We start from the raw sequence: 72,089 nt of genomic DNA, 5'->3' as shown, positions 1-72,089 counted from the left end.
ACACGTAATTAGACATATATACGAATTTATAAAATATTTTTTATTTGAATGACATTAATTTTATTAGATAACTAGCAAGAAGCTAGTAAAGAATTGCAGAAATTACAAAAAAAATTGTAACCGAATGCTCCAACTAGGAACATGTTTGCTTGTAGATGGTAACTACGAAAAAGTAGTAAAACGAATATTATCAAAGAGATCTCCTCTTTTGATTGAACTTGAAACATACAGGATATCATTTCTAATGCGTCATATCCACCATAAAGTAGCTGAGAAGATGTGATATAGCTGAATCTTCTTTGTGGTTGGAAAGGTGTCCATCCAAATAAAGAAGTCTTCAATTGTCGAGATGGAAGGCCATTGAATGTTGCTTCAGTTACAAATATTGTTAGTGCATAACGTGTAACTCCCTCGTTCATTACCTAGTACGTTGATTGTTCACATTTATGTGTGAACAATATGGATATTAAATATGTTTGGTTATTGTATTGTGCATTTATTATTTCGTTGTTAACAAATATATGCATGTATGTTTATCCGTACGGGTACAAGTGTGAATCCGTACGGATCAAGATGATGTGCACGGTTACATGTGTAACATACAGGCTATGGGTCAATGATGGATTCGTATAGATTGGTCGACATGTACTATCAATAACGGGTTTTGGGTTCCAAGTCAAGGTTACACACCATAATACAACCCTAGTCGTATTCTAAGTCTTCTAGTCGTCCAACATCATTCTTAGTCAATTTACAAGTCCAACAAGTTCATTAATAGGTGAAATGATTGAGTATTTTAAGTGTTTTAGATATAGAACACAATATTGAGGATTCCGCACTCAATATTGTATTAACGATTGATTAATACCATTTAATTGATCCTACAAAATGGTATCAGAGCGTTTGGTGTCGAATCAATCATTGTTTTTGTCAAAACCACGGATCTAAAAGATGGGGTTTTGGTTTGGTTTAAAAGAAATCATTAAAAGTTAGATTTTTGATTTTAAAATCAGTGTTTGTTTGATTATGTGTGTCATAAAAGGTTTTTATATTGGTTCTGACGTACATTAAGAGTTGGTGTCAAAATATTGGTGCTAGATCTATTAGAAGTATAAACACTGGTTTTTTTGCTTTTATCGTACCTACTAGTCGGCAAACTACACCCGTACAAATACACCTTGTATCCGCACAAATTTTCCATCCAAATCAACCACCCGTACGAATACACAATCCGTATACTGAACCCGTGTGAATCCCTATATGTGTCACCAATCCGTACATATACTACATCCATGTCACCAATACATACGTATATCACATCCGTGTCATCAATCCGTACGTGTAGCACTTCAAATCAATCCTTGTGTTACATTCTTACATATCTCCAATCCGTGTTATACATTCGTACGTATTACTAATTAGTATGTTGCATTTGTACGTATTGAAATGTCAGAGATAATAGATTTTTCTGCAACTGAATACGCCTTTACCACTTCAAACTCGAAAATGCAAAATGCTTTATTTGCTGAAACTGAATTCAATAATACGAACAAAGGTCCTAAGTTGATGAGTATGGATGACTACGCAACCTGGAAACCTAGGTTTGAGATATGGATCCTCGGTGTAGATAGTAGATTATGGGAATTTATTGAGAGGGAATACGTTGCGCCAGTAGGATAAAATGGGCAAACAAAAGCATTTAGTGCCATGACCAAGAAGGAAAGGGAGTCTTTTGGCTTAGAATGTAAGGCTTATCTAAATATCACTAAAACACTCCATCAAGATATTTATCATCAGTTAAGGAGTAACAAGACTCATTGAAAGATTTGGACGGCTATGGAAGCTAGTAATGAGGGAAATGTTGGGTATATAATTAAGAAGGGTAAGGCACCGAGAGTTGAATTCGATAGATTTACTGCAATGAAGGATGAGGCCCTTCATGATCTAATAGCACATCATTGTCATCTTCTGTCAGAATTAGAAACTCATGAAATATTTATTTTAGCAATCTGAGATAGTAGAATGCTTAGCTGAGGCACTTCCAGAGCGCTTTAACTCATATTTTGAGATTCTAAAAACCAACAACTTACTTGAACGACATACCCTGAATCATTTTGTATCTAATCTGAAAGAGAAGGATCTTCATTACAATATTAAAGCTGCTCGTCAAGAATTCAGGCAGGATCCCACCTTGTACAAGGCTAGTACTTCATCTAAGTCAGCAGGTCATGCACCATTGCAAACAACTTTTGTCTCAAACTTGTGAGTAAGTGATGACTCACAGTATGTGTACAAGTCTAGCTATTCATTTGAAAATTTGAGCTCTCACCACTCATTAGTGACTTCTGAGACTAATACACCAGTGTTGAAGACAGAAAATCACAAACATAGAACCTTAGAAGTCACAGAGGATGACATGGAAATGGTAGCGTTGGTTGTCAACTCCTATGATGCATTGATTGCTTGTAGTTGATGGAAAACCGTGTGTACTTTCAAATCAAATTAATGCAGCGTATAGTTAAAATAAAATTATTTTACATTACAAAACATGCACATGATTTACGGTTCTAACAAGATCCAATTACACCACTAATAATTGTCAAAATATATAAATTCACAAAGTGAGTAAACGATATACCTTTCCTGAAGAAACGGATTGTAGGAGAGAAACTTACGATGAATAGTATGACCGTCTCTTTGGATAGTCCACACTACACTTCAAACGATCGCTAATGGATGTTAGTCCAATACTAAATAACTTATTATAATAATCGAATTATTATAATAAATAATTATACTTCCTATATGTTTTGTGATAGTCTTCAAAAGAAAAATAAAAGAGACGATGGACTGTTATTGGTATTCGTGTAGCAACATGAATGAATTTCCTTTTTTTGGTAGTTAACTGATACACACACACCTACTGACAATCGTCTTTCTAATAAATACCGAATATGTTGGTATTTATTCACTGTACTATCCTTTTTTAATCATGTACAACCACTACATCACTAGTTGGTATTTGTTGACTGTCTCTTTTTAATCATGTACAATCACTACATCACTAGTTACCATAATAATGATTCATTTTACTTTATCTTTTTTGCTTTCACTTTTCCTTATTTAAAAGAAGTATTTTAATTTGTTCCGTTACTTGATTAATATATATACATCATATATATATATATTGTATTTGACGTCTAGTTGTATATGTGTGTGACCCCGAATGCTCAAATAGATTTAGCCATATAGTTATATGTTGTACCTTGCACATTAATCCTACAGACTCCCACTTGTGTATGGTACAACAACAAGTAACTATACAAACAATGGATACCGTCTAGCAACATGTCATTGTCCCAAAATTCATGTGAGGGTAGTTTCTCAGAACTGCTTGTAGTAAGTGTTAAATGTCATTCGTCCTTTTGTTTCAGATACGTTAGTTAAACTTGAGATATGGATCATCGGTCATTCTCATTTGTTTAACAATTTTATTTTTCGATCTTAGAACTGAATTAGATCACCAAATTAACTAAGTATCATCTTAATTATATCTGGGTGCGGCCACCCAAATATCTTATTCATTTATCGAGGAGCTCAAAAGTATCTAACTCTAAACATTTCATAGGAACAAATCCTATATTGCATACACGTGTCTGTCACGAGCTTTACATTATTCCCAATAATGGCCTTTAATACAGCCTTATTCAGGACAACGATTAACCATATCAAAGTAAAATGTTCCACACATTAAAACTGGCGTGCATCTCAAGTCTAAGGATAAAAAGACATAATCACTAAAAGATTCACTACTGACTACGATCCATGTAGTGACATCTCGGATGGGTCATTCCAATATTCATCATCAATGAATACATATGAATTTTGGTCTCTTCAAATTAACTATTTATCATCAATAAATATAACCAACTATTCATATTAATCTTAGTTCATGCTATTCCCATAACACGATTGATTATGGAGATTTTGAATAATCAACAATTACTCATGGATTAAACATGCTAATATAGAACACAGTGATATAAATGAAAATGATCATACCATCAATATATCAATTCATTATGATAAAACTGTTTAATGTTCCAAAAATATCCAAATACTAAATTACAAATTAAAAAGATCAGCAGCATAACGAAGTCCAATACTACTAGCATGATCATCATGCTTGTTCTGTGTCATGGGCTTCGTGAACAGGTCAGCCACATTATCATCTGTATGAACCTTAAGAATACTAATATCATTCCTCTCAACGACTTCTTGAATGTAGTCAAACTTTTGAAGAATGTGTCTGCTACCTTTACGTACACGTGATTCTTTCGCAAGTATAATAGCACTTGAATTATCACAATACATTTCCATAAGGAATTCAATGCTGGGAACTACTCCGAGTTCAGCAATAAACTTCTTAATTCGGACAACTTCTTGAGCAGCTTCTGAGGCAGCAATGTATTCTGCATCCGTTGTAGACTGTGCAACAGTGCTCTGCTTTGAGCTTCTCTAATCAACTGCCCCGCCATTCATGATAAAGACATACCCTGACTGGGATCGGGAATCATCTCGATCAGTTTAGAAACTAGCATCTGTATAACATCTAATACTCAACTCTTCTTCTAAACCACCATAAACCAAGAACATATCTTTAGTTCTCCGCAAATACTTAAGAATTCTCTTAACAGCAATCCAATGTTCTTCACCTGGATTCTGTTGATAACGACTCATCAAACTTAAGGCTAACAAGACATCAGGTCTAGTACATAACATGGCATACATAATGGATCCTATAGACGAAGCATACGGAACACATTTCATTTGTCTTATCTCATCAGGTGTGATAGGACTTTAAGACTTGCTCAAGGTTATGCCCTTTTTCATGGGCAATGCTCCACGCTTGGAGTTTTGCATGTTAAACCTTCGTAAGATTTTGTCAATGTATGTACTTTGACTCAAACCAATAAGCCTTTTGGATCTATTTCTATAGATCCTGATTCCTAGAATATACTTAGCTTCTCTAAGATCTTTCATGGCAAAACATTTTCCAAGCTAAGATTTGACATTTTGCAAAGTTGGAATGTCATTTCCAATAAGTAGTATGTCATCAACATACAAGATCAAGAAGACAACTTTGCTCCCACTAGCTCTAATGTAAACACATGGCTCATCTTGGTTTTGAGAAAAACCAAACTCTTTGATTTTCTGATCAAACTTAAGATTCCAGATCCTGGATGCTTGCTTTAATCCATAAATAGATTTTAGAAGCTTGCATACTTTAGTAGGATGCTTAGGATTCACAAACCCTTCTGGTTGAACCATATATACGTCCTCGCTTAGGTCGCCATTTAGGAAAGCGGTTTTGACATCCATTTGCCATATTTCATAATCATGAAAAGCAGCTATGGCAATAAGTATCCTAATTGATTTAATGCTCGCGACTGGTGAAAAAGTTTTCTCATAATCAATTCCTTGATTTTGAGTATAACCTTTTACCACCAATCGAGCCTTAAAAGTGTTTACATTACCATCCATGTCAGCCTTCTTCTTGAAGACCCATTTACACCCAACTGTTTTACAATTGGGTGGAAGATCAATCAAGTCCCATACTTGATTTTCTTTCATGGACTGCATCTCTGTATCCATAGCATCTCGCCATTTTTTAGATTCTAAACCTGATATGGCCTCACAGTAGCTAGAGGGTTCATCATAATCCCCTAGATGAGGTTCATCTAAATTAATCAGAAGATTTAACTTCTCATGTCGATGAGGAGTTCTACCAGATCTACGAATTATAGGTGCAACACATTCTGGCTCATCAACAATGTGCTCAGCTTCAACGTGTAGATGACTAGTACCTTCAGAAGGTATGTTACCTTGTGATTCTTGAATTTCTTCATGATCTACTTTACTCCCACTAACTTCTTCTAAGAGGAGATCACTTTCCAAGAATTCAGCAAACCGAGCAATAAACACTTTGTTTTTAGCTTGGTAGTAAAAGTAGTAACCCATTGTTTCCTTTAGGTATCCCACAAAGTGATATTTAATACTTCTGGGTTCTAATTTGTTTGAAGTTTCATGTTTCACATATGCTTCACAACCCCAGACTTTCAAATAAGACAACTTGGGAGTCTTCCCATGACATAGCTCATATGGTGTCTTTTCTACCTTCTTAGTTGAAACCATATTGAGTGTGCGTGCAGCAGACTCTAATGCATATCCCCAAAAAGATGGTGGTAGAGTAGTCAGACTCATCATAGATCAAACCATATCAAGTAAAGTTCGATTCCTCCTCTCAAACACACCATTATGTTATGGTGTGTAGGGTGGAGTGAACTGTGAGACAATCCGACGATTCTTCAGGTGGTCCAAAAACTCTTGACTCATATACTCCACTCCTCGATCAGAGCGAAAGGCTTTAATGGTCTTTCCAAGTTGATTCTCTACTTCATTTTGAAAGATTTTGAATATTTCAAAAACTTCATGTTTATGTTTCAGCAAGTAAACATAACCATATCTACCATAATCATCCGTAAATGTAACGAAGTATGATTCACTATTTCTAGACATAGTTCTAAAAGGGTCACATACATCAGTATGTATTAGTCCTAAAAGATCTTCAGCTCTCTCACTTAAACCGGAGAAAGGAGCCTTTGTCATCTTTCCACATAAACATGACTCGCATAAATCAAATGACTCAGAGCCAGTTGATTCCAAAAGCCCATCCGATTGGAGTTTTGAAATGCGTTGTTTATTTATATGACCAAGATGACAATGCCATAGATAGGTCTTGTTCAAGTCTTGTTTGAATCGTTTGGCAGTACAGGTATATACAGAATTATTATTTGAAATCATACCATGCATATCAATTTCAAAAATACCATCACGTGGAATAACATTAAAATAAAATACATTATCCTTAGAAACTGAAATACCAAAGTGCATAAATGTAAGTTCAAAACCAACATTTTTCAAAAGAGAAACTGAAATTACATTGCTTGTAATACTTAGAGCATAATGACATTGTTCCAACAAAATAATAAGACCACCAGGTAAAGTAAGCTCATAGGTGCCAATAGCTTCAACAGCAACTCGAGCCCCATTGCCCACTCTTAAGTCTAGTGTGTCTTTCTTCAGTCTCTTACTTCTTCTCATTCCCTGCATATTGTTACAGATGTGAGTACCACAACCAGTATCAAAAATCCAGGAATCACTAGAAAAAGTGTATAACTGTATATGAAATATACCTGATTTGTTGGTCTCACCAGCTTTTCCTTTTCTCAACTCAGATAGGTAGGAAGGACAGTTCCTCCTCAAGTAGCCAACCTTTTCACAATGGAAATATTTGGCATCTTTAGCTGTGTTTTCTTTCTTGGGAGGTGATGGAATTTTTTTCTTAGCAATTGACTTGCCTTTTCCTTTTCCCCAAGTTTTTGGCTTATTCTTTTTTACCTTACCTTCCCTAATCATAAGGACACCTGGATTAGAAACCTTAGATGGAATATTCTGTTTAGCAGTTTTGAGCATCGAGTGCACTTCTGCCAGAGATTTCTCCCAACCTTGCATATTGTAATTCATCACAAATTGGTGATACGATTTTGGTAGTGAAGCCAAAACCGTATTCACAGCCAAGTTAGGTGGCAAGGTAGTTCCAAGTTTTTCCAATCGGTCAATGTAGCTTTTCATTTTCAAGACATGAGAGCTTACTGATTGACCCTCCTCCATTTTGCATGTTTGAAGAAGCTTATAAGTTTCATATAACTCTTGACTAGCCTGTTTCTGAAACATATTTTTCAATTCAATCATCATATCATATGCTGTACGATCTTCCATTTCCTTTTGGAGGTCAGAAGTCATACTAGCAAGCATGATTAAAGCTGTCTTTTCTTGCTCATCAAACAACTTCTGATAAGCATTCTTTTGAGTAGCAGTAGCTGTCTCAGGAGGAGCTTCGGGTAAGGGATCTTCAATTTTGTTCAACTTCCCTTCAAATTTGAGAACAATTCTCAGGTTGCGGTACCAATCGAGGAAGTTTGAACCATTGAGTTTCTCCTTCTCCAACAAAGAACGGAGATTGGTTTGGTTTACGCTTTGATTGTTTGACATCTACAAAAGAACAAGATTTAATTTTAGTATTTTCGATATTGTACTTTAATAAATTAACTACTCAGGTTTTAATATATTTAAAAATAATTAATTTACGAAAGCATACGATCCACAAAGAGGTTCTATAACTACATTTGTTGATCAGCTAGTAATTATAGAGTCTATTGGTAGGTAGCGGTTACCAATTGCATCACAAGTGCAACTCTTAGATCTTTATGGGACTTAGAAATATGTGTAGTTCAACAAACCACTATTATCTACTAGCATGTTTGTCCCATCCTTTCCTCGAACTCAGCTCTCACCGTGAATAGGATTAAGTCGTCCAATTTGAAAACAGTGGAAATTCAGCCTAGTCTCACTCGTAACTGAAAATCCACCTCGTGGCTATAATTCAATTAGGTCTCACCGTAACCAAAAAATAACTAGGAGTGTTTGCAAGCTCATTGGATGGCATGACTTAAATTTGACGGGTATTTTAAAATTGTATGTGTTAACGAATAATGCATGCACACAAGATTCGCTACACTATTTGTTAAAAATCATTTTAACTAATTATATATATGTCGATCGTGTTTATGCATCTAGTTTGTTATTTTATTTTATATATAAAAATAACAAATTCACAAACGTGTATCATTTTAAAACAATTTTAAAAGATTTTGGTCATACATAATTTCTGCTTCAAAAATCATTTAACTTTACACTCGTTAGAGTTTAACTTTTAAAATCATCAATTTTAATCTTTGAAACTTTTTCCGGTTTTATTTGATGTTTCCATCAAAAACATTTAGTATATGTTCTAATCAACAATTATGTATAATGCAAAAATAAAACACAACCATATCATGCATCACACACACACATAGTCTAGCCCAAAAATCCTATGCTCGATCTCATGAGCCGACATGGGATCAAGAGGTCAAAATAAGGGTAATATCGTAGCTCCCACTTGATTCAAGAATCAAGTAAAAAACTTGACAAACGCCATTGTTGTCAACTTTACCTGTTCGCCATCTTCTAAGCCAAAGGCATGTTGTATTTTATCTTCAATCTTCATCTTGTTACAATTATTTAAATTTGAAAATACAACTAAACTAGTACTTTTACAAATTGATATAAACTTAAATACAATACAATGAAAATGAAAAATAAATATAATACAACTTTGGCTTCAAAATGGCCTTTCTAATAATACAAATAATCTACATGACATAATATTACGTTAATCAACAATCACAACAATCATACATAGGTGGGGCATTATGGACTATGTGTACAATCACAATTCTAATAACTATATTATTAAAAACTACATATGGCTTGTCCATGGTTACAATGCATGTGTACAACCATGTAATGAAATAAGTAATAATTATTCAAGAAATAATATATAAATTCAAAATTTATAACAGTGATATTTTTTTTCAGATCTTATTTGTGCCTCATGAGATTTAATTTAAAACAAACATGTTTAAATTATATAAAAAAAAGTTTTTACTTTTTACCATTTCACCACAAAATTAGATCTGAGAAAATCACGTGACAATTAAAATGGTGTAAAAGTGGCTCGGATACCACTGATGGAAAACCGTGTGTACTTTCAAATCAAATTAACATGTTTTTTCTTTTTAATCATGTACAACCACTACATCACTAGTTGCCATAATAATGATTCATTTTACTTTATATTTTTTCTTTCACTTTTCCTTATTTAAAAGAAGTATTTTAATTTGTTTCGTTACCTGAGTAATATATATACATCATATATATATATATATATATATATATATCTATATATGTATATATGTATATATATGTATATATGTATATATATGTATATATGTATATATATATATATATATATGTATATATATATATATATATATATATATATATATATATATATATATTGTATTTGACGTCTAGGTGTATATGTGTGTGACCCCGAATGCTCAAATAGATTTAGCCATATAGTTATATGTTGTACCTTGCACATTAATCCTACAGTAGTCTTGGAAATAGTCATCTCACAGTTGAGGACAACGATCAGATTGACAAGGATGAGATGGAGAATATGGACATAATGTTGCATATGGAAAGTGTTGTGAGAAGTGAAAAAGAGTTCATGATGAAGACATGTACTAAGAATTTTATAGTAGATAAGGACTCTAAGTATGGCTTTGACATAAAGAAGGTTCGTTGTTAAAATTGTGGTGATATGGGACACTTTGCGAAAACTTGTACCAAGCCAAGAAAACCAGGGTATTAGAATCCGTTTTCGAACTGTCAAAGGGAAAATATCACTAGAGTTATCACACATGCTGAAGATGGGAATAAAAATGTTAATGATGAGTTTAACTCCAGAGCCCTAGAAGATACCCACTTAAATGAAGGATACAACTGGTCACTTAGTCTTGAAAATGAAATTTGACCTTTGAAGGAGAATGTGGCTAGAATCTTACCAACAGAATACGAACTTGAATCTGAAGAGAGAGAGAGAGAGAGAGAGAGAGAGAGAGAGAGAGAGAGAGAGAGAGAGAGAGAGAGATAATGAGCAGGTTGCATAGCTTATGAGAAGGACTTTAACTGCATCATCTGTAAAGTGACAGCTCATGCTGCATGAGCTTATGCTCAGCTTAGATGGGTTTATACTGGGAAGATAAATTAACAGGTAAAAGAGAAATTCAAGAATGTTATACAAAATGATGATGATGTCTGGACTGATGAAAGTAATTCTGGTTTAAGTTCAGATGAAGATCCAGATCTAAAGTATGACTGGCATAATTGTGGGCTAGACAGGTCATCAGTTGGTTGTGCTATACGTAAGGGTCTGGGTATGAAATGTGGTGCTGTTAAGGAAGAGAAACTAACCAGTAAAGTGGAGTTAGTTGAAGAAATAAGAATTTTAGAGAAGTTAGAGATCATGTTTGACGAAACAAGCTCATAGTCAGAATCAGAGTCAGAATCTGAAGATGATCCTTTAAAACTTGCTATGCTTTTATGGCAAGTACTCCCACCAATTCCAAGGTATGTGATGAAATCTCTTCTGTGTCCTGTAACTCTATTGAACTTGAAACAGAGCTTGCTAACTTAAATAAGACTTATAATTGATTAAGACTCTTTATGAAAATAATCTTGTTATTAAAAATAACAAAAAATCTTTGAGAGGGACCATTAAACTCTATAAATTCAAGTGAATGACTTATAAGCAACCATGATAGATAATTGGGAAGGAATTATAGCTTACTTCGACATTATTGAGAGTCTGAAGAGAGAAAGAGTCATTTAGAATTGGATATGTGTCTGATAAGGAAAAGTTAGACAGTTACCAAAGGTCAGCCATCATTGATGATTACTTCTTACCTATTAAGGATGCTAAACTTAAAGAATTTTCATAGAGTTCATCCACCGTTTAAGAAACAGTATCCAGATATACCATCTAAAACCTGTCTTGAGCAAGTAATCAAATCTGAATCTGTGGAAACCCTTTCGACTGTGAATTCTGAGGATAAAGGAAAACACCTTGAAGTCTCAGGACTCCAATTGCTTGAGGTAGGGGTGTTCATAATATCTCTATCCGAATCCACAATCCGAATTATTCGAAAATCCGATCCGAAATTATCCAAAAAATCGAATATTCAGATTTTCGGATATCCGAAAATCGGATATCTGAAAATCGGATATCCGATTTTTTGGATTCGGGTTTCGGATAGTACTTTTCAAAATATTTGGATATTCAGATATCCGAATATCCGAAAATATATATTAATAATTAAATAATATTTATAAAAGTAAAAGAAATGGGTATGTGAGCTGTTGAGTGGTACAATACAAGAACTCGATAAGTAACAAGAAAAGCAAAAAAACCTAGATCTAAACATATCACTAATTTATTCTCTTTTAACCCTCACTGCCGTCATCTTCAGTTTTCATAATATTTTCATCTCATTATCTCATCATCTTATCTTTAGTCTTCTATCACATCTTCATCTCTTTTAGACCTCAAAGCTATATGTTAATTTTTCAATTAGAAAAAATGAATGTGAGTTGTACGAAATAAAAGGTACTACTATTTGGTTGAAGATGTTTTATTAAATGAATTGTGTGTTTTGTCCACTGATAATATCTCGCTAGTTCATATTTTTCTCTTTTGATTATAATTTTACATCATCCTATGTTTAGCAAGGAGTAGTGGACATTTTATGTGAATCGGATCTACAAAACATCATTGTTGGTGACTTGGTGATGCTAAATTATTCAACTTTTTTGCTCTTTAAAGTAATACTTCTACTCACAAAGTTCATAATTAACAAACGTCTTTATTTTCTGCATCAAGTTGTTTAAACTTTATTTATGAATGGATATATAGTATGAAATATGAACTTATAAAATAAAGATCGGATATTCGGATAATTCGATATCCAAAATTTCGGATATCCGATTTTCGGATATCCGAATCCGAAATTTCGGATATCGAAAATTCTAATATTCGAAATTTCGGATATCCGGTTTTGAACACCCCTAGCTTCAGGGCATAGTTGAGGATTGATCTGAAGCAAATTCGTAAGATTTTCAGACCTAAGTTCATACTCACCACCAAACCTGTGACCTCCATTATTTCACAGCATAGTGCGCTTCGTGTAAAAGGTGTGCGCGTCGTGCACACTTTCAGATCAGGGAGGGTTGTTTTGATATTTGGTTTCGGGGGGTGAAGTGTGAATTTGTTAAAAACATCTTTCAGATTTTAGTGAGATAAATTAGAGAGAAAGCTAGGGTTTTTAGAGAGAGAACTTTCTACTTGAAGGAATTAAAGAACTTTGGAAGTGCATGTGGGTTGTGAGTGTTCTTCAACAATAAACAAAGGATATTTCATGTGCATCATCAATCTCTAACATTCATTTTGGTAAGATCCCTATTTCCACTTTTATATTGATTTGGGGGTGTAGGATTTATAGTTGAATTGGGGGTTTGTACAACTTTAAAATAAGGGTTTATCTTTAAATTAGGTTTCAAGAAGATGAGATTATGTATGTATTGTGTAAAATTAGGGTTCATCACATTAAGGGGGAATTTGGTTAATTTGATTATGAGGTTGTTGTGTTAATACAAGTTGTAAATATGTGATTTTGGGTCAATGTAGCAAGTATGCTATTAAGTGTGATGTTTACTAGTGGGAAATTACCAAAGGAAGTGAGTTTGGGTCATAATGTCTAACTAGTCAAGTCTTAAGGAATGGGTCTTTTAGGCCAGATTGGAATGGGTTAGGAATGGTAAATTGGTTGATGGTGGAAGTGATGAAATGGGTCATACTTCAACCTTTGGGGGTATTTAAGTCGGTTCCTTAGAATTGTGTAATTTATAATGTGAATATATGTGTGAATGTGTTTGAATAGATTGCGATAAGGAGCTTAACAAACTATCAACCTTCAGGTTTTGTCATCAACAAGGTGAATACATAGCTAATAGGGTCACTTTCGGGAATGAGATTGTATATTGTCGGATTGCACCCGTGCAAGAGTCGGTATGCAATCTTGGGACCTTCCGAAAGTGATTGTGATTAAATTGTGTTCTTTAATTTAAAAGTGACTTCTTAGCCCATAGGGTTGGACTATGCTAGCAAGAGGCTAGCTATGTGGGCATGGTAATTGTGAGTGAATTACTATAAATATATGTATGACTTGTCACGGTTGGGTTCGGAAAGTGAAACTATCTCAGAATCCTAATGTCCATCATTGTGGGTGTGTAAGTTGCATGGTGATGATTTGTTTATATTTATTATCATATTTTTGTTGTTTCTAGCTTGTATTCTCCAAGTTTTATAGCTTACTCGTTTATTTGTGTTGTGAGTTGTAGGTTCAAGTGGTAACAAAGTACATATGGAAGGAAAGCAACTATCGAAGGATTAGAGAATGGGCTTGTAGTGGTAAGTGTATCATCTAACTCTTACCATAGTGAAAACTTCATCGCTTGAACGTCAAACGCCAGTGGGTTGTATTTTGTAAATTCTATTTTGGCTATTTTGAATTTCTAAAGATATTGGGTCTCTTTGTTGTTGCAATTGTAAATGATAACTTAATCATCAAATGGGCGTAAATGAAATTTTAGGCTTTTAATATACGATACTCTAATGCTTGTGTCAAGTGGACAGTTGTAATTTGGGTCAAATGCACACATTTTGTTATGTAATGGGTCATTTTATGTCAAATAATGAATTGACTTTCTCATGAACGTTGTGTTTAGATTGTTATAAATTTTGACGTTAAAACAAGTTGTAATGATTGGTATGTGTTTGGATGGTCATTTAGGTCACTTGAAAATGAGTCAAAATACTTAAAAGTGATGAAGTCTGGTGCAGGGAAAATGTGCACTGTGCAACAAGACATGAAACAGGGATAGTCCAGGTCTCGTTGTGGGGCAGACCGCGAAGGTTCGTTACGCGCTGCGCAGTTTGGAATGAAACAGAGAGAGTTTTTTTGTTTTTTTTAATTTGGGTTTAAGGGCATTTCAAAACCTATTACCATTCTGAATAATCTACACCCTAGGGTTTATAAGAGTGGCATTGGGAGTTAAATACATCAGAAATCTGAGAAAGGTAGTGGTTCATCTAGTATAGATCATTTTCTGAACTAATTAAGTTTGAGAAAGGACCAAATCATGAGGATGAAGTGTGGAAATCAAAGGGGAAGATAAGTGGTAAAGGTAATTCTGATGCTCCACGGGGATTTAAGGGAGAAACTGTGGACCCTCAAGTTATTGGTGTCGATGGAAAAACCATTGCCATGAAGGTGTGAGTTGCCCCCTCAAACTGATATTTTATCTTAGTTGTGCAGGTCGTTTATAATCCACTGACCACTTACATTGCCATGAAGGTGTGATTTTCGATAAGATCAACTATGTTCAAAAACTTTCAAACAACTTGTTGTCTTTTTTCACAAGTTTGTGATAAGACCTTCAAAGTTGCTTTCGACGACAAGCTATGTTACATTTTGCAGCCTGAGTTTTTTTATTTCGGAAGACATGTTCATTATGACTGCTAAAAGAAGCCAGAATCTCTACATTGTGGATATGAATAAAGTGTAACATCCTCAGATCGGGCTTAGATGTAAGATGACTTTATTGCCCTTAGGCATAATTGTGTGGTTAACTATGCTTTTATTTTAATTATATGTTTAGTGTTATGTTATTATTTGGTTAAAACCAGTTTGTGACAAAGGTTACAGAACAGGTTCGTTTATTTAATTTAGACTCCGTTAGGGCAGTCAAATTAAGTATGAAAGATTTTAGATAACTGGTAAATACCCGTGTGTGATGGGTTATTGTATTTAGCCTAATTATATAAGCTGGTTACCAGCCTTTTTCTCTTTTTTTCTTGAAACTTCTTAAATCATCCCGTACCTAAAATTCTCACCACTTGAAACCCTAATCCTCAATCTTGTCTTTTTGATTTGAAATTGTGTTACTAAGCTTGTTCCTACTGATTTTGTGTTTGTTTCAAGGTAATAATTCGTGATTTTCAGTTCCAAATTTTTAGATTTGTGTGGTTTTTGGTTAGGTTTTGCCAAAGGTGGATTTTGAGTCAAATTTATCCAAATTGGTGTTGTTAGTGCATAAAACTAGAGGGTTTAAGTCCCTAAATATTTTCCTAACATGTTGTGTGTGGATTTTGGGTCAAAAACATGTCTGGAAACGAGATTGAGCGATTTTGGTTCGAAAACCCGTCACTTCTGCTGCTACTGCTAAATGAACACAACCGTACGGTTGCAGCCTGTAATCGCACAGGTACATTGTGCAACCGTACGGCTGCATGTGCAACCGTACAGATGCAGTGGTGTTGGTACAACCGGGCAGTGGGTGTGCAACCGTACAGGTGCACGATACAACCGTACGGATGGACTTGCAACTGTACGGATGCATGTGCAACCATACGGGTGTAGATCAGAACTACAGAATTGTTTAATTTAGCCGTTTCTTAGCCGTTATGCTGTCCGCGTGACTTATGATAATCAGGATGTAAATTCTGAAAATGCATAAGTGTTTGGTGGACTTTTAGTGACACTTTTGTGATTGATTTTTCTATACTATGCTGTTTTGTGCTAAAGGACAAAAACTAACTTGATTTGCCTTATGTTCAGGTGATAAGGATAAGGAAGCCGCTCAGTAATAGATTATCTGAGCTACTTGCTGGTATTCAGTGAGTGGGTCTATCTCCGGATATAAGTAGTTGACACGCTACTTATTCAGACTCTTTATTATTATGTTTATGCTATGTATGAATACCATGTGTATTTAGATATTGCCATGCTAGTTAGGACGATTGCATGACTGATTATCTGTGATCTTATGTGCGCACTGTTAGTTGGACACCAACCGAGGCGGCAAGGTTGGGAACCCACTGAGGCGGCAAGGTAGGGTTGGTGTGAGGTCGACTGTGGTAGCCTGGTCGGGTCTTGATATTACTGATTGTTCAGTATAGCACAGAAGGACAAATGTGTTGCATCTGGATGGTTATGTAGTTGATTCAGTAAAGCGGAATATCGGTAGACTGTAGCCTGATCAGCTAAGTCGTGTGCTCGTACAATCCACCGGTCCTCATATTGTCAGTTGTTGTTATATGCTAGTTCAGGATGTTAACATATATGTCACCCTTGCATGTTCAGTTGCTTATGCTTGGTCTGTTAGATAGTATCCATTCACTTAGCAATTGTGCTAATTCCCCCATATTTCCACCCATTGTAGGTTTAGATACTGCTGGTTTGAAGGGTGATACGGACGGGTTGAAGACATGTTTGACTATAAGCTGAACTATGATGTTTTCCTATTTTAGTGATGTTTTCACGTAACACCGTTATTGTATAAAGATGTTTGGAATATTGTAATCACGTTAACTAAGATGATTTATTTACTATGGTTTGTACACATATAAATGTACTTCCACTATGTTTAAAAAAAATCAGGGTGTTACAACTTGGTATCAGAGCGTGGTTTAGCAGCAAGTGCGTGCGCGTATTTATTCCTAAAACCTGAGTTAAGTCAAACATGTCCGTGGGAAGGGGGCTAAGTGAATGTAGGATGTTTTGCATGTTAGTGTTTAGTAAACTAACAGTTATCCACTAAGCTTTTGTGCGAGTGTATTGTAGCACAGATGGCAGATAACAGAGATGTGAATGTTACAAACCCGATCCACCCCGAAATGTTCAGTGCTCCTGACGTGGAGGATGAGGCAGAGTTTTATGATGCTGACTATGTGTATGAGCTTGAAAGTAAGTTTAAGGAAGTTCAGGAAAAGATTACTGAGCTTGAGTTAGCTAGACAGTCGGGTAATGAGGATACACCGCCAGGTTTTGCCACTGCACAGTCGCATACCGTACCGCAAATACACCAGAACCAGTACCAATACCCATTACAGAAACAATTCCCTCAATACGTCATGCCACCACAGAGTTACTATCAGTACCAAAATCCCATGATGATTAACCAAGTTCAGCCACCCATATATCACCAATCATTTCCACAACAACAATTCCAACAACAATACCAGCCACCAAAAAGATGCACCTTTAAACAATTTCGAGATTGTGGACCGTCTCCCTACTCAAGAAGTTCTGACCCAACTACGACTCTCAATTGGTTACGGGGGGTTGAAAAGGCATTCGAGGCGTGTCAGTGTGAGCCAGAATTGAAAGTAACTTATGCCAGTAGGTTGTTGAAAGATAGATCAATGGTATGGTGGGATTCGGTGATAGCCAGTGTCCCTTTAGAGCAAGTTAAAATAATCACGTGGGAGCAGTTTTATGCGAAGGTATGTGTACAGTATTGTAATTTATTCGATATGAATAGAATTAAGATGGAGTTCCTAGAAATGTGGATGACGCCGCTGAGGTGATTGAGAAATACATGGACACGTTAAGGTTTGTGCAACAATGGGTGCCTGATGAACAATCAAGGATCCAACATTTTGTGAATATGATCTTGCCGGAGTATAGGCCCTTTGTGAGGTCAGCACCGACGTTATCTCATGCTTTTATGATGTCAAAGATGGTGGAAAGTGATGTAAGAGCAGCGAGGGGTATGAACTTGGGAAATGTTGTATTGCAGGGTTGTCAGGCTACCAGTCAATCAGGTTCTAAGTCTAAGAAATTGTTTTTGTTTAGACCGAAGGGTAAAGGTAATCAAGTAAGATCAGGGTCTGGTTCTGGAAAGAGAGAATGGTGTAAAGGTTGCAAGTTTTCTCACAGTGGGTTGTGTTCAGAGGCAACGAGAAGGTTTTTAAGATGTTGTATGGTAGGTCATGAATTTCAGGGGTGTTCCTCCAGGGAGAATGTGTGTTGGAGTTGTCATCAGCCGGGCCACCGTTCAGTAAGTTGTCAGGCGTCAAAGGGCGCAAGTTCCGGGACATGGTCAGGGGCGCGTTCGGCATCTGTCGGGGTTTCCACAGCCTCAAGTAGACAGAAGAGAAAGAACCCTCTGAGTGCGGAAGCCAGGGCCTTTCAGATGATAGTTGTGGCCACAACTAATAATGATGACGTCATAACCGGTATGTTCTTGATCAACTCAATACCTGCTAGAGTATTGTTTGATTGGGGTACAAATAGGACGTTTATGTCTATAGATTTCTGTACTAAGTTAGGGTTACCTGCTACTTGTGCTACCTGAGCCTGTTAGAGTAGAGGTAGCTAAAGGTAAGATGGTTCCAGTCACAACGTATGTGTCTGAGGCTAGTATAGAAATTGATGGTAGACCGCTTGCTATGTCCTGTTTAGTATTACCTATCCCAAGCTTTGATGTAGTGTTATAGATAAAATGGATGAGCCTACATAAGGCCCATATTAAGTGTGATAATAAGATTGTGACTTTCCGTTTTACTGATGGAACCCGTATTGTGGCCCGAGGAGAACGAAGTGGGTTCAGTTTTCCATTGATCTCTATGATGAAGGCGAAGAAGTCACTTTCTAAGGGGTGTGAGTCTTTTATGGCTTATGTTATTGACGCTAAGATAGAGAAGAGATCTTTTACTGATATTCCGGTGTTTTCAAAATTTCTTGAGGTATTTCCTGACGAGTTACCGGGGTTGCAGCCGGCAAGAGAAGTAGAGTATAAGATTGAGTTTGTTCCGGGAACAACTCTAGTAGCTAAGGCACCTTATAGGTTAGCACCTTCTAAAATCAAAGAGATGATGTCTCAGATACAAGAATTATTAGACAGAGGGTTTATAAGATCGAGTTCTTCGCCGTGGGGTGCGCTGGTGTTGTTTATAAAGAAGAAAGATGGTACTCTGAGAATGTGTATAGATTATCGAGAATTGAATAAGAGAACGATTAAGAATAAGTATCCGTTGCCTAGAATCGATGATCTGTTTGACCAGCTTCAGGGTGCGTCATACTTTTCGAAAATAGATCTTAGATCCGGGTATCATCAGGTTCGAGTTGCAGAATCAGATATACCAAAGACAGCGTTCAGAACGAGATATGGGCATTACAAGTTCTTGGTTATGCCATTTGGGTTGATGAATGCTCCGGCAGTCTTCATGGATATGATGAACAGGGTTTGTAAACCGTATTTAGATCAGTTTGTTATTGTATTTATCGATGATATATTGGTGTATTCAAAGACAGAGACTGATCATGCGACACATCTTCGATTGGTGTTAGAGTTGTTAAAGAAAGAGCAGTTATATGCAAAGTTCTCGAAGTGTGAGTTTTGGCTCCGAGAGGTGCAATTTATGGGCCATGTTATCTGTGAGGCAGGTATTAAAGTGGATCCGTCGAAAATAGAAGCGGTAATGGGTTGGAATTTGCCAAAGACGTCGACAGAAGTTAAGAGTTTCTTGGGTCTTGCGGGTTATTATCGCTGATTTATAAAAGATTATTCTAAAAAAATAGCGGGTCCGTTGACTAAATTGACTAGAAAAGACGTAAGTTTTCGATGGAGTGACCAACAGGAACAGGCTTTTCAGATGCCCAAACAGTTGTTGTGTCAAGCTCCAGTGTTAGCATTACCAGAGGGTTCAGATGACTTTGTGGTTCAATTACCGAGTTAGGGTGTGTACTAATGTTGAGAGAAAAAGTTATCACGTACGCTTCTCGTCAGTTAAAGACACACGAACGTAATTAATCGGCTCATGATTTAGAAATGGCTGCGGTGGTATTTGCGCTAAAGTTATGGATACACTACTTATACGATAAAAAGTGTGTGATATGTATAGACCATAAGAGCCTCCAGTATATTTTCAACCAGAGAGAACTGAATATGCGACAGAGACGGTGGATTGAGCTTATAAAAGATTACGATTGTGAGATAAAGTATCATCCGGGCAAAGTGAATGTTGTTGCCGATGCTTTAAGTCGTAAGAAAACTGTGGAGACTGTGAAATTTATGAGAATTGAAATAGTTTCAGACCTTATTGAGCAAATAAGACTAGTTCAAGCCCGAGCTTTTTTGAAGGAAGACATAAAGACTGAACTGATGACTAAAATTATAGACCAATTGACTAATGATTCCAGAGGACTTAAGACGTTTAAGAACCGAATTTGGGTGCCTATGCTTGGAGATTTAAGGAAATTGAACTTAAATGAAGTGCACAAATCGAGGTTGGCTGTCCATCCGGGTAGTACCTAGATGTATAATGACTTAAAACCGATGTATTGGTGGCCAACGATGAAGAAAGATGTTGCTCAATTGGTAGAAAGATGTCATATTTGTGCTCAGGTTAAAGATGAACATCAGAAACCTTATGGTTCGTTACAACAGTTAAAAATTCCAGAGTGGAAATGGGATCATATTACAATGGATTTTGTAACCAAAATTACCTAGATCTCAGAGAGGTAACGATATGATATGGGTAATTGTTGATTGACTGACGAAGAGTGCACATTTCTTAGCAACAAAGGAGATAGCCTCGTTGGGTACTTTGGCAGAATTATACTTAAAAGATATAGTTAGTCGACATTGGGTTCCGTTGTCTATCGTATCCGACAGGGATTCTAGATTTGTGTCTAACTTTTAGAACAGTTTACAGAAAAGGTTGGGAGCAAAAGGCACCTTGCTCTCAGGTGGAAGCAAGGGACCAAGAGGCACCTTGCGTCCTTGCTTCCAGGTGGAAGCAAGGCTTGCTCCTTGCTCCCATGTAAAACCAAGGTCCCAAGGATTCAAGGCGCAAGGGAGCAAGGAACCTTGCTCCTTGCGAGGGCAAATTGGTAATTTTTTTCTTTTTTGAGCTCTCATTCAAAAAGGGTAAAAAAATGGGCTTTTTGGTGATAATCCCTAATGTAAATGTATGTTTTTGATTATAACTCATATACAAATATAAATATAGGCTAACTTCCCAAGGTAGCTCAGTAGTTGAGGCATTGATATCCTTATAAGAGGTCTCAAGTTCGAATCTTGGGATGACCATGGAAGGGATGGAAACGACCAAGAAGTATTCCTGATGGATTGCGAACTGTACAGCATGAGGTTTGGATTATTCTCTCTTCCGAATAACCCGAACAATAAAACCATATAACTTTACAAATATAAGCTTAGGATCTGTTTGCTTTCCACTTGATGATTTATTCTATACAACTTTTAATTCAGTACATAAAATTGAAGTTTCTTTGTCACTTAATAAGATAATTGATCTATTTCTAAGAGACATGAAATCAGACACTCCTACTCATTATCAAATGAAAACAAAAGTTAATAAAAAAATAAAACACCCCTTGATTCAAAAACTAAGACCAAGACTATTAACATACTCTCTTGAAATAGGAGTATAATATTGCATTATTATTATTATTATTATTATTATTATTATTATTATTATTATTATTATTATTATTATTATTATTATTATTATTATTATTATTATTATTATTATTATTATTATTATTATTATTATTATTATAATAATAATAATAATAATAATAATAATAATAATAATAATAATAATAATAATTATTATTATTATTATTATTATTATTATTATTATTATTATTATTATTATTATTATTATTATTATTATTATTATTATACTATGTTTCAATTTTATTGTGTCCCACAAAAAATAAATACTTTAATTTAATTTTATTATCACAATATACTTTTTGTTTACTTTACAATTTACCTCTTATTTTTTTATTACAATTTTTGTTATACATATATACAATCAAGGATATTTAAAGAAATTTATCTCCGATTCTTATATATTTAATTATAATAGTGAACAATTATTTGAGATACTACAAAAAAATATTGGCGAGTATATAAATTGATTTATAGTGTTAATAATTATAATTATAATTGTTATAATAATAACAACAACAAAACTCAATTTCACATCTACGAGGTATGGGGAAGGTGAGACGTAGACAATCATTCTTCTATCCTAGAATAAAGAGAAGTCATTTCGCCATCCCGATTGAGTCGACATCAATCGTGGATTTATTGGCGACTTGACTGACTCTTAGAGCCTCAATTAAATTCCAGGCAGAATTTAAAACCCATGGAAATTTTATTCTACCATTTTCATGGCTTCTATTATTATTTTTATTTTTAGTTTTTTTTTTTATTTTAAAAAAAAAAACTTTTTCCTACTTAAAGGCCGGAGGTCCTCTCGGAAGCAAACTCTTTATCCGTCGAATAAAGAGAGGGATGACTTTCTCTACTCTTGAGAGTGTTTCACTCTGGGTGGAGAAATGACTTGTCTTTATTCTCGGATAGGGGAAGGATTGTCTACATATCACCTCCCCCATATACCACTCATGTGGTATTGGGTTTTGTTGTTGTTGTTGTTGTTGTTGTTGTTGTTGTTGTTGTTGCTGCTGCTGCTGCTGTTGTTGTTGTTGTTGCTGCTGCTGCTGCTGCTGCTGCTGCTGCTGCTACTGCTGCTGCTGTTGTTGTTGTTGTTGTTGTTGTTGTTGTTGTTGTTGTTGTTGTTGTTGTTGTTGTTGTTGTTGTTGTTGTTGTTGTTGTTGTTGTTGTTGTTGTTGTTGTTGTTGTTGTATTTCACCATCCCGAATGAAACACTTCAAGAGTAGTGAAAGTCATCCTTCTCTCTGTTTGACGGGTAAAGAGATTTCTTCCAAGAGGACCTCTGACCAAAAAGTAGTATAAACGAAAGCCATGAAAATGGTAGAAACAAATTTCCATTGGTTTAAATCACGCCCGAAGTTCAATTTAGGCTTTAAGCGGCAGTGAAGTCGGCAATAGATCAACGCTTGTTGTTGACTCACTTAATAGAGCCGTAGAGAAAACAATAAAAAAGTACTTTAGAGTGAAGAGCTCAAGACCTGAAATGTCCCGTTCATATTGATTATAAACGTTCCATATTAATTGATTTCGTTGCGAGGTTTTGACCTCTATATGAGACGTTTTTCAAAGACTGCATTAATTTTTAAAACAATCATAACCTTTATTTTATCAATAAAGGTTTCAAAAGCATTACGTAGATTATCAAATAACGATAATCTAAAATATACTGTTTACACACGACCATTACATAATGGTTTACAACAGAAATATATTACATCGACATATGTTTCTTGAATGCAGTTTTTACATAATATCATACAAACATGGACTCCAAATCTTGTCCTTATTTTAGTATGCAACAGCGGAAGCTCTTAATATTCACCTGCGAATAAACATGCTTTAGACGTCAACAAAAAATGTTGGTGAGTTATAGGTTTAACCTATATATATCAAATCGTAACAATAGACCACAAGATTTCATATTTCAATACATCCCATACACAGAGATAAAAATCATTCATATGGTGAACACCTGGTAACCGACATTAACAAGATGCATATATAAGAATATCCCCATCATTCCGGGACACCCTTCGGATATGATATAAATTTCGAAGTACTAAAGCATCCGGTACTTTGGATGGGGTTTGTTAGGCCCAATAGATCTATCTTTAGGATTCGCGTCAATTAGGGTGTCTGTTCCCTAATTCTTAGATTACCAGACTTAATAAAAAGGGGCATATTCGATTTCGATAATTCAACCATAGAATGTAGTTTCACGTACTTGTGTCTATTTTGTAAATCATTTATAAAACCTGCATGTATTCTCATCCCAAAAATATTAGATTTTAAAAGTGAGACTATAACTCACTTTCACAGATTTTTACTTCGACGGGAAGTAAGACTTGGCCACTGGTCGATTCACGAACCTATAACAAATATGTACATATATATCAAAGTATATTCAAAATATATTTACAACACTTTTAATACATTTTGATGTTTTAAGTTTATTAAGTCAGCTGTCCTCGTAAGTAACCTACAACTAGTTGTCCAACGTTAGATGTACAGAAAAAAATTGATATATATTATCTTGAATCAATCCACGACCCAGTGTATACACGTCTCAGGCTAGATCACAATTCAAAGTATATATATTTTTGGAATCAACCTCAACCCTGTATAGCTAACTCCCACATTACTGCATATAGAGTGTCTATGGTTGTTCCAAATAATATATACACATGGGTCGATATGATATGTCAATACATTTGCATACGTGTCTATGGTATCCCAAGATTACATAATATATTAGAATACATGTATAATACAATATAAGTTAGCTAGAATATGATTAATATTGATTTGCTACCAATTTTCACGTTGCTACAACAAGAAAAATTATCCAATCTTGTTTTACCCATAACTTCTTCATTTTAAATCCATTTTGAGTGAATCAAATTGCTATGGTTTCATATTGAACTATATTTTATGAATCTAAACAGAAAAAGTATAGGTTTATAGTCGTAAATATAAGTTACAAGTCATTTTTGTAAAGGTAGTCATTTCAGTCGAAAGAACGACGTCTAGATGACCATTTTAGAAAACATACTTCCATTTTGAGTTTAACCATGATTTTTGGATATAGTTTCATGTTCATAAGAAAAATCATTTTCCCAGAAGAACAACTTTTAAATCAAAGTTTATCATAGTTTTTAATTAACTAACCCAAAACAGCCCGCGATGTTACTACGACGGCATAAATCCGGTTTTACGGTGTTTTTTCGTGTTTCCAGGTTTTAAATCATTAACTTAGCATATCATATAGATATAGAACATGTGTTTAGTTGACTTTAAAAGTCAAGTTATAAGGATTAACTTTTGTTTGCGAACAAGTTTAGAATTAACTAAACTATGTTCTAGTGATTACAAGTTTAAACCTTCGAATAAGATAGCTTTATATGTATGAATTGAATGATGTTATGAACATCATTACTACCTCAAGTTTTCTGGATAAAGCTACTCGAAATGAGAAAAATGGATCTAGCTTCAAAGGATCCTTGGATGGCTTGAAAGTTCTTGAAGCAGAATCATGACACGAAAACAGTTCAAGTAAGATTTTCACTCGAAATAAGATTGTTATAGTTATAGAAATTGAATCAAAGTTTGAATATGAGTATTACCTTGTATTAGAAAGATATCTACTGTAAATAAGAAAGATTTCTTGAGGTTGGATGATCACTCTACAAGATTGGAAGTAAGCTAGCAAACTTGGAAGTATTCTTGATTTTATGAAACTAGAACTTGTAGAATTTATGAAGAACACTTAGAACTTGAAGATAGAACTTGAGAGAGATCAATTAGATGAAGAAAATTGTAGAATGAAAGTGTTTGTAGGTGTTTTTGGTCGATGGTGTATGGATTAGATATAAAGGATATGTAATTTTGTTTTCATGTAAATAAGTCATGAATGATTACTCATATTTTTGTAATTTTATGAGATATTTCATGCTAGTTGCCAAATGATGGTTCCCACATGTGTTAGGTGACTCACATGGGCTGCTAAGAGCTGATCATTAGAGTGTATATACCAATAGTACATACATCTAAAAGCTGTGTATTGTACGAGTACGAATACGGGTGCATACGAGTAGAATTATTGATGAAACTGAACGAGGATGTAATTGTAAGCATTTTTATTAAGTAGAAGTATTTTGATAAGTTTCTTGAAGTCTTTCAAAAGTGTATGAATACATATTAAAACACTACATGTATATACATTTTAACTGAGTCGTTAAGTCATCGTTAGTCGTTACATGTAAGTGTTGTTTTGAAACCTTTAGGTTAACGATCTTGTTAAATGTTGTTAACCCAATGTTTATAATATCAAATGAGATTTTAAATTATTATATTATCATGATATTATGATGTACAAATATCTCTTAATATGATATATATACATTAAATGTCGTTACAACGATAATCGTTACATATATGTCTCGTTTCAAAATCATTAAATTAGTAGTCTTGTTTTTACATATGTAGTTCATTATTAATATACTTAATGATATGTTTACTTATCATAATATCATTTTAACTATATATATAACCATATATATGTCATCGTATAGTTTTTACAAGTTTTAACGTTCGTGAATCACCGGTCAACTTGGGTGGTCAATTGTCTATATGAAACCTATTTCAATTAATCAAGTCTTAACAAGTTTGATTGCTTAATATGTTGGAAACACTTAATCGTGTAAATAACAATTTCATTTAATATATATATATAAACATGGAAAATTTCGGGTCACTACAGTACCTACCAATTAAATAAATTTCGTCCCGAAATTTTAAGCAGTTGGAGGTGTTGACGTATCTTCTGGAAATAAATGCGGGTATTTCTTCTTCATCTGATCTTCTCGTTCCCAGGTGAACTCGGGTTCTCTACGAGCATTCCATCGAACCTTAACAATTGGTATCTTGTTTTGCTTAAGTCTTTTAACCTCACGATCCATTATTTCGACGGGTTCTTCGATGAATTGAAGTTTTACGTTGATTTGGATTTCATCTAACGGAATAGTGAGATCTTCTTTAGCAAAACATTTCTTCAAATTCGAGACGTGGAAAGTGTTATGTACAGTTACGGGTTGTTGAGGTAACTCAAGTCGGTAAGCTACTGGTCAGACACGATCAATAATCTTGAATGGTCCGATATACCTTGGATTTAATTTCCCTCGTTTACCAAATCGAACAACACCTTTCTAAGGTGCAACTTTAAGCATGACCATCTCTCCAATTTCAAATTCTATATCTTTTCTTTTAATGTCCGCGTAGCTCTTTTGTCGACTTTGGGCGGTTTTCAACCGTTGTTGAATTTGAATGATCTTTTCGGTAGTTTCTTGTATTATCTCCGAACCCGTAATCTGTCTATCCCCCACTTCACTCCAATAAATCGGAGACCTACACTTTCTACCATAAATTGCTTCAAACGGCGCCATCTCAATGCTTGAATGGTAGCTGTTGTTGTAGGAAAATTCTTCTAACGGTAGATGTCGATCCCAACTGTTTCCGAAATCAATAACACATGCTCGTAGCATGTCTTCAAGCGTTTGTATCGTCCTTTCGCTCTGCCCATCAGTTTGTAGATGATAGGCAGTACTCATGTCTAGACGAGTTCCTAATGCTTGCTGTAGTGTCTGCCAGAATCTTGAAATAAATCTGCCATCCCTATCAGAGATAATAGAGATTGGTATTCCATGTCTGGAGACAACTTCCTTCAAATACAGTCATGCTAACTTCTCCATCTTGTCATCTTCTCTTATTGTTAGGAAGTGAGCTGATTTGGTGAGACGATCAACTATTACCGAAATAGAATCAAAACTACTTGCAGTCCTTGGCAATTTAGTGATGAAATCCATGGTAATGTTTTCCCTTTTCCATTCCGGGATTTTAGGTTGTTGAAGTAGACTTGATGGTTTCTGATGCTCAGCTTTGACCTTAGAACACGTCAAACATTCTCCTACGTATTTAGCAACATCGGCTTTCATACCCGGCCACCAAAAATGTTTCTTGAGATCCTTGTACATCTTCCCCGTTCCAGGATGTATTGAGTATCTGGTTTTATGAGCTTCTCTAAGTACCATTTCTCTCATATCTCCAAATTTTGGTACCCAAATCCTTTCAGCCCTATACCGGGTTCCGTCTTCCCGAATATTAAGATGCTTCTCCGATCCTTTGGGTATTTCATCCTTTAAATTTCCCTCTTTTAAAACTCCTTGTTGCGCCTCCTTTATTTGAGTAGTAAGGTTATTGTGAATCATTATATTCATAGATTTTACTCAAATGGGTTCTCTGTCCTTCCTGCTCAAGGCGTCGGCTACCACATTTGCCTTCCCCGGGTGGTAACGAATCTCAAAGTCGTAATCATTCAACAATTCAATCCACCTACGCTGCCTAATATTCAGTTATTTCTGATTAAATATGTATTGAAGACTTTTGTGGTCGGTATATATAATACTTTTGACCCCATATAAGTAGTACCTCCAAGTCTTTAATGCAAAAACAACCGCGCCTAATTCCAAATCATGCGTCGTATAATTTTGTTCGTGAATCTTCAATTGTCTAGATGCATAAGCAATCACCTTCGTTCGTTGCATTAGTACACAACCGATACCTTGCTTTGATGCGTCACAATAAATCACAAAATCATCATTCCCTTCAGGCAATGACAATATAGGTGCCGTAGTTAGCTTTTTCTTTAATAACTGAAACGCTTTCTCTTGTTCATCCTTCCATTCAAATTTCTTCCCTTTATGCGTTAATGCAGTCAAGGGTTTTGCTATTCTGGAAAAGTCTTGGATGAACCTTCTGTAGTAACCAGCTAGTCCTAAAAACTGGCGTATGTGTTTCGGAGTTTTTGGGGTTTCCCACTTTTCAACAGTTTCTATCTTTGCCGGATCCACCTTAATACCTTTTTTGTTCACTATGTGACCGAAGAATTGAACTTCTTCCAACCAAAATGCACACTTTGAAAACTTAGCGTACAATTCTTCCTTCTTCAATACTTCTAACACCTTTCTCAAATGTTCACCGTGTTCTTGGTCATTCTTTGAGTAAATAAGTATGTCATCAATGAAAACAATGACAAACTTGTCAAGGTATGGTCCACACACTCGGTTCATAAGGTCCATGAACACAGCTGGTGCATTAGTTAAACCAAACGGCATGACCATAAACTCGTAATGACCGTAACGTGTTCTGAAAGCAGTCTTTGGAATATCATCTTCTTTTACCCGCATTTGATGATACCCGGAACGTAAGTCAATCTTTGAATAAACAGACGAGCCTTGTAGTTGATCAAATAAGTCGTCGATTCTCGGTTGTGGGTAGCGGTTCTTGATGGTAAGTTTGTTCAACTCTCGGTAGTCGATACACAACCTGAATGTACCATCTTTCTTCTTGACAAACAAAACAGGAGCTCCCTACGGTGATGTTCTTGGTCAAATGAAACCACGCTCTAAAAGTTTTTGTAATTGGCTTTGCAGTTCTTTCATCTCGCTGGGTGTGAGTCTGTAAGGAGCACGAGCTATTGGTGCAGCTCCTGGTACAAGATCTATTTGAAATTCAACGGATCGATGTGGGGGTAATCCCGGTAATTCTTTCGGAAATACATCGGGAAATTCTTTTGCGATGGGAACATCATTGATGCTCTTTTCTTCAGTTTGTACTTTCTCGATGTGTGCTAGAACAGCATAGCAACCTTTTCTTATTAGTTTTTGTGCCTTCAAATTACTAATAAGATGTAGCTTCGTGTTGCCCTTTTCTCCGTACACCATTAAGGGTTTTTCTTTTTCTCGTATAATGCGAATTGCATTTTTGTAACAAACGATCTCTGCTTTCACTTCTTTCAACCAGTCCATACCGATTATCACATCAAAACTCCCTAACTCTACTGGTATCAAGTCAATCTTAAATGTTTCGCTAACCAGTTTAATTTCTCCATTCCGACATATATTATCTGCTGAAATTAATTTACCATTTGCAAATTCGAGTAAAAATTTATTATCCAAAGGCATCAATGGACAACTTAATTTAGCACAAAAATCTCTACTCTTATAGCTTCTATCCGCACCCGAATCAAATAAAACGTAAGCAGATTTATTGTCAATAAGAAACGTACCCGTAACAAGCTCCGGGTCTTCCTGTGCCTCTGCTGCATTAATATTGAAAACTCTTCCGCGGCCTTGTCCATTCGTGTTCTCCTGGTTCGGGCAATTTCTAATAATGTGGCCCGGTTTTCCACATTTATAACAAACTACATTGGCATAACTTGCTCTGACATACTTGCTCCGCCATTACTCGTTCCGACGCCATTTGTTCCTTTCATTCTGTTAACCCCTGGTCCGTAGACCTCACACTTCGCCGCGCTATGACCATTTCTTTTACACTTGTTGCAAAATTTGGTGCAGAACCCCGAGTGATACTTTTCACACCTTTGGCATAGCTGCTTCTGATTGTTGTTGTTGTTGCGGTTATTATTGTTGTTGGGATGATTGTTGTAGTTACTGTTGTTGTTGTTGTTGTTGTTGTTGTTGTTGTTGGGCCGTTTGTTGTAGTTGCGATTGATGTTGCGATTGTTGGGATAGTTGTTGCGATTATTGTCGTAATTGCTGTTGTTGTTGTATTGGTGATTCTTATCACCGTTTTCCTCCCACTTTCTTTTGACTTGCTTCACATTGGCCTCTTCAGCAGTCTGTTCTTTAATTCTTTCCTCAATCTGGTTCACTAGTTTGTGAGCCATTCTACATGCCTGTTGTATGCAGGTGTGCTCGTGTGAACTTATATCTTCTTGGATTCTTTCCGGTAATCCTTTCACAAACGCGTCGATCTTCTCTTCCTCATCTTCGAACGCTTCCGGACACAATAGGCATAATTCTGTGAATCGTCTTTCGTACGTGGTAATATCAAATCCTTGGGTTCGTAACCCTCTAAGTTCTGTCTTGAGCTTATTGACCTCGGTTCTGGGACGGTACTTCTCGTTCATCAAGTGCTTGAATGCTGACCACGGTAGTGCGTAAGCATCATCTTGTCCCACTTGCTCTAGATAGGTATTCCACCATGTTAACGCAGAACCTGTGAAGGTATGCGTAGCGTACTTCACTTTGTCCTCTTCAGTACACTTACTTATGGTAAACACCGATTCGACCTTCTCGGTCCACCGTTTCAATCCGATCGGTCCTTTGGTTCCATCAAATTCCAAAGGTTTGCAGGCAGTGAATTCTTTGTAGGTGCATCCTACACGATTTCCTGTACTGCTAGATCCAAGGTTATTGTTGGTATGTAGCGCAGCCTGTACTGCGGCTATGTTTGAAGCAAGAAAGGCACGAAATTCCTCTTCGCTCATATTCAAGGTGTGTCGAGTAGTCGGTGCCATTTCCTTCAAAATAGTCAAATGAAACGAGTTAATCATATAGAATATCAAGAGTAGTCAATAGTATTTCGTAGCGTAATATGACCTTATTTATAAAAGCTCTTTCTTCATATTAGCGTTTTATACTCTTTAATTTGGGTAGTTCCTACCCGTTAAGTTCATACTTAGTAGCTAACATACTATTTCAACTACTACAATTCTATATGAAAAACTAATCACAAAAAAAAATATCATATTCAAACCTTTATACAATAACTTGCAAACTTACAATACCGCTTTTTTTTACATATAGCATGAAATATAGCACATAAAACTTTGATACAAAGTAGTTGCGAAGATAATTCTAGTTAATAAATAAGGCATTCAGCAAAGGCAATAAAGACACGTAATTCATACGTTCAGAAACAAGTCATGCATTCTGGTTTTACTAATACCACTTCCCATCCTTGGTTTTGTGGAACATAACCGTTGTGACCGATAGTAAGACAATGTGTTGTAACGTCGTCAAAAGGATGAAGGTTACGTAATGACAAACAGTCTCGTAATAACCTAAAAACCTTATTTCTTACCCCAATTACCGACTCCGTCACTTGTGGGAATGTTTTGTTTAATAGTTGTAGCCCGATGTTCTTGTTCTCACTTTGGTGAGAAGCGAACATTACTAACCCGTAAGCATAACATGCTTCTTTATGTTGCATGTTAGCCGCTTTTTCTAAATCACGAAGTTCTATATTCGGATATATTGAGTCAAAATAATTTCTTAACCCGTTGTGTAAAATAGCATTTGGGTTCCCCGCAATATATGCGTCAAAGTAAACACATCTTAACTTATGGATTTCCCAATGTGATATCCACCATCTTTCGAACGAAAGCCTTTTATAAATCAAAGCATTCTTGGAACGTTCTTCGAATGTCTTACAAACTGATCTCGCCTTAAATAGTTGTGCCGAGGAATCTTGACCGACTCTAGACAAGATTTCATCAATCATGTCTCCGGGTAGGTCTCTTAAAATATTGGGTTGTCTATCCATTTTGTGTTTTTATACTGTAAAATAGACAAGAGTTAGATTCATAAAAAAAATATACTTATTAATACAAGCAATTTTTACATATATCATAAAGCATAAGCACACTATATTACATATATTACACCACACGAATACAACTATCTTATTCCGACTCGCTCGTTTCTTATTCTTCGATTTTGGTTTGTTTTGCCAAGTTTCTAGGGATATATGATGTTCCCCTAATACGAGCCTTCGTTTTCCACATTGGTTTAGAAAAACCTGGTGGTTTAGAGGTTCCCGGGTTATTGTCACAACTTAAGAAATACGGGTGTTGACGATACATATAAAGTTCATCGGGTTTGGAATCAAATTTCTCTATTTTTATGCCCTTTCCCTTATTGTTCCCTTTTGCCTTATTAAATTGTGTTGGGGTAATTAATATAACATCATCGGAATCCTTGTTGGGATCTGATTCATCGGAGAATTGGTAATCCTCCCAATACTTTGCTTCCTTGGCGGAAACACCATTGACCATAATTAACTTTGGTCGGTTGGTTGAGGATTTTCTTCTACTTAACCGTTTTATTATTTCCCCCACTGGTTCTATTTCTTCTTCCGGTTCCGATTCTTCTTCCAGTTCCGATTCTTCTTCCGGTTCCTCTTCGGGAACTTGTGAATCAGTCCACGAATCATTCCAATTTACATTTGACTCTTCATTATTATTAGGTGAGTCAATGGGACTTGTTCTAGAGGTAGACATCTATCACATAATATCAAACGTGTTAAGAGATTAATATATCACGTGTTAAAAATATATAGTTTCCAACAAAATTTGTTAAGCAATCATTTTTCAAGTAAACACGGTCGAAGTCCAGACTCACTAATGCATCCTAACAAACTCGATAAGACACACTAATGCAAAATTCTGGTTCTCTAAGACCAACGCTCGGATACCAATTGAAATGTCCCGTTCATATTGATTATAAACGTTCCATATTAATTGATTTCGTTGCGAGGTTTTGACCTCTATATGAGACGTTTTTCAAAGACTGCATTCATTTTTAAAACAACCATAACCTTTATTTTATCAATAAAGGTTTCAAAAGCATTACGTAGATTATCAAATAATGATAATCTAAAATATACTGTTTACACACGACCATTACATAATGGTTTACAATAGAAATATATTACATCGACATATGTTTCTTGAATGCAGTTTTTACATAATATCATACAAACATGGACTCCAAATCTTGTCCTTATTTTAGTATGCAACAGCGGAAGCTCTTAATATTCACCTGAGAATAAACATGCTTTAAACGTCAACAAAAAATGTTGGTTAGTTATAGGTTTAACCTATATATATCAAATCGTAACAATAGACTACAAGATTTCATATTTCAATACATCCCATACACAGAGATAAAAATCATTCATATGGTGAACACCTGGTAACCGACATTAACAAGATGCATATATAAGAATATCCCCATCATTCCGGGACACCCTTCGGATATGATATAAATTTCGAAGTACTAAAGCATCCGGTACTTTGGATGGGGTTTGTTAGGCCCAATTGATCTATCTTTAGGATTCGCGTTAATTAGGGTGTCTGTTCCCTAATTCTTAGATTACCAGACTTAATAAAAAGGGGCATATTCGATTTCGATAATTCAACCATAGAATGTAGTTTCACGTACTTGTGTCTATTTTGTAAATCATTTATAAAACCTGCATGTATTCTCATCCCAAAAATATTAGATTTTAAAAGTGGGACTATAACTCACTTTCACAGATTTTTACTTCGTCGGGAAGTAAGACTTGGCCACTGGTCGATTCACGAACCTATAACAAATATGTACATATATATCAAAGTATATTCAAAATATATTTACAACACTTTTAATACATTTTGATGTTTTAAGTTTATTAAGTCAGCTGTCCTCGTTAGTAACCTACAACTAGTTGTCCAACGTTAGATGTACAGAAAAAAATTGATATATATTATCTTGAATCAATCCACGACCCAGTGTATACACGTCTCAGGCTAGATCACAACTCAAAGTAAATATATTTTTGGAATAAACCTCAACCCTGTATAGCTAACTCCCACATTACTGCATATAGAGTGTCTATGGTTGTTCCAAATAATATATACACATGGGTCGATATGATATGTCAAAACATTTGCATACGTGTCTATGGTATCCCAAGATTACACAATATATTAGAATACATGTATAATACAATATAAGTTAGCTAGGATATGATTAATATAGATTTGTTACCAATTTTCACGTTGCTACAACAAGAAAAATTATCCAATCTTGTTTTACCCATAACTTCTTCATTTTAAATCCGTTTTGAGTGAATCAAATTGCTATGGTTTCATATTGAACTCTATTTTATGAATATAAATAGAAAAAAGTATAGGTTTATAGTCGTAAATATAAGTTACAAGTCGTTTTTGTAAAGGTAGTCATTTCAGTCGAAAGAACGACATCTAGATGACCATTTTAGAAAACATACTTCCACTTTGAGTTTAACCATGATTTTTGGATATAGTTTCATGTTCATAAGAAAAATCATTTTCCCAGAAGAACAACTTTTAAATCAAAGTTTATCATAGTTTTTAATTAACTAACCCAAAACAGCCCGCGGTGTTACTACGACGGCGTAAATCCGGTTTTACGGTGTTTTTTGTGTTTCCAGGTTTTAAATCATTAAGTTAGCATATCATATAGATATAGAACATGTGTTTAGTTGATTTTAAAAGTCAAGTTAGAAGGATTAACTTTTGTTTGCGAACAAGTTTAGAATTAACTAAACTATGTTCTAGTGATTACAAGTTTAAACCTTCGAATAAGATAGCTTTATATGTATGAATCGAATGATGTTATGAACATCATTACTATCTCAAGTTTTCTGGATAAAGCTACTGGAAATGAGAAAAATGGATCTAGCTTCAAAGGATCCTTGGATGGCTTGAAAGTTCTTGAAGTAGGATCATGACACGAAAACAGTTCAAGTAAGATTTTCACTCGAAATAAGATTGTTATAGTTATAGAAATTGAATCAAAGTTTGAATATGAGTATTACCTTGTATTAGAAAGATATCTTACTATAAATAAGAAAGATTTCTTGAGGTTGGATGATCACTCTACAAGATTGGAAGTAAGCTAGCAAATTTGGAAGTATTCTTGATTTTATGAAACTAGAACTTGTAGAATTTATGAAGAACACTTAGAACTTGAAGATAAAACTTGAGAGAGATCAATTAGATGAAGAAAATTGAAGAATGAAAGTGTTTGTAGGTGTTTTTGGTCGTTGGTGTATGGATTAGATATAAAGGATATGTAATTTTGTTTTCATGTAAATAAGTCATGAATTATTACTCATATTTTTGTAATTTTATGAGATATTTCATGCTAGTTGCCAAATGATGGTTCCCACATGTATTAGGTGACTCACATGGGCTGCTATGAACAGATCATTGGAGTGTATATACCAATATTACATAGATCTAAAAGCTGTGTATTGTACGAGTACGAATACGGGTGCATACGAGTAGAATTGTTGATGAAACTGAACGAGGATGTAATTGTAAGCATTTTTGTTAAGTAGAAGTATTTTGATAAGTGTCTTGAAGTCTTTCAAAAGTGTATGAATACATATTAAAACACTACATGTATATACATTTTAACTGATTCGTTAAGTCATCGTTAGTAGTTACATGTAAGTGTTGTTTTGAATCCTTTAGGTTAACGATCTTGTTAAATGTTGTTAACCCAATGTTTATAATATCAAATGAGATTTTAAATTATTATATTATCATGATATTATGATGTATGAATATCTCTTAATATGATATATATACATTAAATGTCGTTACAACGATAATCGTTAAATATATGTCTCGTTTCAAAATCATTAAGTTAGTAGTCTTGTTTTTACATATGTAGTTCATTATTAATATACTTAATGATATGTTTACTTATCATAATATCATGTTAACTATATATATAACCATATATATGTCATCATATAGTTTTTACAAGTTTTAACGTTCGTGAATCACCGGTCAACTTGGGTGGTCAATTGTCTATATGAAACCTATTTCAATTAATCAAGTCTTAACAAGTTTGATTGCTTAATATGTTGGAAACACTTAATCATGTAAATAACAATTTCATTTAATATATATGTAAACATGGAAAAGTTCGGGTCACTACAAGACCTATCAAGTAAAGCTACACTAAAAGAACAATAAACATATATGCTCACATACGAACAATTATAGACACCCCTAAACATACATATCAACATACATAGCCCTACATAACATACATACATAAGGCGTACATAAACATACATAAATCTGTGCATAAACATACATAAAGCATATATAAAATGTTACATGCCTACGTACATAAATACCACATACATACATACACACACACATACATACATACATACATACATACATACATACATACATACATACATACATACATACATACATACATACATACATACATACATACATACATACATACATACATACATACATACATACATATACACATGAACACATACGTATATACGAATATACCTACCTAAACATACATACATACAAAAGCATACATACATATATCCATAAACATACATAATGTAGACATATATGCACCCAAACAAATAATGATAAACATACCTACCCAAAAACAAACATACATACATAAACATGCGTACCTACCTACACATATATCCATACCTACGCATACATATGTGCACACATATACATACACATACCAAGAATGGATCCTGGTAATAACTGTAGTGACTCGAACTTTTCCATGTTTATATATATATTAAATGAAATTGTTATTTACATGATTAAGTGTTTCCAACATGTTAAGAAATCAAACTTATTAAGACTTGATTAATTAAAATAGGTTTCATATAGACAATTGACCACCCAAGTTGACCGGTGATTCACGAACGTTAAAACTTGTAAAAACTATACGATGACATATATATGGTTATATATATAGTTAACATGATTTTATTATAAGTATGTATCTCATTAGGTATTTTAACAATGAGTTATATGCATAAAAATGAGACTATTAATTTAAGGAACTCGAAAACGATATATATAACGATTATCGTTATAACAACGTCTTACTAGGTACATATGAATCATATTAAGATATTGATACACTTGGTTAATAATGTTAAATGATAAGTAAATATATTATTAAGTGTATTAACAATGAAATACATATGTAAAAATAAGACTACTAACTTAATGATTTCGAAACGAGACATATATGTAACGATTATCGTTGTAACGGCATTTAACTGTATATATATCATACTAAGATATATTATATATCATAATATTATGATAATATAACAATTTAACATCTCATTTGTTATAATAAACAATGGGTTAACAACATTCAACAAGATCGTTAACCTAAAGGTTTCAAAACAACATTTACATGTAACGACTAACGATGACTTAACGACTCAGTTAAAATGTATATACATGTAGTGTTTTAATATGTATTCATACACTTTTGAAAGACTTCAAGACACTTATCAAAATACTTCTACTTAACAAAAATGCTTACAATTATATCCTCGTTCAGTTTCATCAACAATTCTACTCGTATGCACCCGTATTCGTACTCGTACAATACACAGCTTTTAGATGTATGTACTATTTGTATATACACTCCAATGATCAGCTCTTAGCAGCCCATGTGAGTCACCTAACACATGTGGGAACCATCATTTGGCAACTAGCATGAAATATCTCATAAAATTACAAAAATATGAGTAATCATTCATGACTTATTTACATGAAAACAAAATTACATATCCTTTATATCTAATCCATACACCAACGACCAAAAACACCTACAAACACTTTCATTCTTCAATTTTCTTCATCTAATTGATCTCTCTCAAGTTCTATCTTCAAGTTCTAAGTGTTCTTCATATATTCTACAAGTTCTAGTTACATAAAATCAAGAATACTTTCAAGTTTGCTAGCTCACTTCCAATCTTGTAAGGTGATCATCCAACCTCAAGAAATCTTTATTTATTATAGTAGGTTATCATTCTAATACAAGGTAATAATCATATTCAAACTTTGGTTCAATTTCTATAACTATAACAATCTTATTTCAAGTGATGATCTTACTTGAACTTGTTTTCGTGTCACGATTCTGCTTCAAGAACTTCGAGCCATCCAAGGATCCGTTGAAGCTAGATCCATTTTTCTATTTTCCAGTAGGTTTATCCAAGGAACTTAAGGTAGTAATTATGTTCATAACATCATTCGATTCATACATATAAAGCTATCTTATTCGAAGGTTTAAAATTGTAATCACTAGAACATAGTTTAGTTAATTCTAAACTTGTTCGCAAACAAAAGTTAATCCTTCTAACTTGACTTTTAAAATCAACTAAACACATGTTCTATATCTATATGAAATGCTAACTTAATGATTTAAAACCTGGAAACACGAAAAACACCGTAAAACCGGATTTACGCCGTCGTAGTAACACCGCGGGCTGTTTTGGGTTAGTTAATTAAAAACTATGATAAACTTTGATTTAAAAGTTGTTATTCTGAGAAAATTATTTTTATTATGAACATGAAACTATATCCAAAAATTATGGTTAAACTCAAAGTGGAAGTATGTTTTCTAAAATGGTCATCTAGACGTCGTTCTTTGGACTGAAATGACTACCTTTACAAAAACGACTTGTAACTTATTTTTACGACTATAAACCTATACTTTTTCTATTTAGATTCATAAAATAGAGTTCAATATGAAACCATAGCAATTTGATTCACTCGAAACGGATTTAAAATGAAGAAGTTATGGGTAAAACAAGATTGGATAATTTTTCTCATTTTAGCTACGTGAAAATTGGTAACAAATCTATTTCAACCATAACTTAATCAACTTGTATTGTATATTATGTAATCTTGAGATACCATAGACACGTATACAATGTTTCGACCTATCATGTCGACACATCTATATATATTTCGGAACAACCATAGACACTCTATATGTGAATGTTGGAGTTAGCTATACAGGGTTGAGGTTGATTCCAAAATATATATAGTTTGAGTTGTGATCAATACTGAGATACGTATACACTGGGTCGTGGATTGATTCAAGATAATAGTTATCGATTTATTTCTGTACATCTAACTGTGGACAACTAGTTGTAGGTTACTAACGAGGACAGCTGACTTAATAAACTTAAAACATCAAAATATATTAAAAGTGTTGCAAATATATTTTGAACATACTTTGATATATATGTATATATTGTTATAGGTTCGTGAATCAACCAGTGGCCAAGTCTTACTTCCCGACGAAGTAAAAATCTGTGAAAGTGAGTTATAGTCCCACTTTTAAAATCTAATATTTTTGGGATGAGAATACATGCAGGTTTTATAAATGATTTACAAAATAGACACAAGTACGTGAAACTACATTCTATGGTTGAATTATCGAAATCGAATATGCCCCTTTTTATTAAGTCTGGTAATCTAAGAATTAGGGAACAGACACCCTAATTGACGCGAATCCTAAAGATAGATCTATTGGGCCTAACAAACCCCATCCAAAGTACCGGATGCTTTAGTACTTCGAAATTTATATCATATCCGAAGGGTGTCCCGGAATGATGGGGATATTCTTATATATGCATCTTGTTAATGTCGGTTACCAGGTGTTCACTATATGAATGATTTTTATCTCTATGTATGGGATGTGTATTGAAATATGAAATCTTGTGGTCTATTATTATGATTTGATATATATAGGTTAAACCTATAACTCACCAACATTTTTGTTGACGTTTTAAGCATGTTTATTCTCAGGTGATTATTAAGAGCTTCCGCTGTCGCATACTTAAATAAGGACGAGATTTGGAGTCCATGCTTGTATGATATTGTGTAAAAACTGCATTCAAGAAACTTATTTTGTTGTAACATATTTGTATTGTAAACCATTATGTAATGGTCGTGTGTAAACAGGATATTTTAGATTATCATTATTTGATAATCTACGTAAAGCTTTTTAAACCTTTATTGATGAAATAAAGGTTATGGTTTGTTTTAAAATGAATGCAGTCTTTGAAAAACGTCTCATATAGAGGTTAAAACCTCGCAACGAAATCAATTAATATGGAACGTTTTTAATCAATAAGAACGAGACATTTCAGTTGGTATCCGAGCGTTGGTCTTAGAGAACTAGAATTTTGCATTAGTGTGTCTTATCGAGTTTGTTAGGATGCATTAGTGAGTCTGGACTTCGACCGTGTTTACTTAAAAAATGATTGCTTAACAAATTTTGTTGGAAACTATATATTTTTAACATGTGAATATTATGTGATATATTAATCTCTTAACGCGTTTGATATTATATGATAGATGTCTACCTCTAGAACAAGTCCCATTGACTCACCTAATAATAATGAAGAATCAAATGTAAATTGGAATGATTCGTGGACTGATTCACAAGTTCCCGAAGAGGAACCGAAAGAAGAGTCGGAACCGGAAGAAGAATCGGAACCGGAAGAAGAATCGGAACCGGGTGAAGAAATAGAACCGGTGGGGGAAATAATAAAACAGTTAAGTAAAAGAAAATCCTCAACCAACCGACCAAGGTTAATTATGGTCAATGGTGTTTTCGCCAAGGAAGCAAAATATTGGGAGGATTACCAATTCTCCGATGAATCGGATTCCGACGAGAATTCCGATGATGTTATAGAAATTACCCCAACTGAATTTAAAAAGGCAAAAGAAAATAATAAGGGAAAGGGCATAAAAATAGAGAAATCTAATTCCAACCCCGATGAACTTTATATGTATCGTCAACCCCCGAAGTCCTTAAGTTGTAACAATGACCCGGGAACCTCTAAACCACCAGGTTTTTCTAAACCAATGTGGAAAACGACGGCTCGTATTAGGAGAACATCATATATCCCTAGAAACTTGGCAAAACGAACCAAAACCGAAGAAGAAGAAACAAGCGAGTCGGAATAAGATAGTTGTATTTGTGTGGTGTAATATATGTAATATAGTGTGCTTATGCTTTATGATATATGTAAAAATTGCTTGTATTAATAAGTATTTTTTTTTATGAATCTAACTCTTGTCTATTTTACAGTATAAAAACACAAAATGGATAGACAACCCAATATTTTAAGAGACCTACCCGGAGACATGATTGATGAAATCTTGTCTAGAGTCGGTCAGAATTCTTCGGCACAACTATTTAAGGCGAGATCAGTTTGTAAGACATTCGAAGAACGTTCCAAGAATGCCTTGATTTATAAAAGGCTTTCGTTCGAAAGATGGGGGATATCACATTGGGAAATCCATAAGTTACGATGTGTTTACTTTGACGCATATATTGCGGGGAACCCAAATGCTATTTTACGCAATGGGTTAAGAAATTATTTTGACTCAATATATCCGAATATTGGACTTCGTGATTTAGAAAAAGCGGCTAACATGCAACATAAAGAAGCATGTTATGCTTACGGATTAGTAATGTTCGCTTCTCACCAAAGTGAGAACAAGAACATCGGGCTACAACTATTAAACAAAACGTTTCCACAAGTGACGGAGTCAGTAATTGGGGTAAGAAATGAGGTTTTTAGATTGTTACGGGACTGTTGGACATTACGTAACCCTCGTCCCTTTGATGACGTTACAACACGCTATCTTATCAACGGCCATAACGGTTATGTTCCACAAGACCAAGGATGGGAAGTAATCCTAGTAAAACCAGAATGCATGACTTGTTTCTGGACGTATGAATTACGTCTCTTTATTGCCTTTGCTGAACGACTTGTGTACTAGCTAGAATTATCTTCACAACCATCTTGTATCAAATTTATTGTGTGCTATATTTCATGCTATATGTAAAATAAGCGGTATTGTAAGTTTGTAAAATATTGTGTAAAAGTTTGAACGCGAAATATTATTATAATCAGTTTTTCATATAGAATTGTAGTAGTTGAATTGTATATTAGCTACTAAGTATGAACTTAACGCGTAGGTACTACCCGAATTTAAACTTATAAAATGCTAATATGAAGAAAAAGCTTTTATAAATGAGTTCATATTATGCTACAAAATACTATTAACTACTCTTAATATTCTGTATGATTAACTTGTTCCATTTGACTATTTTGAAGGAAATGGCACCGATACTCGACATACCGTGAATATGAATGAAGAGGAATTCCGTACTTTTCTAGCTTCAAACATAGCCGCAGTACAGGCTGCGCTACATACCAACAATAACCTTGGATCTAGCAGTACAGGAAATCGTGTAGGATGCACCTACAAAGAATTCACTGCCTGCAAACCTTTGGAATTTGATGGAACCGAAGGACCGATCAGATTGAAGCTGTGGACCTAGAAGGTCGAATCGGTGTTTGCCATAAGTAAGTGTACTGAAGAGGACAAAGTGAAGTACGCTACGCATACCTTCATAGGTTCTGCGTTAACATGGTGGAATACCTATCTAGAGCAAGTGGGACAAGACGATGCGTACGTACTACCATGGTCAGCATTCAAGCACTTGACGAACGAGAAGTAACGTACCAGAACAGAGGTCAATAAGCTCAAGACAGAACTTAGAGGGTTACGAACCCAAGGATTTGATATTACCACGTATGAAAGACGATTCACAGAATTGTGCCTATTGTGTCCGGGAGCATTCGAAGATGAGGAAGAGAAGATCGACGCGTTTGTGAAAGGATTACCGGAAAGAATCCAAGAAGATATAAGTTCACACGAGCCCGCCTCCATACAACAGGCATGTAGAATGGCTTACAAACTAGTGAACCAGATTGAAGAAAGAATTAAAGAACAGACTGCTGAAGAGGCCAATGTGAAGCAAGTCAAAAGAAAGTGGGAGGAAAACAGTGATAAGAATCACCAATACAACAACAACAGCAATTACAACAATAATCGCAACAATTATCCCAACAATCGCAACATCAATCGCAACTACAACAAACGGCCCAACAACAACAACAACAACAACTACAACAATCATCCCAACAACAATAATAACCGCAACAACAACAACAACAACAATCAGAAGCAGCTATGCCAAAGGTGTGAAAAGTATCACTCGGGGTTCTGCACTAAATTTTGTAACAAGTGTAGAAGAAATGGTCATAGCGCAGCGAAGTGTGAGGTCTACTGACCAGGGGTTAATAGAACGAAAGGAACAAATGGTGTCGGAACGAGTAATGGCGGAGCAAGTAGTGTCGGAGCAAGTTATGCCAATGTAGTTTGTTATAAATGTGGAAAATCGGGCCACATTATTAGAAATTGCCCGAACCAGGAGAACACGAATGGACAAGGCCGCGGAAGAGTTTTCAATATTAATACGGCAGAGGCACAGGAAGACCTGGAGCTTGTTACGGGTACGTTTCTTATTGACAATAAATCTGCTTACGTTTTATTTGATTCGGGTACGGATAGAAGCTATATGAGTAGAGATTTTTGTGCTAAATTAAGTTGTCCATTGACGCCTTTGGATAGTAAATTTTTACTCGAATTAGCAAATGCTAAATTAATTTCATCAGATAATATATGTCGGAATCGAGAAATTAAACTAGTTAGCGAAACATTTAAGATTGATTTGATACCAGTAGAGTTAGGGAGTTTTGATGTGATAATCGGTATGGACTGGTTGAAAGAAGTGAAAGCAGAGATCGTTTGTTACAAAAATGCAATTCGCATTATACGAGAAAAAGGAAAACCCTTAATGGTGTACGGAGAAAAGGGCAACACGAAGCTACATCTTATTAGTAATTTGAAGGCACAAAAACTAATAAGAAAAGGTTGCTATGCTGTTCTAGCACACGTCAAGAAAGTACAAACTGAAGAAAAGAGCATCAATGATGTTCCCATTGCAAAAGAATTTCCAGATGTATTTCCGAAAGAATTACCGGGATTACCCCCACATCGATCCGTTGAATTTCAAATAGATCTTGTACCAGGAGCTGCACCAATAGCTCGTGCTCCTTACAGACTCGCACCCAGCGAGATGAAAGAACTGCAAAGCCAATTACAAGAACTTTTAGAGCGTGGTTTCATTCGACCAAGCACATCACCGTGGGGAGCTCCTGTTTTGTTTGTCAAGAAGAAAGATGGTACATTCAGGTTGTGTATCGACTACCGAGAGTTGAACAAACTTACCATCAAGAATCTCTACCCACTACCGAGAATTGACGACTTATTTGATCAACTACAAGGCTCGTCTGTTTATTCAAAGATTGACTTACGTTCCGGGTATCATCAAATGCGGGTGAAAGAAGATGATATTCCAAAGACTGCTTTCAGAACACGTTACGGTCATTACGAGTTTATGGTCATGCCGTTTGGTTTAACTAATGCACCAGCTGTGTTCATGGACCTTATGAACCGAGTGTGTGGACCATACCTTGACAAGTTTGTCATTGTTTTCATTGATGACATACTTATTTACTCAAAGAATGACCAAGAACACGGTGAACATTTGAGAAAGGTGTTAGAAGTATTGAGGAAGGAAGAATTGTACGCTAAGTTTTCAAAGTGTGCATTTTGGTTGGAAGAAGTTCAATTCCTCAGTCACATAGTGAACAAAGAAGGTATTAAGGTGGATCCGGCAAAGATAGAAACTGTTGAAAAGTGGGAAACCCCGAAAACTCCGAAACATATACGCCAGTTTTTAGGACTAGCTGGTTACTACAGAAGGTTCATCCAAGACTTTTCCAGAATAGAAAAACCCTTGACTGCATTAACGCATAAAGGGAAGAAATTTGAATGGAATGATGAACAAGAGAAAGTGTTTCAGTTATTGAAGAAAAAGCTAACTACGGCACCTATATTGTCATTGCCTAAAGGGAATGATGATTTTGTGATTTATTGTAACGCATCAAAGCAAGGTCTCGGTTGTGTATTAATGTAACGAACGAAGGTGATTGCTTATGCGTCTAGACAATTGAAGATTCACGAACAAAATTATACGACGCATGATTTGGAATTAGGCGCGGTTGTTTTTGCATTAAAGACTTGGAGGTACTACTTATATGGGGTCAAAAGTATTATATATACCGACCACAAAAGTCTTCAACACATATTTAATCAGAAACAACTGAATATGAGGCAGCGTAGGTGGATTGAATTGTTGAATGATTATGACTTTGAGATTCGTTACCACCCGGGGAAGGAAAATATGGTAGCCGATGCTTTGAGCAGGAAGGACAGAGAACCCATTTGAGTAAAATCTATGAATATAATGATTCATAATAACCTTACTACTCAAATAAAGGAGGCGCAACAAGGAGTTTTAAAAGAGAGAAATTTAAAGGATGAAATACCCAAAGGATCGGAGAAGCATCTTAATATTCGGGAAGACGGAACCCGGTATAGGGCTGAAAGGATTTGGGTACCAAAATTTGGAGATATGAGAGAAATGGTACTTAGAGAAGCTCATAAAACCAGATACTAAATACATCCTGGAACGGGGAAGACGTACAAGGATCTCAAGAAACATTTTTGGTGGCCGGGTATGAAAGCCGATGTTGCTAAATACGTAGGAGAATGTTTGACGTGTTCTAAGGTCAAAGCTGAGCATCAGAAACCATCAGGTCTACTTCAACAACCCGAAATCCTGGAATGGAAATGGAAAAACATTACCATGGATTTCATCACTAAATTGCCAAGGACTACAAGTGGTTTTGATACTATTTGGGTAATAGTTGATCGTCTCACCAAATCAGCACACTTCCTGCCAATAAGAGAAGATGACAAGATGGAGAAGTTAGCACGACTGTATTTGAAGGAAGTCGTCTCCAGACATGGAATACCAATCTCTATTATCTCTGATAGGGATGGCAGATTTATTTCAAGATTCTGGCAGACATTACAGCAAGAATTAGGAACTCGTCTAGACATGAGTACTGCCTATCATCCACAAACTGATGGGCAGAGTGAAAGGACGATACAAACGCTTGAAGACATGCTACGAGCATGTGTTATTGATTTCGGAAACAGTTGGGATCAACATCTACCGTTAGCAGAATTTTCCTACAACAACAGCTACCATTCAAGCATTGAGATGGGGCCGTTTGAAGCACTTTATGGTAGAAAGTGCAGGTCTCCGATTTGTTGGAGTGAAGTGGGGGATAGACAGATTACGGGTCCGGAGATTATGCAAGAAACTACCGAGAAGATCATCCAAATTCAACAACGGTTGAAAACCGCCCAAATTCGACAAAAGAGCTACGCTGACATTAAAAGAAAAGATATAGAATTTGAAATTGGAGAGATGGTCATGCTTAAAGTTGCACCTTGGAAAGGCGTTGTTCGATTTGGTAAACGAGGGAAATTAAATCCAAGGTATATTGGACCATTCAAGATTATTGATCGTGTCGGACTAGTAGCTTACCGACTTGAGTTACCTCAACAACTCGCGGCTGTACATAACACTTTCCACGTCTCGAATTTGAAGAAATGTTTTGCTAAAGAAGATCTCACTATTCAGTTAGATGAAATCCAAATCAACGAAAAACTTCAATTCATCGAAGAACCCGTCGAAATAATGGAGCGTGAGGTTAAAAGACTTAAGCAAAACAAGATACCAATTGTTAAGGTTCGATGGAATGCTCGTAGAGGACCCGAGTTCACCTGGGAGCGTGTAGATCAGATGAAGAAGAAATACCCATATTTATTTCCAGAAGATACGTCAACAACTCCAACTGCTTAAAATTTCGAGACGAAATTTATTTAACGGGTAGGTACTGTAGTGACCCGAACTTTTCCATGTTTATATATATATTAAATGAAATTGTTATTTACATGATTAAGTGTTTCCAACATGTTAAGCAATCAAACTTGTTAAGACTTGATTAATTAAAATAGGTTTCATATACACAATTGACCACCCAAGTTGACCGGTGATTCACGAGCGTTAAAACTTGTAAAAACTATACGATGACATATATATGGTTATATATATAGTTAACATGATTTTATTATAAGTATGTATCTCATTAGGTATTTTAACAATGAGTTATATACATAAAAATGAGACTATTAATTTAAGGAACTCGAAAACGATATATATAACGATTATCGTTATAACAACGTCTTACTAGGTACATATGAATCATATTAAGATATTGATACACTTGGTTAATAATATTAAATGATAAGTAAATATATTATTAAGTGTATTAACAATGAAATACATATGTAAAAATAAGACTACTAACTTAATGATTTCGAAACGAGACATATATGTAACGATTATCGTTGTAACGGCATTTAACTGTATATATATCATAATAAGATATATTATATATCATAATATCATGATAATATAACAATTTAACATCTCATTTGTTATAATAAACAATGGGTTAACAACATTCAACAAGATCGTTAACCTAAAGGTTTCAAAACAACATTTACATGTAACGACTAACGATGACTTAACGACTCAGTTAAAATGTATATACATGTAGTGTTTTAATATGTATTCATACACTTTTGAAAGACTTCAATACACTTATCAAAATACTTCTACTTAACAAAAATGCTTACAATTACATCCTCGTTCAGTTTCATCAACAATTCTACTCGTATGCACCCGTATTCGTACTCGTACAATACACAGCTTTTAGATGTATGTACTATTGGTATATACACTCCAATGATCAGCTCTTAGCAGCCCATGTGAGTCACCTAACACATGTGGGAACCATCATTTGGCAACTAGCATGAAATATCTCATAAAATTACAAAAATATGAGTAATCATTCATGACTTATTTACATGAAAACAAAATTACATATCCTTTATATCTAATCCATACACCAATGACCAAAAACACCTACAAACACTTTCATTCTTCAATTTTCTTCATCTAATTGATCTCTCTCAAGTTCTATCTTCAAGTTCTAACTGTTCTTCATATATTCTACAAGTTCTAGTTACATAAAATCAAGAATACTTTCAAGTTTGCTAGCTCACTTCCAATCTTGTAAGGTGATCATCCAACCTCAAGAAATCTTTATTTCTTATAGTAGGTTATCATTCTAATACAAGGTAATAATCATATTCAAACTTTGATTCAATTTCTATAACTATAACAATCTTATTTCAAGTGATGATCTTACTTGAACTTGTTTTCGTGTCATGATTCTGCTTCAAGAACTTCGAGCCATCCAAGGATCCATTGAAGCTAGATCCATTTTTCTCTTTTCCAGTAGTTTTATCCAAGGAACTTAAGGTAGTAATGATGTTCATAACATCATTCGATTCATACATATAAAGCTGTCTTATTCGAAGGTTTAAACTTGTAATCACTAGAACATAGTTTAGTTAATTCTAAACTTGTTCGCAAACAAAAGTTAATCCTTCTAACTTGACTTTTAAAATCAACTAAACACATGTTCTATATCTATATGAAATGCTAACTTAATGATTTAAAACCTAGAAACACGAAAAACACCGTAAAACCGAATTTACGTCGTCGTAGTAACACCGCGGGCTGTTTTGGGTTAGTTAATTAAAAACTATGATAAACTTTGATTTAAAAGTTGTTATTCTGAGAAAATGATTTTTATTATGAACATGAAACTATATCCAAAAATTATGGTTAAACTCAAAGTGGAAGTATGTTTTCTAAAATGGTCATCTAGACATCGTTCTTTCGACTGAAATGACTACCTTTACAAAAACGACTTGTAACTTATTTTTTAGACTATAAACCTATACTTTTTCTGTTTAGATTCATAAAATAGAGTTCAATATGAAACCATAGCAATTTGATTCACTCAAAACGGATTTAAAATGAAGAAGTTATGGGTAAAACAAGATTGGATAATTTTTCTCATTTTAGCTACGTGAAAATTGGTAACAAATCTATTTCAACCATAACTTAATCAACTTGTATTGTATATTATGTAATCTTGAGATACCATAGACACGTATACAATGTTTCGACCTATCATGTCGACACATCTATATATATTTCGGAACAACCATAGACACTCTATATGTGAATGTTGGAGTTAGCTATACAGGGTTGAGGTTGATTCCAAAATATATATAGTTTGAGTTGTGATCAATACTGAGATACGTATACACTGGGTCGTGGATTGATTCAAGATAATAGTTATCGATTTATTTCTGTACATCTAACTGTGGACAACTAGTTGTAGGTTACTAACGAGGACAGCTGACTTAATAAACTTAAAACATCAAAATATATTAAAAGTGTTGTAAATATATTTTGAACATACTTTGATATATATGTATATATTGTTATAGGTTCGTGAATCAACCAGTGGCCAAGTCTTACTTCCCGACGAAGTAAAAATCTGTGAAAGTGAGTTATAGTCCCACTTTTAAAATCTAATATTTTTGGGATGAGAATACATGCAGGTTTTATAAATGATTTACAAAATAGACACAAGTACGTGAAACTACATTCTATGGTTGAATTATTGAAATTGAATATGCCCCTTTTTATTAAGTCTGGTAATCTAATAATTAGGGAACAGACACCCTAATTGACGCGAATCCTAAAGATAGATCTATTGGGCCTAACAAACCCCATCCAAAGTACCGGATGCTTTAGTACTTCGAAATTTATATCATATCCGAAGGGTGTCCCGGAATGATGGGGATATTCTTATATATGCATCTTATTAATGTCGGTTACCAGGTGTTCACCATATGAATGATTTTTATCTCTATGTATGGGATGTGTATTGAAATATGAAATCTTGTGGTCTATTATTATGATTTGATATATATAGGTTAAACCTATAACTCACGAACATTTTTGTTGACGTTTTAAGCATGTTTATTCTCAGGTGATTATTAAGAGCTTCCGTTGTCGCATACTTAAATAAGGACGAGATTTGGAGTCCATGCTTGCATGATATTGTGTAAAAACTGCATTCAAGAAACTTATTTTGTTGTAACATATTTGTATTGTAAACCATTATGTAATGGTCGTGTGTAAACAGGATATTTTAGATTATCATTATTTGATAATCTACGTAAAGCTTTTTAAACCTTTATTGATGAAATAAAGGTTATGCTTTGTTTTAAAATGAATGCAGTCTTTGAAAAACGTCTCATATAGAGGTCAAAACCTCGCAACGAAATCAATTAATATGGAACGTTTTTAATCAATAAGAACGGGACATTTCAATAATAAAGCGCGAAGATGCATAAATCACTTTACATGAAGAGACTTACATACATAAACATGCATACATAGATCACTTTAAAGAAGACACATACACACATACCCATATACTCACATACCACCTACACACATACATACATACAAAATCTACTCGTCTACTCTAATAATAATTATAATTATTATAACTTATATAATATAATAACTAATAATAGTGACAGAAAATCAAAATCTAATCGTCTACTCTAATAATAATTATACTAATTATAACTTATATAATATAATAATCTACCACGACTATTCTAAACTCGAATCCAACTTTTTTTGCATGATACATTTAAATAAAAAAAAATTAAATTGTCACATTACATGACTTTTAATATGAAACATCATAGAACTCGCATTGTGCTTTTTATAGGGGTATTGAACATTAAATTTTGTTATTTTTTAAAAGATAACAATTGTTTAATTATTTATAATTATTTTATTTAATTTATAATTCTAGCAATAATCTTATTATATGTTGTTAACGTAAATAATGAGTTATATATAACGATTATTATTGGCTTTTGTTTAAGAGTTCTTATATTTTGTAAAAATTTTAAACAACTAAATTATATAAGATTTGATTGGTTAAATTATAAAAAATCAAATATTAGAGATCTGATAAGTTTAACTGGGTTTTTAATGATTTTGTTAAACACATTACAGTTAAAATATATTAACGAAAAACATATAATTTTGTACAACAATAACTAGCCCGCTCACTACAAATTTTATTATATCTCTTTGACCCAATGAATCAGGCCGGCTCATTGACTAGTTATGTCCTATAAGATATAACAACATATTCACTACGAATAATCATATCTTAGACCTTCGAATTCTATATTTAATACTAGCATTTAAGAGCCCGTGCGTTGCACGGCAACTCAATCAAATTGTAAACGTAAAAATGTTATATCACTTAACGATACTATTAAGTATCACAAGTACTATTGTTATTGTGGATGAAAAAAACATAATGTATTGAAGTATTTTTGTTAAAAGGCAAATAAATACATTAAGGCTCATTCATACGAAAGTACCAAAACATGAAACACATCACCATTAATAGCAATCTTATAAGAAAGTACATCACAAAAAGTTTAGTAAATGAAACTTTGTGTTACACAAAACATAAAGATTAAGGAAACTAAGTCCTGTTTGCAAAAATTTGCAGAATAAATTAGCTGATCCATCTTCATTTTTAACATAGTTGCCATAAACGTAGACTTGTCTTCCGGTTTGCAAAATGTATCTTTCAAAGCTCTCGTAAGCTCGGCTGGAGTTACATATATATTGTATAACATTAGTTAGATGTATTTAGACTTTCAAATACATATATAAATATAGACATTACAATAAATGAAGCTTAAAGATGAAAATAATGTGTTCAAAAAAGGTGAATGTAGTTTCAGTGTTCCTCAAGTACATTAAATACATATAAGCATGATAATAAGTAAAGATTAAAGGTGCTAATAATGTGTTTAAACATACCATGAGATGACATGGAACTGATGTCAACACTTGCTAATGGTGGTCGACTGGAAAGATAAGAAACTTGACAGTAAGAACGTAACAATTATCCGCTAGGAGATTAACAGTAAGAAACTTGTTCTTCAGCCTTTGCTTAACATGGATTCTAATTCTGCGACCTTGTATAACGAACTTGGTCAGTAATTACAATCTATAATTTCACTTCAACACAATTTTCTACGAACCTACAAAGTAGGCCCAAGAGTCATTTTTGATACTTTTGCCAAAATAATAAAAGTTTACTACACCACGATCCAAAACTTAAACTACCAACCTGCGTTGACCCATCTTATACCGTAAGTCTAAAATGGCATTTTTGGACGTCTTTGTAGCCTCTATTTTCAAAATTACGTATATGGGTCAAAATACGCACTTATGACCCAAATGGATCATATATTCAAGCGCTTCGTCTTACTTTTTAATCTTACAATCGTTAGCAAATGAGTGAAACCAACAAATCAGTTTTTCTTCTATGAATGAAAAGTATAGTGTAAAGGTATTTCATAAAGATTTGACAATGGGTAATGTTTAAAACTATTTAAACACATTTCAATTGTAAACCACCCTAATTAAGCTTTTAATACAAACTAACAGAACTGATCATATCAACATTTATTTTAATATTTATAATCATTTAACATTAGTCTTTTATATATAAGCATAATAACTTTAACTGTATGACTTAAAAGAGAAACAACAATAATCACTTCCCTCCTAAATAAATAGTGTAATTAGACAGACTATTGTGAAAACTCCTATCCAATGATTAAAGTAGTGAGTTTATTGGATTTCTAAAATGCACAACACAGTAAACTACCTGGTAAATTTGGTATGTAAATCACATAGCAACAGAAAATTGCAAGTTAATGTGAAAATGTAACTAACTCTAAAACTAAAAACATTTGATATAAATAATACCTGAGCGAACATGCCCAAAAGAACTCTCCTTTCTTAAGTATTTTACGAATCAATTGCCTTTCATATGAAATATGTGTGCCACAATGTAAGTGCATCTATTAGAAATGGATAATCCAAACGCGTTCTTGTTGACAACAACCATGATATCGAACATTATGTTCCCTACAATAGGACTTAACCCGTTCGTCATACCAAAAATCGATACCACGGTTACTACAAATATTATCAAATTTGCCGAGAAACTTGATAAAATGAAGAGACACCTGTATTTCGAAAAACAATACCAACATTTTAAATAAGAAACAAAAAGCATTGGTTATAACATCAAAGATAGCAAATTTAAAGAATCATAAAAAGGAACTAAAAGTTCAGTTGACAAAATAAGACAAACCTTCAAATGTTAACATGTTAGTACCATAAGCAAACCAAATATCAGTAGTGTTGCTACAAAGGCATTACCCACTACTACATAATGCAATATACAATAGTATAAGTGACATGTGGACAAAAAAATGCCACACACGGATAAATTGAAAGCAACATTAGCAGGTGAATCAGAAACAACAAAGTTTGATTACAATGTTGAACATACCTTGAGAGGTTGATGTCTCACTATCCATAGTTAATGTAGTATCAGTGGTCTGCGCAACAATAGTAGGTGTTCTCGGTAAAGGATCTGTGCACACAATTACAAAATCCTATATATCCTGATATAAATAAAATCTAAATCTAAACGACTAAAATATTGCACACAAATAATATTGTTACCTAAAATACCTGTACCAAAATATGTACATGAACCTTCATTACACATCTGGGTCGATATAGGCATATATGTAGCAGTTGCCAGAAGTGCCACCACTGGAAGATGAATGCTCAGCAGGGGTGTTGGCTACATGATCACAAGACTTCAACATGTTTCTAACATTCATTTGCCTCGGAGATATGGGAGATTGTAACACCCCAGCTTAACATGACCACAATATTGTCCGCTTTGCCCGCAGGCGCACGGCTTTTTCTTGGCGACCACACACGAGAAGCACTTTCCCAGGAGGTCACCCATCCTGGTAGTGCTCTCGCCCGAGCACGCTTAACCACAACGTACTCGCACTTCTACTCAGCCTGTGATCCCAAAACGCGTTGTGTCATTTAAGCGTGGGTATTACCTTATAATCCCATGATCACTCATGTCTGTGGGCGATGTGGGATTTGCCTAGGATGTTACATTTACCCCCCCTTAGGGACTCATCATCCTCGATGAGGTTTGCCCCACCACCCCCAACGACACATGAGTGGCTCTGATACCATTCTGTAACACCCCAGCTTAACATGACCACAATATTGTCCGCTTTGCCCGCAGGCGCACGGCTTTTTCTTGGCGACCACACACGAGAAGCACTTTCCCAGGAGGTCACCCATCCTGGTAGTGCTCTCGCCCGAGCACGCTTAACCACAACGTACTCGCACTTCTACTCAGCCTGTGATCCCAAAACGCGTTGTGTCATTTAAGCGTGGGTATTACCTTATAATCCCATGATCACTCATGTCTGTGGGTGATGTGGGATTTGCCTAGGGTGTTACAGAGATGCATTGACAGCAACATCAAATATAATAATACAATCCACAGGGATATTTCTATTATGTAAATCGAAAATTTATTGTAGACAATTTCAAAATGCACTCCAGAATCAAGAAAACAATCACCATAAAGTTATAAAGAAACAACATAATGATCATCATCTAAAAGAACACTAAATACTATAATCATGTATAAATAATAATACAACGAACGATACCGAAAAACAAACGCATCAATGTAAATGCAGTTGCACCAAAGAATATGAGCAAAATAAGAAAATCTTACTGTACGAAATATAAACATGTAAATATCTAATACTCCACGAAGAAAAACGAAACCAAACACGTCTACATAAGAAATACGCATACGATATCATCTGCAAAAACATGCCAAAAAAGGAATTTCAAAAGAGGCACATGTATCGTTACCTACTTTTTTTGGAGCAACAAAGGAAAAGGAAAAGATGGTAAAGATACACAAAAAAATAAAACCCTAACCTTTGAGAGTCACCGACTGCTTCAGACGGCATGTCGGTCCCAAACACCAACGAAGGAATCATGGAACTAAATCGCAAAGCCACCGGAAATCAATTAACCGCTGAATCAGTAAAAAACAATCAGAAATACAATTAATATAATTCTACATCAGTCAGCTATATTTTTAACCTAATGCAGTATTGAAGTAATAAAAGCCATGGTAAAAAATTTTTATGCAGAATTACTTAAATGATAATTTGGGCCGAAATATTATAGATGTAACATACCACAAAGCAGGACACATAAATTTACGTCATTCCAAATTGTAGCTAGATCCTCGAGGGTTTGAAGGTTTGCCCTCTCAACGTAGCCAGAAATAAAAGATGAAAAATTGCGGGATCTAAGCAAAACCCATTTCAAAACATCACATCTAATTAACAATTCTTGTTAATTACATCGGATGATCTTAGTACAAAATTAAAAATAAAGGACTCCTTTTTCCGATCTTGATTTATACGTATGCTCCAGGAAAATATTCAACCAAGACTGCACACGTCTCTAGAGCTTGGTTGCTAAACAAAGCATTATGCTTTTATGTTAAAGAATGTAAAGCAACACACTCTTTCAGCTATATTCATATTTAAAAACATGATCAAAGTGAAAATGTTACTTAACAAATTTTAATAGCAGTTTACCTTATTCCAGAAGCTACTCTAAAAAAATAACAGTTAGAATTGACTACTATAACATGAATAGTATATGTAAATATTCATAAAAACACATAATATCACACAACTTCTAGATGGAAATGGAATGAAAGTGAATCATTGTAGCTTTATAAAGTACAGTAAGTCAACAAAGTTTGAAATATGTTCATAAACCCTAGCTTTATAAAAAGCACAACAAAATATATAATAAACCTAGGTTTCAATAATCGATTGTGACCTAAATTAATAATAAAAAATTACATTAAAATTTGACATTAACAAATTGGTAAAACATGTTACCTCAGGTGAACAACGAATTGAATTCATTAACAGAGTTGAATAATCGTCAAGAGTGTGAATTGTAATTTGTAATCTTAGTGACCTTAAAGTTATACAACTCTTCGGTCCCCACTTATAATTAAACTCTACCTGAAAACAAAAATATATACGAATGTAACACTTATAAAATTCAAAAAACTCAGAGCAACATATGTTAAGACGTATCAAAAAGTAGAAATAGTACATCAGGTGAGCAAAATGACACCAAAAAATTAAAACCTTCATTTACCCGGAGGCAACACAAATGATGTTGCGAAGCAGAAACTGAAACTTAACTGCAAAAACAGTCACACAATCAAAGAAACAAAAATTAGACACCAATTCACACATGATTTGTCAATCCATAATAGAAAACAATATTGATTTCATAAAATTAACCAGTCAATGAAATTGAAAATTACACATAATTTAGCAATCAAGAAGATGATGCAATCAACCATATAAAATCACAGGGTTGTACCTCTTGAGTCTTGATATAAAACAACCTATTAAACAGATTAAAAAACAAATTTTTTTTGCCAATAGAACCGAAAAATCAAAGAATTGGGTTGGTGAACAAAAAAATTATGATGGAGTTTATACATGTATATTCATACCTGGAAAGAAATAGATGGATGAAACTGATGCGATGCTTATCCCATCATTTAATCGATGGATAAACAAACCCTAATTTGTTCATGAAAAAATCGACACTTCAGGGTTTGTACCTAATGTACATAATAGCGAATATGGTTCTTGTTATTAAACCCTAAAATTAAGAATGGATGAGGATGTTGTAGCGGAACTAATTAGATTGGGTTTATACCTGATTTACATAGATGGATGAAACTGATGCTATGATTATCCCATCTTAATCGATGAAACTGATGCCATGATTATCATATATGCTTTCAAAATATACAAAAGTACTACCGTTATATTTTTAACATTGTAGCGATTAATTTTGCGGTGGCGGCGATGTTTATTATGGCAGTATGCGGCAATCATCGTCAGTTAAAAGGATGGGGTGTTTTTCATGTTGAGGAGAGAGGAAAAGGATGGGTTTTTCTGCGTATTTTTTGTTAATGAAACTGGTACTACCGAATTTCAACTGTCCACGTGTTATTTTTATGTAATTAACCTAATTAATCATGATTAATCAGAGAATTAACAAGTGGAGCGTAATTATTGGGGTAATTATCAGAGTGCCACGTCAACTTAACCCCACATGCTTTATAAGGCTAATAATAATAATAATAATAATAATAATAATAATAATAATAATAATAATAATAATAATAATAATAATAATAATAATAATAATAATAATAATAATAATAATAATAATAATAATAATAATAATAATAATAATAATAATAAAATAATAATAATAATAATAATTCTAACGCGGCGTCAAATTTCTCCTGTCATCCCACTTGGCAACATCTTTGACGTCCTTGACGCCCCTAACGGGGTGTCAAAATTTGACGCCCCGAGCGTCCATTGAAAATGTGACGGAAGAGTGAAGGTGTGTCAAATTTGTTTCAGCCTATTTGATTTCACCACATATATTTATATATTATTAATTAATATATTTTATATCCAACTACCAATAATATTTTAATACATCACCCACCACAATATTTAACCCTCAAATTTGACACTCTCGTTTACTTAACTTCATCTCTTGACCTTGCTACATCACCAAAAAGTACATCACTTGACTCTGACATCACCGTCAGGGTTAAGAATAGTATAAAGAGTATAAAAAATATAAAATAAATATAAAAATAAAAAATAATAATAAAAAAATAAGAACTTGCAATTAATCTTATTTGTTAATGATATTAAAAGTTTTGGAAACAAAACTAGTTTCTGTTAACTTTATATAAACTAGTGTTAGTCTTGAATAATAACAAGCAATTGGGCCAGCCCGCTACGCTGGGCCCAATTGCTGTAGCCCACCAAAAAAAATGGTTTAAGCTAGTTTCGAAATCAGGACCTGCAGATCAGCAAACCCAACAGCAAACCAATGAGGCGGGCTTCCATTTTAATATTTCATTACATTCCCTTTTTATTTATTCACTAAAAAAAATCGTAAATCAAACTACCCTTCAATTTTGATTTAATTACGAATTTAGCCTAATGGAATAGTAACTTTTTTTTGTCTTTTTCTATTTTCTAATTGATTCTATTTATAATATTAATTATTTATATTTTGATGAATTATAGATTATTGAGTTCCAAAAAATTATTTCTAAACCTTTTCATGATCGATTTTCTAAATTATTAATATTATCTTTACTATAATTTTCTGCTTTACAACTTGACTTTGCTAATGTTTACCGTTAAAATTAATATCTTTTAACTTTGTGGTGAGTGCAAATTTGGGGTAATTTATCGGTACGATTTTCGATTTATTCGCTTCAATTTCTTCATTTTTGAAATTACAAAAATTTAAAAAGTAAACAAAACTGAAATCGAATTCAAATATCAAAATAAAACCAAAAACCGAATTTAAATTCAATTTGGTTTTGATTAAAACCGAATTTGACTTCCAAGTTTATTTTTAACCTTTTTCTCACGAGATGAACAAACATTATATTATTACTTTGTTAAGTATCATGTTAAACTAATACACGTAATTAGACATATATACGAATTTATAAAATGTTATTTATTTGAATGACATTAATTTTATTAGATAACTAGCAAGAAGCTAGTAAAGAATTGTAGAAATTACAAAAAAAAAATTGTAACCGAATGCTCCAACTAGGAACATGTTTGCTTGTAGATTGTAACTACGAAAAAGTAGTAAAACGAATATTATCAAAGAGATCTCCTATTTTGATTGAACCTGAAACATGCAGGATATCAGTTTTAATGCGTTATATCCACCATAAAGTAGCTGAGAAGATGTGATATAGCCGAATCTTCTTTGTGGTTGGAAAGGTGTCCATCCAAATAAAGAAGTCTTTAATTGTCGAGATGGAAGGCCATTGAATGTTGCTTCAGTTACAAATATTGTTAGTGCATAACGTGTAACTCCCTCGTTCATTACCTAGTACGTTGATTGTTCACATTTATGTGTGAACAATATGGATATTAAATATGTTTGGTTATTGTATTGTGCATTTATTATTTCGTTGTTAACAAATATATGCATGTATGTTTATCCGTACAGGTACAAGTGTGAATCCGTATGGATCAAGATGATGTACACGGTTACATGTGTAACATACAGGCTACGAGTCAATGATGGATTCGTACAGATTGGTCGACAGGTACTATCAATAACGGGTTTTGGGTTCCAAGTCAAGGTTACACACCATAATACAACCCTAGTCGTATTCTAAGTCTTCTAGTCGTCCAACATCATTCTTAGTCAATTTAAAAGTCCAACAAGTTCATTAATAGGTGAAATGATTGAGTATTTTAAGTGTTTTAGATATAGAACACAATATTGAGGATTCCGCACTCAATATTGTATTAACTATTGATTAATACCATTTAATTGATCCTACAAAATGGTATCAGAGCGTTTGGTGTCGAATCAATCATTGTTTTTGTCAAAACCACGGATCTAAAAGACGGGGTTTTGGTTTAGTTTAAAAGAAATCATTAAAAGTTAGATTTTTGATTTTAAAATCAGTGTTTGTTTGATTATGTGTGTCATAAAAGGTTTTTATATTGGTTCTGACGTACATTAAGAGTTGGTGTCAAAATATTGGTACTAGATCGATTAGAAGTATAAACACTGGTTTTTGGTTTTTCTGCTTTTATCGTACCTACTAGTTGGCGAACTACACCCGTACAAATACACCTTGTATCCGCAAAAATTTTCCATCCAAATCAACCACCCGTACGAATACACAATCCGTATACTGAACCAGTGTGAATCCCCATATGTGTCACCAATCCGTACATATACTACATCCATGTCACCAATACATACGTATATCACATCCGTGTCATCAATCCGTACGTGTAGCACTTCAAATCAATCCTTGTGTTACATTCGTACATATCTCCAATCCGTGTTATACATTCGTACGTATCACTAATCAGTGTGTTGCATTTGTACGTATTGAAATGTCAGAGACAATAGATTTTTCTGCAACTGAATACGCCTTTACCACTTCAAACTTGAAAATGCAAAAATGCTTTATTTGCTGAAACTGAATTCGGTAATACGAACAAAGGTCCTAAGTTGATGAGTATGGATGACTACGCAACTTAGAAACCTAGGTTTGAGATATGGATCCTCGGTGTAGATAGTAGATTATGGGAATTTATTGAGAGGGAATACGTTGCGCCAGTAGGATAAAATGGGCAAACAAAAGCATTTAGTGCCATGACCAAGAAGGAAAGGGAGTCTTTCGGCTTAGAATGCAAGGCTTATCTAAATATAACTAAAACACTCCATCAAGATATTTATCATCAGTTCAAGAGTAACAAGACTCATCGGAAGATTTGGACGGCTATGGAAGCTAGTAATGAGGGAAATGTTGGGTATATAATTAAGAAGGGTAAGGCACCGAGAGCTGAATTCGATAGATTTACTGCAATGAAGGATGAGGCCCTTCATGATCTAATAACATGTCATTGTCATCTTCTGTCAGAATTAGAAACTCATGAAATATATATTTTAACAATCTGAGATAGTAGAATGCTTGGCTGAGGCACTTCCAGAGCGCTTTAACTCATATTTTGAGATTCTAAAAACCAACAACTTACTTGAACGACATACTGTAACGACCCTGGAATTTCCAACTTTTATTTATTAATAATTATTATTATTAATACTTGTGATTACACGAATGTATGTTATTACATTTACTTGTTGACATGATTAACCATACTTGACTTTTGAATGCCCGAAACGTCTCTGTGACACACGAAACTTACACGGATAATACTTTCAAATATTATTTACATTCATGATTGATTTTTGTTAATCATTTTAATTAACTATGGTTATTAGTTAGTTACTTGGACCTTTATTGGATTAACTTGTTAATTACTTGATCTTGGGCTTTGATTAATATTAGTGGACTTAGAGCCCAACCTACATCTTTAATGGACTAAATTAGCCCATTTGTGTATGCAAGTATTACTTTCAACTTAACTAAATTACTTAGGCTCATGGAATCAAGTTACAAACTCCTTACACCTAGTTCCCATGCATGGCCATCTAATAACCAACCTTTTAAGACTTTTACATGTAAGATCTAGTGGTTCTTTTCCTCCCTCTTGTTTCCCTCTAGGCCGTAGGCCTTTGTGGTCTTTGTGGGGTGTTTTGTTTCAAAATTTGTTATCATATCTACTTGTAAACTTCATTCTTTTCAAAACACACACTACTTGCATTTCTTTCTCTCTCATTTTTCTCTCAAGATTGTAAGTGTCATGAACTTTTCTCTCCCTTCTTTTTCTCTTGTAAAACCGTGGCCAAAGACACCCCTTTAATCATCATCATTTGCTTGTTGTTACATGTTCATTGTTAATGTTACTTACTTGTAGTTGTTATTGTTGTTTACTTACTATTTTCTAAGAAGCAAACTTGTTAGTTTGATTCTTCATCTATCTTGTTCTTACAAGACATACAAGAACAAAACTCTTTAGTTTATGTTCTACATACAATACTTTAAAAAGATTTAAGTTCATGAGTTGTGAAATCATTACTTGTAATTCATGTTTGTAAACTTAAAGTTTACATTCTTAAAGATCAAACTTTGATTTGAATCTTTAAAGTATGAAACCCATGAAATTATTACTTGTTACTTAGTTTATTTCTTTATATTATGTACTTTAATTTCATGTTTGTTGGTTTTAGTGGTCAAATGTTACAAGTTAACTTTGATCTCATTTTTCTTGAACTAAAAAATAACTTTGAAAGTTCAAGAACATGTAAGTAAGCTTTCTTTAACTATAACTTTGTACACTTATGTTAGATCTAGACTTTTGGTTCTAGGATCTTCAAGATCTAACTAAGAACTAAGTTCTACAACTTAAGATCTTGATTTCATAAGTTCACTTTCAAGTTTGTAACTTATTATTACTTTTATAGTTCATGTATGTGTTAAATCTAAGACTTTGATGTAACTTTGGTTCATCAAAACACTTGCAACACTTAAATGAGTTGTGCTACATATCTTGGACTTATACAAGTGTTTTGATGGTGAAACCTTGGTCAAGATGATGCAAACACATCAACAAGTTGTACACTTGAAGCTATATGCATCAAGGATGAGAACCGTGATAAGCATCGAGTACCAAGAACCACCGGAATATACTGTTTTACTATTATGTGTCTGACTTGTACGACCTGGACTACTGTAAAGATGATTTTCAGCTATCTCTATTCGATTAGATAACTTTTCATTTAGGACTCGTCTTAATCCGAGGTACGGTTTAGGATTTATGGCCCTCCGATCGTCACTATGTCTTTTAACGTTGTGCTGAAAATTCTGACCTACTCGCACTTAGACCGTCGCCACGGTCAAATGAAGACGAGTTTGCTTCTGGGATTTTTACCACAACTAAAGGACTCATATACGGAGCCATGGCCACTGGTATCACCTTATATCAGTAGGTATTGAGGCCGTGGTGACTGACCGAATCAGACTTTTTTTAAACTTCTTTCATGAACGAAACCTACTTTACACCTTTTGTTTGATGATGAATGATGATGACCTCTAAGACCTTATTTACATACATTTAAACCTATTGGGACGATTTACTGACTTAGTACTATTTGACTTAGGTTTAGGACTTTCCGGACCTACACACTTGCTTATTTCCCGAGTCATACTTTGCCGCTACTTTATCATTGTGAGTTATAGCATTCCCTTTTTACTTTAACTATTTTGGGAATGGAGAATACATGCGCATTTTACGTTTTACAAACTAGGCATGAGTACTTAAACTTATATATGTGTGGGTTATACAACGGCATAAACATTCCCTTTAGCTCGGTAACGTTTAGTCATTGGTTTTTGAACAGGTGAACGCGAATCTTAGATATGGATCCATAGGGTTTGACATCCCCACTCGGGCTAGTAGCGCTAGCGTTTAATGGGTGTTTAATACTTCGTAAACATACGCACTTGCCAAGTGTACTTTCAGGGAGTATAAACGTTAAGTTAGTTACCAAGTGCCCACGGTTAAGCATATACTTTATCATACTGTTTTGAAACGCTCTTTGTAGCACTGAAATCTCGTGGCCTACCTTACATTACTGTTATACTTAAACTATAGCTCACCAATCTTTGTGTTGATGTTTTAAGCATGTTTTTCTCAGGTGCTTAAGGTTATTTGCTTTCGATGTCGTGCTAGACTTGCTGTAGACACCCGCTGATCTAGAGTTATCCCACATGAACTACTTTATCTTGCATTCAAACTTAATTACAATTGAAACTATGATTTGTAACGACCTAAGGATCACATACTATTATTAATGGCTTCTGTTCATTGAAGCATACTTTTGGTTACTGAACATTTGATGTTGGTTATGACGTCACCTTTTATCATGAATGCAAACGTATTTTGAAAACGCATATAGTGTTTGACCTGGTAATGATCCTGTTGTTGATGGTCCGTACATGATAATTTAGTACGGGGCGTCACATTTGGTATCAGAGCATTGGTTGTAGGGAATTAGGTTGCATTAGTGAGTCTAAGACCGACCCGAGTAGGATTCACTTATAGGACTAATCTACAACTTGCTAGTTTACTTGTTTCCGCTGAACTTACTGCATGCTGCTGCTTACTTTTACTGCTATATGCCGTATGCTATTACATGATTTCACTACTGCATGCTATTATCTGCTTTCAATTGCATGATACTTGTCGTTATTGCCATGCTACTTACTGTTACACATGATTTAGACTGTTGGCCTAATACGTGCTTGCTTTATGACTTACTGACATGGAAAAATTTATTTTTCCTTGTTCAGATGTCAGATACTCCACCTGCTATCATTTTGGGCAGTGCAGACTCGTCAGCCACCGCACCTGCTACTGCTGCCGACACACCGATCCCGCTACCCATGAGTGACCCCGGCGCTCCATCTTCCGGGACTAGCAGCCAGGCGCCTGCCCTAGTGGTTACTTCTAGTGGAGCCCAGGACCCTTCGGATATTCCAAATCCATCTGCCCCCGGACCCTCAGGATCACAGCTCCGCTCCGGTGAGATTGTGATTCCCACGGAGTTCGGGGAAGGTCCGTTCCGTAACCGGTATCGCCATTGGTGCCGACATGCCCCTGATGGATGTCTCATTCCGATCGGACCTGCTAGGTACAGACAGATGATGTCCGCTTAAGGAGAGCTAGTTCAACTACCCGTGCAGTCACCACCACATGATTTGGACGACCCATCATCCACTGAGTCTTCATCCGATGACTCATCCACAGACGACTCGAGTGACGATGACTCCGACGAGGAGGACCCTGATGCACCTGTACATCCACCCTCCACCCCGCCAAAGAAGGGGTATCGCTTTGACGGTACTATTATTCTGGGGATCAACGGAGGACGAGCATTCACTGACACATTCGGTGGGCGTCGTAGGGTTACTGCCCGTAAGCGGCTTGTGCCGTACCCTGCCGACCCACTCGTGCGTAAGGCACCCCGTTACGTACTGACTATTTCTGGAGCTGGACCGTCTACATCTGCACCACCGGCACCACCCGCACCACCTGCACCGCCAGCACCGCCTGCCCCACCATCTCCCACTATCGAGGAATTGACAAGGGAGGTGTGGATCCTCCGAGCCTGAGTTTCTGAGCTTGAGGACCAGATGTCCCATGTATTGGACATCCTACACCCACCTTCACCGTAGGGCTTTTGTATTTAGATTTCATTATGTAATCCAGTTGTAGTTTTATGTTTCACTTATGTATTGTACGGACTTATTCAGATGTATGAAACTTATTATTATTAATGAATGGAACTTTGCGTTATTTAATTCTTGAACGATGTTCTATTTATATTACTGTACGATGATTCTGTGGTATTTGTACCTAGATGCATTATTTAATAACATGTGATGTTTTGATTCCATGTTGGTTACTATATACTGTATTATTACTATTTGAATATTGGATTTTGACTTGAGTCAAAATTTTTGTTTAGAACACAACATCAACACGTACCGCTGCTCAGATTGAAGAGATGATTAACGAACGAGTCTCCGCAGCCCTAGTGGAAAGGAACCCTCAAGTTCTACCACCGCCGGTTATCCCACCCGTTCGAAATGGGAGTACTTACAAGGAATTCCAGAGCTGTAAACCTCATAACTTCAGTGGAACAGAGGGACCGGTTGGTCTCACTAGATGGTTCGAGAAACTTGAATCTGTATTCCGAGTCAGCAACTGTTTGGAGGACAGCAAAACCAAATTTGCTTCTTGCACGCTGTCTGATGGCGCGCTCACGTGGTGGAACACAATGGCACAGGCACAAGGCATTGATGAGGCGTATGCTACGCCATGGGAAGAATTTAAGTGTGCCATGATTGAGGAGTATTGTCCGAGAACCGAGATACAAAAGATGGAAATGGAGTTTATGCAATTGAAGGCTATTGGTAACGATCTCGATGGTTACAATCGAAGGTTTCTTGAGTTAGCTCTTATGTGTCCTACCATGGTCACCCCGGAATTCAAGCGTATGGAGAGATACTTCTGGGGACTCCCTAAGTTCATAAAGGGAAATGTCACCTCATCCAAGCCACTGAATGTTCTGGAAGCGATGCGCATGGCACATACTTTAATGAATCAATTAATCATCGATGAACCAGAGAAGGCTAAGTCTGAACAGGTAGTAGTGAGAAGCGCAAATGGGACAACAACAGGGGAAGGAACTATGATCAAAACCCGGTGAAACGACATGAGGGTTTTAGGGGAAACAACAACGGTGGAAATCCCAATCCAAACACCAACACGAACCCGAACTACAAAGGAACCTTACCACAATGCAAGAGGTGTTACAAACACCACACTGGGTATTGCAATGTTGTCTGTGAGAAGTGCCAACAGTCTGGGCATGTTGGCAAGGCTTGCAAGGTCACCACTTTGAATGCAAGGGCGAACCCCAATGGACCTAAAAATTGCTACGAATGCGGACAAACGGGCCATTTCAGAAATGCGTGCCCAAACAAGCGAAAAGACGGCGGACCACCCTGTGGTAGAGCTTTCAACGTTAATGCAAGGGACGCCCGAGAAAACCCCGACTTGGTGACAGGTATATTCACTATCAACAATCTTTTTGCTTCTGTCCTATTTGATACTGGTGCCGATAGAAGTTATGTATGTAGACACTTTTGCGATAAAATTAATTGGTCGTTAGTCCCGTTAAAAGAGGGTATGCTTGTCGAGGTCGCCAATGGAAAACTTGAGAAAGTTGACCATATTAGTCGAGGAGCTATTATCAACATAGCTGGTGCAGATTTCAAAATCGATTTGATACCCATCAAACTGGGAAGTTTTGACGTGATCGTCGGTACGGATTGGTTGAGCAAGATAAGGGCCGATATTATTTGTGGAGATAAAGCTCTTCGTATACCACAAGGAGACGGTGAGCCACTGATCATGAAGCGCATTAGTTGCATGAAAGCGCAAAAGATCATGAAGAAGGGACGTCTTGCTGTCCTAGCGCATGTGGAAACGGTAGAAACCGATGTGAAGAATGTTAACGACGTTCGAATTGTGAACGAATTTTCTGATGTCTTCCCTGAAGAATTGCCTGGATTACCACCGCCGAGAGCAGTAGAGTTTCAGATCGACTTAGTGCCAGGAGCTACACATGTAGCTCGCACACCTTATAGACTCGCACCTTCCGAGATGCAAGAATTATAAAGTCAACTACAAGAGCTGTTAGACCGTGGATTTATCCAACCAAGTTTCTCGCCTTGGGGCGCACCTGTTCTGTTTGTGAAGAAGAAGGATGGATCCTTCCGTATGTGTATCGACTACCGTGAACTCAACAAATTGATGATCAAGAATCGGTATCCTCTTCTCCGCATTGACGATCTTTTTGACCAACTACAAGGATCGAGCGTTTACTCCAAGATCGATTTGCGATCCGGCTATCACCAGTTGAGGGTGAAAGAAAGTGATGTAATGAAGACTGCATTTAGAACTCGTTATGGTCATTATGAGTTTCTCGTGATGCCATTCGGATTAACCAATGCACCTGCCGTGTTCATGGATCTCATGAATCATGCCTGCAAGCCGTACTTGGCGTCCTTTGACCGCGCTGACTCACAAGGGCAAGAAGTTCATTTGGGAACCCGCACACAATTCAGCATTCCAAACCTTGAAGAAGAAGTTGACCACCACACCTATCTTATCTCTTCCAGAAGGCAGTGACGATTTCGTTGTTTATTGTGATGCTTCAAAAAGTGGTTTTGGTTGTGTACTGATGCAACGATCAAAGGTTATTACCTATGCTTCTCGTCAACTGAAGATTCACGAACAGAACTACACTACCCACGATCTCGAACTTGGAGCCATTGTCTTTGCGCTCAAATTGTGGAGACACTATTTGTATGGAACTAAGAGCACTATCTTCACCGATCATAAGAGTCTCCAGCACATCTTCGATCAGAAGCAACTAAATATGACACAGCGTCGATGGATCAAGACGCTAAACGACTACGATTGTGAACTCCGTTATCACCCTGGCAAGGTCAATGTTGTAGCTGACGCTTTAAGCCGAAAGGAGAGGATGGCACCTCTTCGTGTTAGGGCTCTGAACATCACCATCCATTCAAATCTCAACAGTCAGATTCGAGTTGCCCAAGATGAGGCTCTCAAGGAGGAGAATATATCTCACGAACATTTGAACATACTTGTCTCTCGATTCGAGATTAGGGAGTCTGGACTCCGATGTTATGCCGGAAGAATTTGGGTACCTCTTTATGGAGATCTACGGAACCTTATACTTGATGAAGCACACAAATCGAGATATTCGATTCACCCCGGAGCATGCAAGATGTACCACGACCTTAAAGAACAGTATTGGTGGTCGAATCTTAAGAAGGACGTTGCGACTTATGTTGGTAAGTGTTTGACTTGCTCGAAGGTTAAAGCCGAGCATCAGAGACCTTCTGGTTTACTTCAACAACCAGAAATCCCACAATGAAAGTGGGAAAGGATAACGATGGATTTTATCACCAAGCTACCAAAGACGGTGGGCGGATACGATACCATCTGGGTTATCGTTGACCGTCTTACCAAATCTGCACACTTTCTAGGGATGAAGGAAACGTATACAATGGAGAGACTTGCTCAACTATACATCAAGGAGGTTGTATCTCGTCATGGTGTACCTTTATCGATCATCTCCGATCGCGATCCCCGTTTTGCTTCTAGATTTTCGCGTTCTTTGCAAGAAGCCATGGGAACTCGTCTTGACATGAGTACTACTTATCACCCTCAGACTGACGGGTAAAGTGAACGAATGATTCAGACATTGGAATACATGTTGCGTGCATGTGTCATTGATTTTGGAAAGGCCTGGGAAAGGCATTTGCCATTACCCGAATTCTCGTACAACAACAGTTATCACTCGAGCATTAATGTCACACCTTTTGAAGCATTGTATGGCTGTAAGTGCCGATCTCCTATTTGTTAGGCCGAAGTAGGCGAAAAGCAAATCACCAGACCAGAGGTAGTCCATGAAACAACGGAGAAGATTGCTCAGATTCAAGCTAGACTTAAGACTGCTCGTGACCGTCAAAAGAGTTATGCCGATCTTAAACGTAAAGACTTTGAATTCAACATTGGTGATCGTGTAATGTTGAAGGTTGCACCTTGGAAGGGTGTGATTCGTTTTGGAAAGCGTGGAAAGTTGAACCCACGATACATTGGTCCTTTTGAAATCTTGGAACGTGTTGGACCCGTTGCTTACCGTTTGGATCCACCAGTACAATTGAGCTCAGTTCATCCTACCTTCTACGTGTCAAACTTGAAGAAGTGCCATACTGCACCTGAACTTATCATACCACTTGAGGAACTTACGATTGACGACAAACTTCACTTTGTGGAAGAACCTGTTGAAATTATGGATCGTGAGATCAAAACTTCGAAACGCAACAAGATTCCGATTGTCCGAGTACGATGGAATGCCAAACGAGGACCTAAGTTTACTTGGAAGCGAGAGGAACAAATGATGCAGAAGTATCCTCACCTTTTCCCGACTCCTCCATCTACCTCAGCTTAAATTTCGGGACGAAATTTTCTTTAACAGGTGGGTAATGTAACTACCCTGGAATTTCCAACGTTTATTTATTAATAATTATTATTATTAATACTTGTGATTAAACGAATGTATGTTATTACATTTACTTGTTGACATGATTAACCATACCTGACTTTTGAATGCCCGAAACGTCTCTGTGACACACGAAACTTACACGAATAATATTTTCAAATATTATTTACATTCATGATTGATTTTTGTTAATCATTTTAATTAACTATGGTTATTAGTTAGTTACTTGGACCTTTATTGGATTAACTTGTTAATTACTTGATCTTGGGCTTTGATTAATATTAGTGGAATTAGAGCCCAACCTACATCTTTAATGGACTAAGTTAGCCCATTTATGTATGCAAGTATTACTTTCAACTTAACTAAATTACATAGGCTCATGGAATCAAGTTATAAACTCCTTACACCTAGTTGCCATGCATGGCCATCTAATAACCAACCTTTTAAGACTTTCACATGTAAGATTTAGTGGTTCTTTTCCTCCCTCTTGTTTCCCTCTAGGCCATCGGCCTTTGTGGTCTTTGTGGGGTGTTTTGTTTCAAAATTTGTTATCATATCTACTTGTAAACTTCATTCTTTCCAAAACACACACTACTTGCATTTCTCTCTCTCTCATTTTTCTCTCAAGATTGTAAGTGTCATGAACTTTTCTCTCCCTTCTTTTTCTCTTATAAAACCGTGGCCAAAGACACCCCTTTAATCATCATCATTTGCTTGTTGTTACATGTTCATTGTTAATGTTACTTACTTGTAGTTGTTATTGTTGTTTACTTACTATTTACTATGAAGCAAACTTGTTAGTTTGATTCTTCATCTATCTTGTTCTTACAAGACATACAAGAACAAAGCTCTTTAGTTTATGTTCTACATACAATACTTTAAAAAGATTTAAGTTCATGCGTTGTGAAATCATTACTTGTAATTCATGTTTGTAAATTTAAAGTTTACATTCTTAAAGATCAAACTTTGGTTTGAATCTTTAAAGTATGAAACCCATGAACTTATTACTTGTTACTTAGTTTATTTCTTTATATTATGTACTTTAATTTCAAGTTTGTTGGTTTTAGTGGTCAAATGTTACAAGTTAACTTTGATCTCATTTTTCTTGAACTAAAAATTAACTTTGAAAGTTCAAGAACATGTAAGTAAGCTTTCTTTAACTATAACTTTGTACACTTATGTTAGATCTAGACTTTTGGGTCTAGGATCTTCAAGATCTAACTAAGATCGAAGTTCTACAACTTAAGATCTTGATTTCATAAGTTCACTTTCAAGTTTGTAACCTATTATTACTTTTATAGTTCATGTATGTGTTAAATCTAAGACTTTGATGTAACTTTGGTTCATCAAAACACTTGCAACACTTAAATGAGTTGTGCTACATGTCTTGGACTTATACAAGTGTTATGATGGTGAAACCTTGGTCAAGATGATGCAAACACATCAACGAGTTGTACACTTGAAGCTATATGCATCAAGGATGAGAACCGTGATAAGCATCGAGTACCAAGAACCACTGGAACCTACTGTTTTACTGTTCTGTGTCTGACCTGTATGACCTGGGCTACTGTAAAGATGATTTTCAGATAGCTCTGTTCGAGTAGATAACTTTTCATTTAGGACTCGTCTTAATCCGAGTTACGGTTTAGGATATATGGCCCTCCGATCGTCACTATGTCTTTTAACGTTGTGCTGAAAATTCTGACCTACTCGCACTTAGACCGTCGCCACGGTCAAATGAAGACGATTTTGCTTCTAGGATTTTTACCACAACTAAAGGACTCATATACGGAGCCATGGCCACTGGTCTCACCTTATTTCAGTAGGTATTGAGGCCGTGGTGACTGACCGAAGTCAGCCTTTGTTTTAAACTTCTTTCATGAACGAAACCTACTTTACACCTTTTGTTTGATGATGAATGATGATGACCTTTAAGACCTTATTTACATACATTTAAACCTATTGGGACGTTTTACTGACTTAGTACTATTTGACTTAGGTTGAGGACTTTCCGGACCTACACACTTGCTTATTTCTCGAGTCATACTTTACCGCTACTTTATTATTGTGAGTTATAGCATTCCCTTTTTACTTTAACTATTTTGGGAACTGAGAATACATGCGCATTTTACGTTTTACATACTAGGCACGAGTACTTAAACTTATATATGTGTGGGTTATACAACGGCATAAACATTCCCTCTAGCTCGGTAACGTTTAGTCATTGGTTTTTGAACAGGTGAACGCGAATCTTAGATATGGATCCATAGGGTTTGACATCCCCACTCGGGCTAGTAGCGCTAGCATTTAACGGGTTTTTAATACTTTGTAAACATACGCACTTGCCAAGTGTACTTTCAGGGGGTATAAACGTTAAGTTAGTTACCAAGTGCCCACGGTTAAGCATATACTTTATCATACTATTTTAAAACGCTCTTTGTAGCACTGAAATCTCGTAGCCTACCTTACATTACTGTTATACTTAGACTATAGCTCACCAACCTTTGTGTTGACATTTTAAACATGTTTTTCTCAGGTGCTTAAGGTTATTTGCTTCCGCTGTCGTGCTAGACTTGCTGTAGACACCCGCTGCTCTAGAGTTATCCCGCATGAACTACTTTATCTTGCATTCAAACTTAATTACAATTGAAACTATTATTTGTAACGACCTAAGTGTCACGTACT

This window comes from Rutidosis leptorrhynchoides, chromosome 7, assembly GCF_046630445.1.
Source record: "Rutidosis leptorrhynchoides isolate AG116_Rl617_1_P2 chromosome 7, CSIRO_AGI_Rlap_v1, whole genome shotgun sequence".
In the NCBI taxonomy this organism is placed as follows: domain Eukaryota; kingdom Viridiplantae; phylum Streptophyta; class Magnoliopsida; order Asterales; family Asteraceae; genus Rutidosis; species Rutidosis leptorrhynchoides.
Note: the sequence above shows the minus strand (reverse complement) of the source record.